The 72,089-nt window shown below is 38.0% G+C and overlaps 1 protein-coding gene and 1 long non-coding RNA gene across 2 annotated transcripts in view; one reads left to right on the top strand and one right to left on the bottom strand.

Annotated features, from left to right (window-relative positions):
• FOXP2 (forkhead box P2) overlaps positions 1 to 4,954 on the bottom strand; it is a 541,760-nt gene extending 536,806 nt beyond the window's left edge. The window contains exons 1-2 of the mRNA XM_042970294.1: positions 4,854 to 4,954; positions 1,518 to 1,596 (exon numbers count right to left, since the gene is read on the bottom strand). The gene's annotated coding sequence lies outside the window, so the exon portion shown is untranslated. The remainder of the gene's footprint in view (positions 1 to 1,517; positions 1,597 to 4,853) is intronic.
• A 20,430-nt stretch (positions 4,955 to 25,384) lies between these two features.
• Positions 25,385 to 57,796, top strand: LOC107180263. Its single transcript, XR_001511027.1, has 3 exons — positions 25,385 to 25,439; positions 52,230 to 52,285; positions 57,687 to 57,796. It is a non-coding gene; the product is annotated as an uncharacterized LOC107180263 (long non-coding RNA).
• The last annotated feature ends 14,293 nt before the right edge of the window (positions 57,797 to 72,089 follow it).

The raw sequence follows: 72,089 nt of genomic DNA, 5'->3' as shown, positions 1-72,089 counted from the left end.
ACGCAATGAACAGAATTTGGGTCATTCCCCTAAGAGAAATGAGGAGCTATTATAACCAAAGGGATGGTATGAAAATAAGTGTTTTCTAAACATCATTCTGGCTACTATGCCAGAGCACCTGCCAACAAAGTATAAAAGTGTCCGTGAAGAACCAATCCATTCGTTCAACAAATATGTATTAAGTAACTACCACGTGCCTGCACTCTGACAGGCACTGATACAGCAAGGGGGGAAATGATAAAATAGGAAAAAAAACATACCAGAAATATGTATAGTTAATACATATTTTAAGAGACTACTGCATTAGTTCAAGCAAGAGTTGAAAGTGTCTTAGACTCTGATAGTGGTCCTGGAGACAGGGAAAATTAGAGTGAATGTGGTAATATTTAAAAAGTAAAGTGACAATATTCAGTGATTCAAAACAAAACAAGTGTTATGTTATCTTCTGTTTCACACAAAATTTATAAATTTTCAATTGCTAAAAGTAGAGAACACAATTCACTTTTATTTCGGTTCTTCTTCCATGATTTGTCTTTCTATTTGGTTACTATTTTCAGTCTCTTATACTCTAATACAAGTCAAAATTTTAGAATTCTATGACTGCAGTATTTTCAGGCAAACAGACTCGAGACCACCAACCATTAGTACTGGGTTCTTTCTGGGAGCTGAACATCAATAACTAGAAGGCAATGCAGAGCTAGGAAGAACACAATTAACCTCCTGGAAATAAAGCATTACCTTACATTCCAACCAAAAAAATCAAAGAAGAAAGAATATTCAGCAAGAGATGCACAGTGCATTGTTGGAGGCATTTATCTATAGCACAAGGGAGAAGTTAGGGATTAAAAACATAAATTTGTAGTTGTTTCAAAGGATTTAACTGAAATGAAAATAAAGTCTCACAGGTAACTACGGAACGCTGAAATAAGGAAGAGTACTGTACGTCTTAGTCCCTCACACAATCAAGCTCAGAGTTGTGCTTTAATAATATATCTTTGGGTTTTACAGAAACAGACATAAGAGGATCCTTCAGAAAAATCTGTTGCTGGAATGTTGGCAAGGATACAGCCCTCTCTATTACTCATTACTCCCATGTAAGGCCTGACATGAGAAATCTCTTAGAATTTAGTCCACGAAATGACATTCCCTTTTCTGAAGAATGCTATTCTTCCCTCTTTTTCAAAATGGATATTCTGTAACTAACTACATTCCACTTTAACTACCAGGAATCTCAGAGGCAAAACAGGAGCTTAACCATAGGTCTCTATGTCTTCGGTTTTAGTAGTTGTCTCTCATTGTGTTAGCTTTTCTGTACTGCATCATGCATCTGGAGAAGCTCCTGAATCCTTTAACAACTGCTTCATAACAACCCCCAGTTTAGTGGCTTAAAAAACAATTTATTATTTATCATAATTCTGTGAGTTAGCAGTGTGGCTATTACACTGATGGGGTATGGGCTCGCTCAGGCAGCTCCATAGCTCCATTCACCTGGTAGGGCAACTGGGGGCAGAACTCACTTGAGCCAGCTGGGCCTGGAACTGTCCAGATCTCCCCATGTGGTCTTTCATCTTCCCAGAGACTGGACCAGGTTTCTTCCTATGGTGACAGCAGCATTCCAAGAAGGCAAGCTCCAATGTGCAAGCACTTAGCAACTCTCTACTTGCATCACATTTGCTTAAGTCCCACTGGTCAAGGTCAGTCACAGGTGCGCGCGCGCGCGCACACACACACACACACACACACACACACACACACACACACCAGAGTTACTATGGAAGGGTGTGGATACTGGAAGGGGTGATTCATTGCAGGCCATTAACTTAACAGTCTACGATAGCAGCTCCTAATGGGGCTATTACCTCTTCTTCCAATCCTTCTAATACTTGAAGCATGTTATTCTTTAACAAAGTTCCCTTCCTATCTGCCCCATATCTTATCTTTTTAAGGGCTAAAATATCCTTTATGGGTGTTCTAAGCTCATACTAGTCCAACATATCAGTGAATGAATGCTTATCTAGGATTCAAAAGTATTTTAAAATTTAAAATGCACCATATGCCACAGCAAATGCTCACTCCTAAATTCTTAAAGCTCTCATGGAAGGAATAAAAATTCCTTTAAATTTAAGTGCAAAAGCCTTTAAAAACATTAGTGCCAATTACTTCCCCCACCATGAGAAAATGCATCATTCCACTGTTGATGTCCCATACTCATGTTATTGAGATACTTTGTGTCTCTAGTCAATATTGAATGTATTATCATACAAGGGTCCAAAATGTCTAGAATCTTAAAGTTAGAAAGAGGACCATTATCTTCTGGTTTCTACACTAAGTACACCAAAGAGCAAGACAAGAAGATGCTGAGAAGTATAAAAATGTTAAGCTAAAGAACAATAATATAAACAAAAGAGCAAAAATCACCAAAGAAAGGGTAAAGGAGAAAGAAATTCATTAAACTTGTTTCATCTTGCAAGATGTTACTATTTTTCAGATGTCCTATGATAAGACGAAGATGAGTTGAATAGGAAAAAAATTAACTTTTAAAGACATGACTATACATCTTGTGATTTTTATCTGTACTTTTTAATCTCATTGACTTTTTTAAAAACACCAGTTCAAATTCAATTTTAGACTGTAAGTTTTTGTGAAAATCAATGTGTTTTGGGAAAAGGTGTGTGTACATGTGACTTGAGGGTGGCTGAACAGGTAAGGTGGGTCTCTTTGGACACATAAGATTTGCACTATGACTAGGGATAGCACACATAACTATAAAAAAGTCAAGAGAGCCCTTCTGGCTGTGATTATGATGCCAAACAAGATGTTGTTCTGTGAATAGGTGGCAAAATGCTTCAGAGATTTTCCACCAGGGGAGACAAAATGTAGAACTTTACTTATGCACAGAAGACTTTTTTTTTTTTTTTTTGTTAAATTAGGCCAACAGCAGAGTTATTTTTAGATTACTTACTTCACTTTCTCTTCTTAATGGGCTGGTATACAAAATAGGACAGAAAATGCACCATATGTCACAGCAAATGCTCAAATCCTAAATTCTTAAAGCTCTCATGGAAATAAAAGAGATCTCTATCTTAAAATATGAGATTTCCATTCAGATGAAATTAAGACCATAACTATTCTGACGGATATTTAACAGTTAACAAATAAATTACATACACCTTGTTTGAAAAAAACAGGATTTCAGAGAATTTTTCCTTTAATCATTTTTAGGAAAAACAAACTGTAAGAGAAGAGCTAAGGTGTGAATAAATGTGTTGATTTACATTTAAGACTTAAGGTTAACATTTAAATCATACAGCATTTTCAAATTCTATAGTGACTAACAGAGCTCTTGATTTCCTAAAGTTACAAAATTTAGATGACTCATCTACTTGCTCTTTCATAAAATCAATGTAAAGTCTGTTCAGGCAGCCTCAATTCTGTAGAAAGACAAACTTTCAAAACTTATTCTTTGCATTTTGACATAATGCATTCTCATTTATGATTGCAATCATGCTCTACAAATACTTATATTGTTATTTTGATTTATATTATTACAAATATGACAATGAGATAGAATGTATGACCTTAACGACATCTATGTACATAATATATGATACTAGAATAAAAAATATAACTGATTAAAGAAATTGTCCCCACTTTTATCAATGACATAGATATAATTTAAACTATACTAGGAAATAATGAGCTTATTTTAAAATAGATTAATAAAGTCAACAAATATCACACAGCAACATATTCACTATGTTTTTGGAATGTCTCGATTTTACTGAGTAAACAAAATTGAAGGACAACAAAAGTTTTGGCACCTGTTTGGGGTTTAAACCACTGGGTCACAGTTTTTAATTACGATGAGGAAAAAAAAGTGCTTATTTCCTCAAAAAAATCAAGTAAAATCTCTAAAGTTTTGGTATTCTGTTGTTTATTGTTTTATTAAATTATAATCTTGTGAGTGCTTCATATGTTAAATGTGCAGGTCTATTTGTTTTCCCCAAAAACAAGGGAGACAAATATTACTAGATACAGTTCATCATTGTACATAACCTAGTTTTAACAAGATTATATGTACCAATGAAATAAAACATCTTTAAACTAATATAGGCATTTAGATATATAGAAGTTAATTTCTAAATAACACAGGTCTGCTGATAAATTGTAACTTTTCAACAAAACAATTTTAAAATATAACCTTAATAGATAAATTTATGATGTAAAACTAGGAAATTAAAGAATATTATGATGATTAATGTTGCTAAATTAATAGTATTGATAAAATCCTGTGTATAGAGACTACCTTAAATACACATTCTAATTTTTTTTTAATTTTTTTTAAACGTTTGTTTTTGAGAGAGAGAGAGAGAGAGAGAGAGAGAGAGACAGAGAGACAGAATGCAAGTCGGGGAGGGGCAGAGACAGAGAGAAGGAGACACAGAATTTGAAGCAGGTTCCAGGCTCTGAGCTGTCAGCACAGAGCCTAGATGCAGGTCTTGAACCCATGAACTGTGAGGTCATGACCTGAGCTGAGGTCAGATGCTTAACCGACTGAGCCACCCAGGCACCTCTCTAATTCTTACGTTTAAAAATACACTTGAATAATCTGCATTTCGATACAATCCTATACACCTTAATTCTAAGATATAAACCAAAAGAATAATCAGGTCTAATGGCTGGAAGAAGAATGTTACGCTGAATACAAAAACTAGTTCTTAAAACTTGAAATAAATCATATTATCTTGCCAATAAAAGTATTAACCAAAGCAAAAAAACTGAAGCACTAAAGTCATAAATGGCTGCTTTTAGAGGAGAGCAGACTCCAAGCAGAGAAGAACAAACAAGTTTACCTGCATTCAGAACTTCACCACACTTTGTGCCAGACACTGGTCTTGGTCCTGAAATAAAAATTCTTGTCTAAATTGTAGTTAAGTAATACTTTATAAAGTCAAGTCAATTAAGTCTAAGGAGACCAACCCTAAAGGTAACAAAAAAGAGATGAGGTCGCAAAAATAAACATTATAATTCTGAACTTTTATTGAACATTCAACCGGGTTCACACTTTTTTTTTTTGGTCCACTAAGTAAACATGGTAAGTATGTGGAAAAAAACTTTAAAGAAGTGGCAAAATATGTTGACATTTTTATCAGGTGATGTGGCTGTGTCTAAGTAGTTTTATTTTTATCTTTCTCTATTTGCTAAATCCACATTTAAATTAATTAACACTAATTTCACCATTTACCTACTTTAGAATTTTACTGACGATGACCTCTAAGTATGTACAATGGATTCCCAACCTTCCATATTTTATGAATAGATATTTTAGGGCTGGATTAGATATTAAAAAACACCATTCCAGACTATGTTCTTTGGTTTTAAATTGATCCATTATTCCCACTCGAAATGAAGCCCCTCCCATGACATGATATTGTTTAAGAATAGTTACTACACACACACAGTAACCACTTTTTGAGCATGTGCTTTTTATTAGAGGATCACTAACACATGCTCCCAACATCAACGAGCTAAAGAATATGTACTACTTGCCAAACCTTTCTTCCACTGAGCACATATCGCCTCTAAATAATTATTTCCAGACAAATGGGAAAAGGGATTGTGCTTCTTTGACTAAATTATCCAACATATTTTCCTAGCACTGAAGGAGACAGAAGACATATGAGTATGAAGTATCTTCCAAACACTCTTCCTAGTGCTTCCTTACTGCCTGAAACCCAGAAAGTCCAATATTTTCCAACTAATTTCCTCTGTGTGCATGTAAAATGACAGCTGACAGAATATAGAGGCTTGTGTATTAGAGGGCCACAGCAGCATGCTGTGAAGAGCTCACATCATAGAATACAATGATCTGGACCATTAGATGCAAAGGAGAAGATTCCATTGCCAATAAAAAGTGGTAATTAACTAGATTTATCACAAAAATAGAAAATTACTCCATTTCAGAACCAGGAAAATTAGCTTCCTAAATTTAAAACCAGGCCAAGTTTAGAGAAAATTCCCAGGCCCAGGATGAGCTTCCCGGAACAGGAGAGCAGCAACCCTGCAAAAGAAATTACCTAACATACCAGATTTAATTATATGGAAATAGCTTTATCCAAATCCATCAATGGAATACAAGAAAAATACTAACAGGGAGTCAAAATTATACCTGGAAAGGATGAATCTTTTAAATTTATTGTATAATATTGCTTACAAAACATATTCCTCCAGAAAATGAGACTTCAATGGAGTGATGAATTTATTAATCTAAAGACATGTTTAAAAGCCACTCAATAAGGTCTAAGGCTTTGATAAATATAAAAAATAATATAAAACTGAGACAATCTTAAAATACAATGGACATCTACTTTTGCCACATCTAATAGCTTCAGAGAACTTCATGAATAAACCATTGTAACCTCACTTGCAAATACCACAAACAAAATTCAAAATTAATTTGTAAGTTTCAGGTTTCAAGCTTCCAAGGATATACTGATTCAGACAGAGATAATATCTGACTTCTGAGCACATCCACAAAGTCAGATTTTCCTCTCAAGAATATTCCTACATCAGCTGTTTTGAACTTAACTGCCTGACCAAAGGGGGCAAGAAAATGAGGAACATAATATATTTGCTTCTGGTAAATTGCATACTTTCCTTTCTTCCAGTTCCTCAAAATTCACAGGGGCAGATATGAGGGATGCTCTTTTAGCAGAAAGGGTTGCCCCAATCCTAAACCTTGGCACCGTTTTTTTTTTTAAGTATATTTATTTTGAGAGAGAGAGAACATGAGCAGGGGAGGGGCAGAGAGAGAGAGAGAGAGAGAGAGAGGGAGAGAAAGAGAGAGAGAGAGAGAGAGAGAGAGAGAGAGAGAGAGAATCCCAAGCAGGCTCCACGCTGACAACGACCCAGGGCTTGAACTCATGAGCCATGAGATCATGACCTGAGCTGAGATCAATAGTCAGTTGAATCCTTAATCGACTGAGCCACCCAGGCACCCTAGCACTGTTTAAGATGAAAAACATACAAAGTATAGCTGACAAAATATTCTTTCAAGGAAAAAAAAAGTGGAAGGAGGAGCTAGGAAAAAAAGGCAGTCATAAATAAGATCAGTGCTAAACACTGAAGAGAAGGCATCTACTATCTGGCAGCTGCTGTGTGGGGATCTTTAAAAATATTTTTAGTTCATACAAGTAACAGAATTTTCATCCATATTTTACAATGAAAAATTTAGGTTCAGAGATCAGATAATTTGCCCAAGATCACACAGCCAGCATGGGGCTGAGCCTAGGATTTGCTCTCCGTCTGTCTAATGCCAAGCCCTCCTCTTGCCATGATGTCAAACCCACATCTTAGTTGACAAATATTCCTGCTGGGCCTCCACTGTGTGCACTCATGCTACAAAGAACTACAAAAGGAATAGAAGACATTGCCTTTGCCCTCCAGGCAGTTAACATCTAAGAGGTATTCTGAAGATTCAGATGCCCAATCCATGAGAAGAAATGTGGTATACACAGAGGAAAGAGCAGTAGTCTAGGGAGAGGGAGATGACTCACTCTTGGCTTCACTATATAGTAGCTATATAACCTTGGGTAAATAATAATTGCTAGTATTTCCTCATCTACAGAGATCTTGTAATATAATATCTGCCTTAATTATCTTACAGAATTAGTTTAACGATCCAATTAGATAATATAAGAGCCTTATTAGCTATAAAATGTTTCACAAATATGAAATGCTAGTACTGCTATTCACGTGTCCATCGTCAGGTCATTACAGAACTTTGGGTAAGTATCTGAATTCAGCAATAAAAAGATTAGCAGACTCACTTTTGTTTCCCAGGCCTTTTGTTTGGCTTTGTTCTGGCTGGTTAAGAGAGTTTGTGCTCTTAGAGTGAGGATTATTAACCAACTGGTTCTGGCTCTTGATCCCTGCACTGCCCAAGCACTCCAGCTAGCTGTCTGCTGAAGATAGGGTCTGTGACCAAACCACTTTCCCCTGCTACAACTGTGACCCCAAGACTATGCAGGCAGCACGCTTACTGCTAGCCCAAAGGTAAGATAGTCCTTTTTCCATTTCCTTCCTCCTTTATTTCCTTTTCTACCTTCTTCATCAGCCATCCTATACAATTAGAACTTTGGGGTGTCTAGCTCACCCCCAAACCCAAAGCTGTACCTCAAATTACAAATTCTTTCTCTCTGTCAACTGTATGAGAAGACCCATTTCCTGAGGGAGGCTGGAGGAACTAGGTTCAGAAAGAAACCAGGTGATTAAGACCTTCTCTGAGGAGGTGGAGAATTTGCAAAACAAAAAACATCCCAGAGCTGGCTTGGAAGAGTTTCTTGAACTAGGCTGTACAAACCACAAGCATTTAAAATAAATAAGCTAAATCAATTCTCTGTATTCAAGACAGTATTAGAACACAATTTCCTATCAATTTTCCCATTGTAAATTAATCAATGTTTAGAATATTCTCTTTCTGTGAGAATTATTACTCCCAATTCCAAATAGCCAACTGACAAACTGTGGATGGCTTACTACGCTTCAAATACATTTGACTGAAAAAGACTTACTGAAATTCTTTAGATAATCTTCATTTTATTTTCTGTAATTTTAAGCCAACCACTTTGATAATGCATAAGTTGAGCTCAATGAAGCAAAAGCAAACCTTACTGCAACTGAAATGTCACGGAAGCAACTTACACACAACTTGACCAACATCCCAGGCTTTAAATGCGTACCCAACACAACTACTTCTACCTATATCTTTCTCTCTCTCTTACTCTCTCTCTTCCCCCCCGCCCTCCCCCCCGAACTTCTTTGTCTCTGTCTTTACAGGAAGTTAATAGTATTCTCTCCTTCCTACAATTTGTTTTCCGGATGTGACATTGTAGTTTTGTTTTCAGATGAGTAATAGTAATTCAAAATGCTCACTGGATCAAGAAAAATACCAGAAGTAAAACTCTTCATTAGATCTTTAGAGATTATTAATGTACTCTCATAGGAATAGTTATATATTTTATATTCTAAGTCACAATTTTATTTCTGATGACCAGTAGAGTTTGGGTTTCATTTTGATTCCCTATATCCCCCCCCCAAATGCTTTAGAAATGCCATGTAATATTTTACTCCACTGTTTCCAAAAGCATGGTCTTCATACCACCTTATTTAAATCATGTACGATATTTTCTAAAAATGCAGACTCCTAACCCCAACCCCTCTCCAGACTACTGAGTCAGAGTAATTCATGTCAGACCTGCAAATAAGCATTTTAACAGCTTTCCCCAAATAATTCTTATAACCAGCAAAATTATCTCAAACGAATGTTTCACTTACTTATACATTTATACATCCGCAACAGCTTCATCTAAAACATTTTATAAACTTACCACGTGCAAACATATTACATCTCTATTTGAATAAATGTTTCTATCTTCTAGCAGTAAAGACAATTTCCTCAACTAATAATGTACTTAGCTTGGTGTGTCCTACTTTACCTAGGTACTTGCCAGAGGAGCATTCAACTGCCACATTCAAAAACACTCTAAACTTACTTTAACTTTTACCACCACTTACTGAAATTTAAATTAAGAACTAGTCAAAATGACTAAACGTTTTGTTGAAAATGGGATTAAAAGCCACAAATAACAGTATAGCTCTTTATTTACAGAAATAAAGTCTACAAATATACATATTAATAGTTTTTTTAACTCAAGTTGTCTTAAATTTATATCATCTATGTCATCGAACAGTATTTTTTTCCTCCAGTTGTATTTCATCATTCGCAATTAACATTTTCAAAAAACATCAAAAGAACACCTCACTCTCTGAGGAAGACCAGAATAGTTCATTAGCGATGCATATCCCAGCAGCCCCCATACCTGGCTGCATTAGGTCTTTTTGCACTTTCCGTTTTTTTTTAGGTCACACAAATCCTGTAAGTAATGTAATGAAACCACAGGCTTGTCTGTATTTTCTCTTACAGCCAAGCCCTGGCTCATAAATATTTCACTTATTGTTGTCTTAACTCTAAAAGAGATTTGCCTGTATTTTTCTTGCTTTATTTGAAACCTCTCTCTTCTGAAAGTGATTCTGATGATGACTTTGGTAAAGCAGTACATTCTTTTCAAAAGGGCTCTCATTCAAGATGATGGCAACCACCTAGGCCAGCAAACCAAAAATTTTTAATACTCAGAAATATAACATTCATATAATTCTGAACTAAAATATTTCTCAAGGAAATACAGTATCATGAGACAGAGGAATGTTCTCTATGCCTTAAAATGGTAAGAAAAGAGTTCACATAAGTACCTTCAGGTTACAGAAAACAAGGAGAATTCAAGATGAGGTCACAGGGAAATGTTAGGAGGAAAGGGTATTTTGAGTTAGGTGGGCATCAAAAATCACAAACTGCTTATTCAAAACAGTGAACAGTGGAAACAAAAAAGCATTAAAATTCCAAGAAAAAAAATAAAGAAATGATGTTGTTCAATACACAACTCTTTCATATGATAAAGCAACAAATGTTACCTCAAATCAGGCCTCCTGTCAAAAAGAGAGATGTGTATTCTGAAGGAAAAAAAAAAAAAAAAGATTCTGGCAGTCTACTAGCTACTGAGATTTGTGGACTTGCCCATAGCAAGGAAGAAAGAACATCAAGGAAAAGAACTATTCCTCATTCTTAGTCTTTTCATCCATCTTCTCATCTCCTCCAACTGAAACTATGTAATCTACAAAGTTTACACCAAAAATAAGAACAGAAGCACTCCCCAAGACAGACTCTGCAAGATTAGCTTTAGTTAACTTAAAAAATACAAATAAAGAAATGCCAGAACACATAAGCAGAAAAACCTAGCTACAGGGTCACCATAAGTAAATATAGTAGGAAATCCTCTTTACGCAAAGACACAGGAGCAAACCTAGTTAAACAGTCATCTGACTGATGGAGGGCACTGATGTGACCAGTTTTCAAATTTGCCACTCCAGCCAAAGACTTCACTCTACATCTAATCTGTAATCTAATCTACATCACTCTACATCTAACTGTATCCTCGCGTTTGGTCTGCCCATATCCTCACTTACCAGTGTATAGAAAAGGTTCTGGTTGTGCCAAAGCTTTGTCTCAAACTAAAGTTGCCTCTACTAGTTGTGATTCTTCATGATTCATGACTCTTCTACCTGTCTCGGAACCTTCCTGACATCTTTGTTTTGCCCTGACCTCTGAAAAATGTGAAAGACATTCTTGGTTCACTACCTAGACCCTTTGATGACTCGGCTGGTCACTGTACTTTATTATCTAGATTTATACTGTGATACTAATAATGACAATATTGAGCACCTAATAAATTACTGACATACAAATAATTTCTTCTCTCTGAAGGCTTAAAAAGCAATGAGGAAAATTACTACTTTGACCTTAATAGCAATGAAAAGGGAAGAACTATCATGAAAGATTTTGTCACAGAACTCTTAGAAGTCCATGTCAATTTTAAGGTCATAATTCCAAGCCAGTGAATAAATGTGGCATGGATTTTTGTAACGGAAGTAAAAACGATAAGTCTATATTTATATGAATAACTGTGTGTGTGTATGTGTCTGTGTGTGTAGCAAAATATAGTCGACAGGCTAAATGTGACTCAGAGCCTGATTTTGGATAGTCTGTTAGGTAAGAATGGTTTTTTACAGTTTCAAATGGTTGAATAAAAATCAAAAGAATATTTTGTGAAATATGAAAATGATATGAAATATGAAACATGAAAATGCAAACTTTAGTGTATATAAACAAACCTTACTGTCACACAGCCACATTCTTATTGTTCATAACAATATTGTTCAATATTGTTCATATTGTTCATTGTATACTACAATGGGAGAGTTGAACGACTGCGGCAGAGACCTATGGCCCACTGAACTTATATTTACTCTCTAGTCTTTTACAGAAAAAATTTGCCAGCTCCTAATATATATGACAGCTTGGCAAATAAGAAACGACTTGGGATAAATATCTACTGAAATTATGAATTACTGAAAGTGCACTTATGGCCCTACAGTCAGCCTGAGAAGGCACTAAAAAGAGGGAAAAAAATTAGAAAATAGCTAAAAAATCAGAGTTACACAGGCATTATTTGACCTCATAAGTAATATTACCATAGCAAGGAACAGTCCAGAAACATGACTCAAAGCTTTAATAAATACTTGAAATGGGCTGAAGCAACCCCCTCCAAACCCTCAAAAAATCTAAGAACACTTCATGATCTTATTTAGATACTGGAAAAAATGTTAAAGAAGACATGAGCCTACTGTCTGATGACAGTGGTATACTATCATATAACTGAGATGAATCTTAGGTGGTTTTTACATTCTCCACCAAAAAGGAATGTGTTGAAACCTAAAATGGAAAATCAAATATGATTAATAAAGAATCAAAGTTCAGGAATTAATAAGAGAACAATGAGTCACTGTAAATAAGTTCATGTATACATGACCAACGGATTACAATCTCAGGGTATTAAAAAGTAAATGTTATAACAGAATGATAGCTGATAACCTTGAAAGAGTTACAAATAACAGGAGAGAGGACATAGCACCTAAGAGGGGCAAATACTGTTTTATTTTTTTAAGGTAAAAGGATTCTAGAAAATGAAGATCAGTGATCTTGACATTATTCCCCAACAAAACTAGAACAGGTTACTAAACAGATGGTTTGTGAGCACTTAAATTTTTTTTAAAAAAACCTGCCATGGATTTGTTAAAAATAAGCCATGCCAAACCTTGTTTCCTTTTCTGACACGCTACTATATGAGTGAATCAAAGAAATGCATTAGCTGTATAATAGCTGGACCAAGAAAAATATAGAGAAAAGTCTCTCATGGCCAACTTGGGGTAAGTCCACTTACTATTTGTGTAACTTTGGGGAAATTTCTTAATATCTGGGATAAGAGGCAAATTTCATGGGTCTCTGAAGTGTCTGCATGTTTTGTGAGCAAAGGCACTGGCAGTTTTTGTGCTGGACTGTCTTTCCACAAATGTTTGTATAGCAAATAGCCTTTGAAGACAGAAATAGTATCTCCCTATGGAACAAAAGAAAAGTTTACTTACAGCCCATTATAAAAGATCTGGGTTCCTAAACTTGGCATTCCTCATGGGTGATACAACTCACCAAGTGTGCAGCATGAATCTGAGCCACTCTACAGAACTCCTGTGGGACGGAGTGGGGCAGGGGGACAAGGAACCAAAACAAAAAACAAAAAACTCACACTGCTGACTGTACCAGAGGTAATAAAGCTCTGTCTCTGACCCCAAAGTTGTGTGTCTTCCACAAGCATCTATAAAGCACTGGCTGGCTAATTTGTTAACCTGCAAATAGAATAAAATTTCATATCCTCCACAACTCAGCTTTCCCATTTGTAAAATGGGAAAATAACAGTACCTCCTTATAGAAGTATCATGAAGATTAAATGAATTAATGCATACAAACTGATTAGAGAATGCTTATTGAAACTAACTGCTCAAAGAATGCTAGCCATTATTATGATTAATTTCAAATGTATATAGGTGGGTAAATAATCACATCCAAAGGATCAATGACAAGTGAAAGACTCCACGTTCACTAACTTTAGTAAAGGTTCCATTCTTAACCCTGTTCTGCTCAATATTTTTATAATAATTGAATAGAGCTATAAAATGTATTAATCAAGATTATGAATGACACAATTACTAACAAATATAATAGAATCAGGAATTTTTTTTTAGAGCCTGACATGTTGAATAACTGAACTATAAAAGAAGAATTTAAAGGGTGCCTGGGTGGCTCAGTCCGTTGAGCGTCCAACTCTTGATTTCCACTCAGGTCATGATTCTAGGGTCATAGAATCGAGCCCCGCATCAGGCTCCGTGTGCAGCCTGCTTAAGATTCTCTCTCTCTCTCTCTCTCTCTCTCTCGTTCTCTCTCTCTCTCTCTCTCCCCCACCCCCCGCCCTTCTCCCCTACTTGTGCTCTTCCTCTCTCCAAAAGAAAGAAAGAAAGAAAGAAACAAAGAAACAAAGAAAGAAACAAAGAAACAAAGAATTTAAAAGACATATAAATCCTATTTTTAAAATAAACTCTTCAAATTGTATATTCATGCAACTTATCTAAAATTAATTAAAAATTTAGTAACAATGTAACATGACTAAAAAAAATGAATCGCTATTAGATTGGAGGAAAAAAATGGAGACAAATTTTCAATGTGTTCTATGTTGGTCAGGCAACACTCTTGGTTTGGTATTTAGCTCTGGGTACATTTTAAAGGAAAACTTTGGCAAACAGAAGCATACCCAGAGGAGAGTTATCAGAACTGTGAGGAATGAAATACATCCAAATATTATATAAGGTATAACAGAAGAAACTTGACTTCTTTAGCCTAAGAAAGGAAAGATTTATTAGAAATGAAAACTTTCAGACATCTACAAAGTTATCAACGTGAAATACTCTGTGTAAATCCAAAGGGTAGAGCTGGAAACAATGGCTAACTGATCACAATTCAACGTAAGGAAAAACTTTTTAACAATTAAAGTTTTTCAAATCTTGGATGTAAAGATAACAAACTTTTCATTCGTGGAAGTTTTTGAAAGCCACTTGCCAGGTTTATGGCCTTGGGGACTACCTCCTTCACATTCAGATGTCTTTTCACTGCTCACTTCTTGTCTGAAAAAAAGCCACTGCACAGGAAGCTACTCCAGGCTTCTTGTCTATTTTCACTCCTGTCTTTCACTCCCTGGTTTCTGTTCCATTTCAGCCCAGCTAGCCCCTTCAAACTGACAATTTGTTCTTAGCACCCAACCTGCCTCTCTGATTTACCTCTTTGATTGTTCCCTTTCCATACACTACAGTCCATTGGCAATTTGACAGAGGCTCCTGGAGAGTAAACCCTAGCCCCGTCTCCCATCTGACTTGGAAGGGAGAATGGAAAATGAATTTCATGATCTGAAAGGATCTTTTTATTTCTAGGATTCTTAGATTCTTCTTACTTCTTTTGCCATTTGCAGAAATTGGTGGATGATCAGTAACTGAGGAATAAACAAGTGAATGAATAAATGACAAAACATTATGAAACAACTGATGACAAACTTCTTTCTTCTTTAAGAACTAGCTACCTGAATGGATCTTAGATCTTCCAATCAAACAGATGACAAGGAGTGAAAAGACATGACCAGTGAACTCCTGTGGAAACAAGGAAAGCAAGTTTGAAAACAAGAGAGACTGGGGGTGGGAGCAGGAATGAGGGAAGAGAACTATGGTAAAGACCCCAAAATTAATTTTTAGAAATGACCTCCCAGTGAAGTCTCTTACTTATAAGCCATGCCAACTTATAAGGCAAAATAAAATCTGAGGCTATATAAAAATGTAATTAAAAAAATAAATAAAAATATATTTGAATGAAAAATGAGAGAATTCTAAACTCAGAAAAAATTATGACAGGAACAAGCAACTGCATTATTGCAAAGGCAAACAAGATACACCACAACAATATAAATGAATCTCATATGCATTATTCATATGATATAATGGTTTATACCAATGATACCTTGGTCTATATGCAAGACCAAGGTATTATATGTGCATATATGCATTATGCATACAATTAAAGTGAAAGAAGCCTAACTCAAAGGCTACACACTGTATGATTCTATTTATAAGATAGACTTGAATGTGGTATATGTATACAATGTAATAATATTCAGCCATAGGAGAGGAGGGTATCTTGCCACTTGTGACAGCATGGGTGGACCCTGAGCACATTATGCTAAGTGAGATAAGTCAAAGACAAGTACTGATTCTTACATACAATCTGAAAAAGTCACACTTATAAAACACCAACTAAAATGGTGGTTACTCTGGGATGGGGTGTTAGGGATTAAGATTAATGTCACTTAAGGGTACAAACTTGCAACTTGCTTATAAACAAGTCATAGAGATCTAATGTATATGGGATATAGACAGCAATGTGGCACTACAGTTATGTAATGTGATAAATGTCACTACAATGGCAATCATGTTATGATATATAAACATATCAAAGTAACACACTAGACACCATAAATTTATACAGTGTAAAATTTGCCTTAAAAAAAAAAAAGCAGACTTGAGAGAACAAAACTATAGGGACAGAAAACAGATCAATGGTTACCAGGGCCTGGAAGATGAGGAAAAAAGGGTGACAAAAAACCATATGGAAAAATTTTGTAACATGATTTTGTTAAAATATACAGAACTTTACACTAAAAAGGGGTTAATTTTGCCATATGTAAATTATCTTTAACTAAAAATAGAAACTAAAGAGCTTAAAATAATTTTATAAAGGTAATTAAAATAGTGTGTCATTAATAAGACACAATAAAAGGAGAAAGAATTACCAGAATCATTTCTACAGTATGATAACCAATATCTTATTATTTTTTAAAATTTTATTTCATTAATTTGAGAAAGAGAGAGAGAGAGAGAGAAAGCGAGCACACGAGTGGGGGAAGGGCAGAGAGAGAGAAGGAGAGAGAGAATCCCGAGCAGGCTCTGCACTATCAGCACAGAACCCAATGCGGGGCTCAAACCCACCAACAATGAGATCGTGACCTGAGCCGAAATCAAGAGTTGGACATTCAGCCAACTGAGCCATGCAGGTGTCCCACCAATACTTTATGTTTACAGTGAAATGTCAAATGTATAGCCAAATAGGTTTTTAAAAACAATCAAATACATTTTTACTTCCAATGAAGAGTTCACATGTAAAAGTAAAATTATTCATCCACATTCCATCTCTTAAATATACTCTCATAAGAAACATAATCCTAGAAATAAGAAAATAAACATTAAATATTTTTGTTAGTTATGTATTCATAGCTTGTTACCATATATTCTCTTTCATTGTACATCTGCACTTAAAATTTGATCTTATATAGTCAGAAAAACAAGTTGTCTCTCAAAATAAAAACAAAACTTGTAACAACAATGTTCCTTTTAATACAGAAATATGAGTAAGCATGTACTTAGTCATATTTTAGAATCTGGCACTGTTGCAGCCTAGTGGAAACAACATATTTTCACGATACAATCAGAAGGATACCAAAGAGAATAGATTTGTAAAATCAAATACCAATAGACATAACAAATGACATTGCCTTTCTTCTGTTTGTGGAACGGTAGGAGCAACAGACATGTAGGGCGTGGGATAGTTTGACATTCTTAAAAATTACAAAACAGCAAAGAATTAGAACTTCACTTAAAAGCATACTTTTCCAGAAAGAAAGAAATATTACAAATTGATCAAAATTATAGATTTAAAATTATGGTATGTGGGACAACACAAAGTCAAGCCGTCCAATGAATTATATTTTTAGTTACAGGAATATGCATTCTCAGTAACATATGACAAGGTAGAATTGAAATGGGAACGTCTGCAAGCTTACATCACAGCTAAAACCTACCACAATTTATAATCCTTTACATTCAGAGAAGAATGCTTTGTTGCTGTTCTCCTTGTTCGTCTGCATAAAGACAAACCTTGATCGCCACAAGAAAAGCAGCCAGAATAAAGAAAGGGACCACACTTTGCATTGGATGGCACACTCCACGGGGTGTGTATAGTTGATATGATGTATGTGCTGCACAACTGGGGGATGGGGCAGCAAAGCAATAGAGGAATGATCTAGATGAGGCTCTAAAAACTTTTTAGCAGTGCCCAGGAGAAGAAGAAAGACGCCTCAAGAGATTTGGGGCAAAACTTCCTATGTGGCACACTGTATAAAACCGTGTCACTCCCTTTAAGCCAAACTACAGCAAAGACATGTAGTATTCCTACAGCTGGGAGTTGTGTTTCCTTTAATGCCGCACAATGCATAGGCTGGACCATGTGGCAGCCCGACATTTTATGTGGGTTCTAAAAATGTATGTCTGTGTGTGTGAAGTCCATCAAAAAGGGGAGCTCTAATTTTAAAAGACAAAGTTTATCAAACAGCTTATCCAACTCCACATCTTATTTCTGGACTGGTGACACTTCGAGCTAAATATATGAATGAGCACAGGACCAGACAAAATTGTGAAGAAATTAATATTGGGGAAAGTTAATGACGCACCTCAGGGGAGAGAACGCCAGGTGGTTATTTATTCTTCTTAACCCAAACATGATCACCCTCACATGCACTCTGCCTTCTCTGCTGTGTGAGCTTTCTGGTTAAACAAGAGGAGGCTCCATTCCCGACGGAGATGGGGGGAAGCAGTGTGAAAATGCCCAATGCGCTACAATAGTAGAAAAAAATTACTCTTAAATTTTAACTGAGCCCCCCTGAGCTTCATAAGCAAAGTTACGTGTGGTAATTGTTGTTAGTTTTAATTAGTTTTAATTGTTTTTATTTTAGGAAGTGGTCGTTTTCTTCCATTCATTCTTATGTGTGTGTTTATGGTAGTAAAGACAAAACATGTTCATGGCTTCAAATTTGATTCTACATATTTCAAAAAAGATTTGAGTTGAAAGTAACCTAAAAACTAATTCATGCTCCTTTTCATTTTGGAGGAACTAACCCACCCACCATCACACAACAGTTACAGACAGACCAAGTACCAGAATGCAGGTCTCCTGGCACTTACCATGGAACTCTGCATAGTAAACCAAGCAGCTATTTTACTAGCTGTGGTAATAATTATACTTTCCAGAAGGATCTATCTTCATTCGCATTCTAAAATGCATTATTACTAAAGAAGTACTTTAATACAAAATGTCCTTCTCAAGACAAGGAAAGGATTGGAACTTGGAGTAGCCAAATGGCAGCATGGAGGGCACTGGGTGTCTAAGGAGCAGGAGAAGAGGAGGAGAAGTTAGTAATTTTTTTTAAAGGGGAAACTGGGGTAATCATGTAACAAAAGCCCACTTTGCCTAGCTTCACAGTTTTCCGAGGGCTATATATTCACTGATGGTATAATAAAATATCAGAATGATGTAGAAAGGTTTCATAATTCAGTCTGGAGGAAGGAAGAGAGAAAAAGAAAAATGAGAAGAGGCAAAGAGGACCTCCTCCTTTAACATCAATAGAAAAGATGATAAATGCCTTTCTCTATTCTCAAGGTATTTCAAATAAAATTGCTGAACGAGTTACTGCATATTCCAAACATGGACATAATATGTGGGAAGGAGATCTACAGAGCATTAGGTTTGGAAGAAAAAAATCAATGGGGATTATGGAGTATACTTGTGAGGAGCATTGGGGGCTGAATGGAAGTATTGACTATAGTGATACAGTACACCTGAAACTACTACTATACTGTATGTTAACTAAGTGGAATTTAAATAAAAACTTAAAAAGCAAAAGAATCTGTGAATCTGTATGATGTTTTATGGAGAGCTGTATCACTTATTCATACCTTAGTTATAGATGTCCAAAAGCAATTCGGGCAAGCTCAAAAGTGAGATTTTAACTTTGGAGAGATGGACCTTCCAAAACTCATAAGTACTCAATCTGCTCTGTTTAAGTGTAGATACTGAAAGAATGAGGCAAAAGAGAAGTTGTAAACTTATGGTGTGTGTGCCAACACAGAGAGGAAAGCCATCTAAATCTAAAGGTTTTCAGAAGAGACCTTGGCTTAACCCATTTCCTCCTATTCTTCCCCACAGACAATCTCAGAAATACTTGGTATGCCAATGTTGTGTCCATAACGTAGCCATTAGAAATACCTATAGACATTATTTATATTATTCATATTAAGATGTGATTATGAAATATATGATGAAACGTCATTTGGACTGTCCTAAGTATTATCACATGGAAGCACTCAACTATTGAGCATTTGTTGTTGCCCAGAAAGAAAAACATCCATTCACACGTTTCGAAAGCTAAGTATACTATTGTTTCTCAGATCAGAATAAAATAGAGATAGAAAATATTGAACTTGAAGTGTATCCACCTGAGAGGGGAGCCATGTCTTGGTCAATACAGTAGTGAACATGGTTTACCAAATGTGACATGGTATAAAATAAGTGAAAAGGAAAAAGGAAGGTGAAAAGTAATTGCAGCTACACAAAAAGTGAGTTAATGATATAGACAGAAGTAATTTCTTGGCCCTCTGACAACTCATCCATTCTTTCATTCAATATTTAGTTTTATAGCTGCTACCCAGTGCCAAGCACTGTTCTACACATTGGATTAGAACGGTGAACGCACAAAATCCTTGGCTCCCTGCAATACACTTTCTCATCAGGAAAACGTGATAAATAAACAACTTTTTAAAATGTCAGCTGATGATGGTGCTGTGGGGAAAATTAATGTTGGGTAAAGGTGACAATGCATGACCAATGAGTATTTGTTATTTTATATATGACAGTCAGAGAAGGCTTCTCTAAAAAGGGTATGTTTGAGCAGAGACATGAAATTCATGAAGATATCTGAGTGTAGAGCATTTCAGACAGAGAACACAGAAAAAAATCTGTGGTGGGAATCAGCTTATCCTGTTTTGAGAAATATCAAGGAAGCCAGTATGTCTAGAGTTGACTGAATAAGAGGAAAATGTTAGGAAAGAATGTCAGATAGGTAACAGGGGTCAAATAACATGGACTTATGTAAGGTCTTTGTCTTTTATTCTCAGGGACATAAGCTATTGGACGGTTTATAGAAAAGAGTGACATAATCACATATTTTTAAAAGATCACTCTGCTGTGTGGAGAACGGACTGTGTTGCCTAGAGAGAGAAGAAGGGAGATAAATAAATAGCTACTGCCAACAACTCAAGTAGATGATGGTCTACCTGATCAGATTGGTACCAGTGATGGTACTAACTAGATGTATAAAACGAGCTTGGGGGATGAGGGGAGGCACTTACCTAAACTAAAGGCAGACTCAGAAAGGGGCGGGGGGGGGGAACGACAAAAAAGGAAGTGAAGAGTTAGCTACAGGCATACAGATATAGATCAACTAAATCCTGGAACATAACTTTGGGTGAAGTAATGGTGAGGAATAGTCCTTAAAGATGTTGGGGATCTTTTTTTTTTAAATGAGATGATTTTATGACAGTCTACATATGCTAAGATGTTAAGCTATTTGGATTAGTGTACTATAAGTTTCTCCTCGCTATCTGCCAGTGAGAAATTTTATAAATGCTTTCTCCGAAATATGTCTACCGCTGATTTTTTTTCTTACCCCCTAAAATTCACTTTAAGAAAGTTTGTTTTTTCTTAAATTGAGATAAAGTTGTAAAATGATGGCTGTAGCTGTGTATGTCTACCAAAATGATACAAAACTAAAATAATACAAAAAACTTTGACAGAAAATGCCATTATAAAAGTTAAGAAAGAAATGAATACCAGAAAAACTTTACACTATTTCTAGTAGTATGCTTTATTTGAGGAACTCAAAGTAAATTTCCTTAACTTCCTTTAAAAAAAAAAGTGTAACATTCTCATGGCATAAATCTTTTAGGCTTATGTTAGATAGATCTTTAAAAAGAAACACTAAAAACTTAAATAAATTTTAAATCAACATTATCCTCCACATAGTATATTTTAAGCCTTCCAAGATAGAAATCAAGAGAAATTAAGCAACATTAATAAACTAAAACTGCTGAGAGCTTTTAAACCCCTGGGGATTCATTTGCTTCACAGCCATATACTTTTACAACATTTAAATTTTATTTGCCTTTGCTAATAAAAATAATTTGCCATAGAGACAGGAATGAAGACATATTTATCAATATAATGGGAAGGTATATTCTAGAAGTCCTTGGTGGATTGAAGGAAGAGGGAGGTATACAACTGAATGGGAAACAGACTTATATTGGTAGAGTATAGGTCCAAGAACACATATTTCAAATATCAAGGAATTTAAAAGGCTAAACCTGGCCCTTCATAGATAATTTACAGAGAAAATGCATTTTAAATAAAATTGTAGATAAATTTATATAAGCAAGTGTAATTTAGAATTTCGTTGTTCATAGAAAGCAAGTTGACAGGTGAAGAAATACAGTAAGAAGTAAGCAAAGTTAACAATTACAAAATGAAAAAGTATTAGGGTTCAAAGTGAAACAGGGGTGATACCATTATAGGTCATTTTTGAGCCATGATACTCTTAATTTAGATGCCTGGCAAAAACCTGTATAGATAAACACAAATTCCTAGTCACTCCAATTACAAAGTTAACATTATTCTCCTAAGAATTAGGCCAATTCTTAACAATGCCGCATTTGAGAAAACCCCGAACTGCTGAAGCATCTATTTAGAGAAAAAACAGTTTTAGTAAATACTGAAAATAAGTCACCACATATATATAGGTTTACTTTTCATTTTAACATGAATAGTGTTGGAACATTATGAATCTAAATCTTCTTTAAGGACCTCCCCCCAGTATCTCAATGTTCTAACACTAACCTCTTAATTAGTCACAATATTTCTTTATATTTCACCAACGTTATTCCCTTTTTTGTTTTGTCTAGAAATTTGGGGGTGGGGGATGGATCAATACACTGAGCAGAGCAAAAGAATATATACAAAAATACATCAGAGGTAATGACAAGACAAAAGTAAATCAGCAAGTGGAAGTAAATGCCCATTTATTTTAATACATAAGAATACCTACAAGGAAAGAATATTCTACAGGAAAAAAATATTCTACCATATGAGTATTTATGTAATTCAATAGTAATGAATTTTCACATAAACAATGTGGGACTTAAAAAAAAGTAATGGTACTTTTAGACAACTCCCCAAACTATACTTAGTTAGGGCGCTGAAAAACACAGTAATGGGGTCCACCTGGAAGTTCTGAAAAACAAATGAGGATGCTAAATTTCTGGAACAACTCCATAGAAAAATCAATGAAAATGACTCAAGCCACATGGGGGAAAAAAACAAGACCGAAGAACTTAAAGTACTTTATACAGACTATGGAGGTTATAGGACTGGAAACCAAGTGTATTAAGAAATACACAGTTGGATCTAGGAAAATATTTATGTCGTCTAAAGAAAAAATAGAACTAAACTATGGCATATAACATTTGAATTAGGCACTAGATTATCTGTGGATCGTAAATACTGGAGTATGTTTAAGGCAAGTTGTAAGCACCTGTATTGCTTTTGCAGACCCTTAAGAAAATAAGCAGTTATCATTTTGGGTTGGGTCTGATCAAGTTTGTTAGAACTCCACGAATTAGGGGGTACATAAGTAAGGTTACTTTGAAAAGTCTATGTAAACCTTAAGCTCTCACTGGGCCTAATTTAAGAAACAGGCTTTCTTTATTTAAAGGGCAGTGTGAATCTGGGCACTGGTTAGAACATTTTGGATCCATTCATTTATCACTAAGAGTACTTCCATCTACCACAAAGTTAAAGGGGGAAAAAAAAAAAAACCAGTGTGAGTGTGCCAAGAATTAGTATTCAGTAATTGCAATGAAATTGTTATTATTTCTGAATTCAGTGGTGGTTTGCAATTTTGTCTAGCAACAATGATGTCAAGAGAACTTCTCAGTGACATTCTCTTACAAGTCAATGGCTTCTTTCTGATTTAATTTAGAGAGGTAGAAAATACGTGACCACTTCCATCATTCAGTTTTCTATCAGTATTACAACTAATAGCTGATCTAACATGAGACTATCAACACAGAAATAGACAAGGGTGATGAGGCACAGCCAGCTATAAATCCTTAAAAATATCACAAATAATATGCCCTTTATGTAATTGAGTTCTGTATCCCTCACATTTTCTCTTGAAATAAAAATGTCTGGTAAATTTGTCTGGCTATGTTCATTATACTGTTATGTGCCCTATGAGTCTCAGTCAAACCATGAAGATATTTTCACATATTTAAATATACTTTCATAAAGTATAATTCTAATAGCTCTACAAAGAGAATTGGTTTGTGTTTTTAAATTTTTGCTTGTACAAAAGGAACAGAACTTCTCATTACAAGTTATCTGTAAATTTAATGTTCACCTTTTTTCCTATTTTTACAGTGTGCCACATACAACAATTTCCCCCTATTTAGGTTTCTAGAATATTACAAGGATTTATTTTATTTTATTTGTAAAAGCAAAACCACTGTACTATCACCAGTGCAAATAAATAAAACTTCAATGACAGTTTACTTAGATACAACCATTAATAAATCTAGTCATGTCATAATGTGATTAAAGGTCTCTCTCCACTCCAGAGTATGAACTCTATGAAAACAATATTCAATTCCAAAATGTCCATCACTCTAAATCTCAAAATGTAAGTTGAGGAATTTTGAAAAACAGTTAAGAATAGTTCATAATTGTTATTTGTATATAATTTCTTTTGAGTATTCTATATCCACTGTAGTGCAATTGTAACATTTTAGTTATCTGTATATAAAAAGAAAGCATGTACTGCACTCCTTAAATTGAATTATAAAGAAAATACTCTTAAAAATTCTTGCATTCTTGTACTGAAACGTGAACTTTTGGATGATCTTTTAAAATGGAGTGTCCTCCCTCACTTACCTACAGTGATGTATCATCAGGTTTCCAGTCTCCTCTTTAAAAGTTAGTAACTCAATCACAATTAAACACTTATTCCACTCAGTTTTGGGTAACAATGAAATAGTGGGGTTCTTAAGGAAGTACTGAATTGAACAAGGACTGAACCTGGGTCTCCTTAAGTAACAAAACTGGGAGGATGGGAGAGGGGAAGGAAAGAAGGAAAGAAAAAATGACTTTTAAAAAGCTTCTAAACTAAAATGAAATCTTAGGACCCTAATGATCATCATATACATAACTTTATACCCACTTTATTAATGGTATACACAAATAAATCCAAACTGTAAATTAACAGTATTAAACAAACACTACATTTTAAAATTCCAGTACACCGAGAATATACTTATCCATAACTCATAGTGACAGAAAAGATAAACAGGCCCCTTGACAACATAAAACATTTCCCAAGGTACCGCACGATGCAAGACTGAAGAGGAGAATATCTAAAAGCTCATCTTGGCTTCAGTGTTGACCTGTGACATAGACTTGCTATTAAACACACCCCTCCTGTCTCCGCGGCTGCCTAACCAAACTATTTGAGTTAGAAGAGCATGCAAAGAGGTGCCTTCCAGGCAAACTTTTGTTTTCTAAAAGTTAATCTCTCCAAATACTTCCAGTTGGAAAACGTCCACTTCAGCTACTTGCCACCAGGGCGTCACTTTCTCCCCTCGGCTTACCTGCTACTACTTAATTATTCTTCCAAATAGACTCTGGGCATGTTGCGAAGGTAGCTCTTTAAGCACTTCTGAATCCATGATGACTATATATGTACACATCTTACACACTCCCACAGGTCTCTCACACCCTTTTTCCCTCCGGCCAGTTCTCAGCACTCACCCAGGCCACGTCCGGAATGCCAGCCCACCTGGGAGCAAACAGTACTCGAGGAATAATCCTCAAGACCAAGAAACTGACTGGACTGCAACATGTGGTGAGAGAAAATGGGGGGGTGGGGGGGGAATAAGCATTACAGATAGCAGCTGTCCATTAAGTGGTTTAAATCTGTTGGTTAAAAAGCCGAATAAACAAATACACAGATGGGGTCTCGTTCCTTGGGGATTCCGGAGTCTGAGGAGCCAGTGTCCAGTTCGGCCTCCCTGGAGTCGTCCCTATGCAAAACTTGCACCGGTTGCGCTCTCAAAAGCCCCAGGCTCGCACGTGTCTTTACCCTCTGGTCCCTCCTAATCGGTGTCACCCCACGCGCCAGGTGCCCTGAGAGACTTACCTAAGAGATCTCAGAGTCTGAGGATAGTAGGGCAACTTCTCCTCCCTGCTCTAGACGGGCCCAAACGCCCTCAACAAGCGAGGGTCCACAACGACGCTCGCCCAGAGGTCGGGGTGTCGGGGCGCGTCCTGGCCTGCAGGGCGGGGAGACGCGCGCGGGAGGCACGCGGGCGGCGCGCCCGGCCACCCAGTGGGTCCTGCAGTGCAGCCGCCGCCGCACATGAGCCGCGGCGAGCGCGAAGGGCCGTCGGGACACGAGCTCTGCCCGGGTTAAAGCCAACCCCCAGCTACCGACTGCCCTCCGCTCGCCAGGGGCCTCCACCGACTTACAGGTAAAAACCAAGCGAGAAGCCCTCCCTTTCTCCGCAAGGTGCCCGCGCCCCTCCCACATTCCCTCCCTAAAGAACCGGGAGGCGCGAGTTCACCCTAAACCTACGCCCAGAGTGAGGAGACCTTTCCAAAGCAGAGTAAAAGTAAGACTAGGACAGATCCCGGGTGAAGCGGGTCGTGCTGTGGACAGGGGAAAGAGCGTGATGGGGGCAGCAGTCAAGATGCACCATTATCCCGAAGCATCACTAGGGGCCAGGAGTTTCTTTACTGGAGAAACAGTTGTGTCCCCTCTCCGCCTCCAGTTCCCAGAAAAGTACTTCTTAAATGAACGCTGAAGCGCCTAACTTAGAGACGGACGAGCAGCATGCACTTGCCCAATTGAGTAAATAAAGGTCAGCAGTTGGATCAATAGTGTGCTTCCAACCGCCAGATGTTTTTACTGTTGTTTCTCCTCCCAGGGGGAAGGGGGGAAGGGAGGGGAAGGAAGAGACAACAAACAATAAAAATAAAAGAGTAAACAAACACACATCTGGTGTTTCGACACACATTTTCCTCCAGCCGCGGTCTCTCTGGACGAGGAAAAATTTTGCATATTCAAAACTAAAAATTAAACGTGAGCCAAAGGCAATCTCCCCTCTGTCGATTCTCCCTTCCCCCATCACAATGCAAAATGAAAAGGAACAACAAGTGGTGATGTTAGGTCCGGAAGGCGACCCCGACGCGGAGCCAAAATTTGACACATGTCACACCCGCCCCGCCGCACCAAGCGCAGCGGCTGGGGCTAAACTTTGCAGCAGCCGCCGCCGCCGCCGCCGCCGCCGCCGCCGCGGGAGGAGCGCGCAGTAGAGTAAAGTCGCAGCCCGGCCCGGCGTGGAGGTGGCTGGGACGGGGTGGGGTGCGGAGGTGCAGCGCGCCAGAGTGAGGGCGAAGAAACTTACCGCGACCTGGGACGCCTGGGCAGCGTCCCGGGAGGTGGCACCCGCGGCGCCGAGGCAGAAGCCCCCAAACAACACACCCACGAGCGAGTCCCGGCAGCTGCTGCCACGAGTGGGGGGCGCGCCCTGGGGGGGGCCGGAGGAAGCCGCAGCCAGCAGACGCGGCCGCCGCATAAATAACCGGGACGGGCGCTCGCGGGCGGGCTGCGGGTGGCGCGGGGCTCGAGCCGGGGCGCAGCGGCCGCCGCGGAGCTGCACGCGCCGGCGTGTCTCGCGCTTTCTCGGAGGCTCGCGCTGTCTCGCGCTGCCGCTCCCCCCACCCGGATCTGTGTGTGTGTCTGTATGTGTGTCTATGTGTGTGAGTGTGCGCTGGCGGGCGCGCGCACCCGGGCGCGCGCGCGTGTTGTTGGCAATGCAAACTGTACACACACTGCGCGCGGAGCCGCCTCTCCTCGGAGGGGCGGGGTGGGGGAAGGGACGCCTCGGAGGATTCTGAAGTACTGCCGGGCCACTTGTTTGTTTTGTTTCACTTTGCGTTGTTATTGTTGGTTGTTGTTGGTCCCCAAAGTGGTTTGGAACCAGCCGGTTAGAATGCCTGTCGCCCCCATCTACCTATCTCCCCCGGTCCCCCAACTTCTTTAAAGGAGGGGGAAACGCGGAGCAGAATATTGTTCGGCTTTGCAGTGGAGCCTCCTGGCTGACGTCAGGTCCACCTGCTATGTAAACAACTCGCTGGAGAACTTGTTTGTTCTGCGCCAGATCTTCCCCCACCCCCACCCTTCTCCCCACCTCCTGCTCCGCCTCCTCCCGCTCGGCCCAGACGGCGCGTCGAGGAAGGGGGTGGGGAGGGAGGAGAGAACAAAACCGTATGCTGTATTGGCAAAGCCGAGTTGTGTCTGCTGCTTCTTGGCAGTCCCCAAAGTACGTCCTCTCAGCAGACGGAGCTGCTGGCAAATGAAACAGGGGATTCCACGTGAAGTGCAGAAAGCCTCGAAGGGATCCAAAGCCCTCGGTGGCAGGGAGTTAAAAGTGCATGGTAGTGAGACAGGGAGACCCAAGCGTGCGTTAAAATGCTGATTGGCCTTTCTTTTCACGGTGTGCGCCTCCGCGGCCTGGGCTGGAGAGAGGCCGAGTGTCTTTCTCACTCTTCATTGTTGTCGTGGCTCCTGTCTCACTTGGGCCCAGGAGTTCTTGGGCTTCCTCGTGGTGGCTCCGTCCGGGTCACCGGCGTGGGGCTGGGCGGCGGGCCGGCCGGGGCGGAGCTTGAAAGGAAGGGGCCGCCGACCTGGGACTTTTAGGGTTTGAGGCTTTCGAGACGGGCCCTATCAGTGACTGAGGGTTGCCAAAGTACCCGGAATGAAAGGAAAGAAGAAACTGCCACAGCCCGCTCCGCGCGCACTTCAAAGCCAAGGCGCCGGCGCGGGGGATGCGCGGGCCCAGCCTCCACAGCACCAGGGTCCCAGCTCCCGTCCGTGGAGCACGACCCAGCCAGCTGGCCCACGCGGGACCAAGGGGATGACGAGGGAGAGACCGAGGGAGGACCAGACAGGCCTGGATGGGACGCGGGACCCGACTGGGGGATTCCTCCGTGTAGTCTCTTCCCCAAGCCCGCTCCCGGCAGGCGGTTCCTCCCCTCCGTCTCCCGCCAGTCGCTCCGCTGCCCGCTGGCTGCGCGACCCTCCACCCGCCGCCTTCTCGGCGAGCTGCCGCCTGAGCCCCGCCGCTCAGCTGACAATCAGTGGCAAAGCGTGGCGTTCCGAAAGGCGCTGAAACTTTCTTCCAAATAGCTGCAGCCGAGAGGCCATTGCGAATTAGAGCCTGGCCCCCGGCTTCTTCCCGGCCAACTTTAACATCTCCGGTGGCAGAAAGGGGGGAGGGTGGCTGGGGAGACGGGCGAGCAGCACTAAACTTCTGCCTTTGAGTCTTTCTTTTCCTCAAAGAGCAGCGCGCCCTTTCTCTAAAGGGCAGACGCGAGCTCACACACACACACACTTGGCACCAACTCTTCCCTTCAGAACCCGCAGTTCTCCCGGGGAGGAAGCAGCCCTGGCACCCACATCTGTAAACACACCGTCAGCTTTTCTAGTGAAACCAATTAAGTCAATAAGCCAAGGGGCTGGTCGTGGGAAGACGGCCCCTGCCAGGAGCACGAGGAACGTGGCAGAGTTGAGCTTTGAATTGCGGTGCTTTCTGCGAGCTTTTAAACTCCAGGTAGTCCTTAAGTGCTCTGCTTATGAATTGTGTTCTCACTCTTTTTAAAACTGTCTTTTTCGAAATGCAGGCTGAATAGTGGACAAATAACCCAGATCTTTTTTCTTTTTTCTTTTTTTTTTTTTTTTCTTCCCCAAGATGGGAGCAGGGAAAGAAGGAGAGAGCATTCTTTAAAATTAGGAAACGCCAGACCCAAATGGCCCTACCTCGCCCTTCTGAAAGATTGGGGATAATTTCATGTTAAGTAATCTGCGTCTGTGCTTCATTGGCAAACCTACATAAAAAGCGGATTCTATGAATTAACCTGAAACTATTTTGCAAAAGACAAGGAGCAAACGGTGTCTAAATCCTTGGAGAGCTGAGGATGTCTTTCCACAAGATTTGTGAAAAAAGGTAACAGAATAGTCAAGAGGTCTACAGAGTCCCACTTTCCCCCTTTCTTCTTCCTCCCCCGCAGACACCGACTCGATTTACTTCTCTGTCCAGGGGTCTGGAGGAAGTGAGTGGGAAAGGTTTATTAGAGAGGAGTCCGGGCCACTTGGAAGAGAAGTTCAAGTTCCCAACGAGGAGAAAGAGGGTTACGCTCCAAAGACTTGGAGAAGAGCGGGTTTAGTTAGCCTTTCTCTTTCCTGTACACAAAGACACGTTTTGGTGAAATTCGCCGCCTCTGACGTTTCTCTCCTGTGAATACAAATAGCCAGGAGCCAAGGGGTGCAAAAGGATATCTCAGTCCGAGGAGCACTTCTTTCTAAGTGGGCTGTGTCCCCTTGACACTCGTCTTTCTAAGCGGGGCTGAGCCCGCAGCCCCCGGATGCCCCCGCTTAACTTCGCCCCATTCTGTCCTCGCCTGCTGCCATTCCCCGGGCCACCAACCCTTCCCGCAGGGAAGGCGCCCAGGGAGTTGAGAAAGCAGGTCCTGCCAAGAGCCGCTGCCCCGGGCGGACCCCTAGCCCGCAGCCAATGGGCTGGGCCCGGGTTCGAGAGGTGAAAGTTCAGGCCCAGGGCTAGCGGCTCGCTGCCCCTCTGCGCTCGCCTCTCTCCCAGCCCCCGCCCCCGGCCACAGTGCAGACACAGCCCGGCTACCAGGGGCTGCCACGGTGGCACGTAGTTTGTTGATGGGTGGTCATAAAATATATTTATTTGCAATTCCTTTAACTCGCCCACCACCCCCGCCCCAGCATGGCCCGGAACACTGCGGGCTTTGTTCGCCTAGCTGCTGCTGGAGCCGGCCGGGGTTTAGCGCTCTGTGCTAACAGACTCCAAAAAAAGTTGAAGTGTAATAATAGGAAAACCGGGTTTCCGCAGCCGAGGAAAACGCTGAAAGGGCAAACAGCGAACGAATAGTTTTCTTTTGCACAAGTCACTGGTCAGCCCACTGGATCGTGGCAGCCTTGCAACGAAACACTGCCTAACAGAGAAAAGGGGAAAGCCAAATCCTGTCCCTGTAGTCGCCGCGCAGGGTCGCAGCCACAGCTCAAGCCTCCTTTGCAGCACGTGGGGCTGCAAAAGTCATTTAGAAAGGTTCCAGGGGAAAGTTACACGGGGCTACCGGGTACCTGGGGAGTTTCACCAACTGGACCTCGAAGTCTCTCACGAAAATTTATTTGATTGCAAGTTCCTTTTACGATGAAACCGCAAATCAACAAATTCCAAGCCCCTGCTCTGGGACGGTCGAGGCGAAAGATAAATTCGTTTGAGATGGTCTCTGCGAGCGCATCTTGCGCGAAATAACCCACCTCAACTGAAACTAACCAAGGCCAGGATGAAGGAAAGCAACGTACGCGAGTGACACGTATCAGAAATGTCGGTTTCATGCTTCCCCGAGCGGACTGCTTCAATTTGTAGCCATTTGTTACAAAATAGAATTATTCATACACGTAGGGCTACTTTCTCCCAAACTTTCAGTTAAACAACAATTACAGGTTTGTTTTGGTTTTGTGTTTTCTTCAGAGCCATTTCACTGGGGTCAATTGTGACTGATACTTAAATTTGACTGACTTGAAAGATGGCTGGGAGAAAGGGTAAGGGGCAGGTTGTTATTAAATTATATTTTTCTTGCTGGAGATACCGTCTTCAAAGTTGTACTACTCACTTCAAATAGCTTGTGACAAAAGTCTTCAAATGCAAGGTGAAATATGTTCCCTTTTCCACCTAAGAACGGGCACCTATCAGGTTCCTACTTTTCCCCGTCCTCTACAGTTTTTCTGAAGATGAGCAAATAAACAGACTCCCCTTAGACATTCCGCTATCACCACTCTCCTCCCTGACACATTTTAGGAAAGAGAGAAAATTCTAGTTTCACGGAAGTCAAATCAAGGGTAATCTATGTTACAAAGTCAAATTGAATGTTGGTGGAGTTACACCACCATCTGTCGTTAAGCTTCGGGACTACAAAATTTGGGGCCTATAATAAATCTTAATGAGCTTTCCCAACTTTTTGTTTGTTTGTTTGAAATCACAAACTATACTTTTCGTTTGTATTTTTATAACATGTACCCTAAATTTGCCTGAGTCCTAAAGCAACACATAGGCGTTCATGAATTCATGCTGCTACCCGGCTTCTCCAGTCATCTCATCGTCAGAAAAAAATAAATACCCCACTTCTGCCAGCTTCCAGATAAAGCCTTTAGAAATCAACAGTGGGACTGCAGACTTCCATTACCCCTCCCCTTCCCTTGCTTCTAGCAGGCTACTGATAGAAAGAGCCTCTGCTATAAGGGCCACCCATGTCCTGGAGCCAATAATAGACTTCTAATTCTCTCATGAATTTAACCCCATCCTTTGTTAGTATATCTAATCTTGAAACCTATAAACACAGCATATCTCTGCTAAGAGGTCAGCTGTGTCTTTAAAAATTGCTTGAAAGACAGTTAATGTCAGGTTCCAGTTCTGGTTGATATCACTGCAGAGACAAAGATCAATTGCTCTGGCATAAGATCATGCCAAGGAAGGCTTTATCCAAATGAATATAGAAAAAAAGACAACTACTGGATAAAGAATTCTAATGCTCACCCAAAAGCCTCCATCAAGCAATGAGAACTCCATTTTTTTTTTCACACAACACTGTGGTGGCACAGTATATATACATTAGACCTATTTTTTTTTAATGATCTCAAAATATCTCGCCCCTCTCTGTGTTAGAGACTTGACTACCAAATTTCTATTTTCCAGAAAATAATTACTTTTTTAAAAATGTAACAGCTTGCTTATGTTGGTATGCATTCCCTGGAAATAGTAATATTAAGTAGAATCATACTAAATTATCTACATTTGAGCAACTTTGACCACACAAATCACAATTTCACATGATTCAAATTCATAGGAACTAGATTTTTCTGAGAAGTGGTCTATCACTGTAAGAATAAGTATAGCTAAATTGTTAAATCCCTGATGTTTACTTCCTGACACATTGACTTAAATATGTTGAATTGCTTGGTGCAAGAGCCCTTTGCTTGATGATGTTTCTACTATTACATTAGTTTTAGAGTTTGTATGTCTCTGGATAGCAATGAAATTTTGGAGCTGAAGGAAACTTCAGAATACTCTAGTCCAGTCCCTTCATTTGAAAAATCACAAAGCAAAGATCCAGACATGACAGCAAGATTATACCCCTCATTAGTAAATCTGGTAATTATTATTGAACTATTTCATATTTCTAGACATATAATAATCCTCCTTCCTCATACTCCACAAAAGGCATTTTTGTCACACCATCCCCCCCCCCACCCCCTGCCCCATCTCTTTACATTTTCTTCACATCCATCGAAACCGATACGGCTCATTGATGGCAATACCTTTGGATGTCAGTACAGTATTAAAGATGGTTAACTGTCATGTCATGTCCACTGTAATACACAGGAGGAAAAAAAAGTCTGATGACTTGTTTCTCTTGAAAGTCAATTAAAGTCTGCAAGATTTCTTCAATAGTGTAAAGAGGTTCATCACTGTTGATTGCAAGTGTTCATTATAGAAAAACTGATGGCAAGAGGTGCTAACACAAACCACGGTTTATGATGTTTTTCAGGGTTAATGATCTTCAGGGACTCCTAGGGGGCGAAACCCATAATCTCAGTAGCAGCTTGTCTTCACTACACTCCAGAAATAAAGGCTAACATGAGGCTGTGAGAAAAATACAACATTGATTTTTTTTAAGCTATGAGCAAAAACGAACTATATCAGGATCCTGCATCGGTGTAGATTTTTATTTTGGTTTAATAACCATAGGGCTGTAGTAACCATAGTCGTTTACCCAAAAGATGTATTGAAGTGGTTAATTGTAACAAATCATATAAAAGTTCAGTTGTTCGCCATCTCCCTCTCCCCCTTCTCCTTCTCCCTCTTCTCCTTCTGTGTCTCTTTCTCCTCCTTTTCCTTCTACTTTTTCCTCCCTCTGCCATCGTCTACATTACCACCCTCACAATGAAAACTTCCAAACTTCCCCACAGATACTCATCTCCTAAGCTCCAGATGTGTTGAATCAATTGCCTGTTGATAGCACCATATGAATTGTGAAAACGTACCACTTGCCCTCTTTTCTCCTTGGGCAGCTACTCCTCATGTCGCCTGGTTAACAGTTAGTAGTCCCTCAATCCAACCAGTTACTGAAGCCAAAAGACCCAAGTCACATGTGCTACCTCCTCTGTCTTCTCACAATTCAAGCAGCATTAGGTTTTGTTCACTGTTACTATTTCCTCTCCCATTCTCTTCTTCCATCTATCCCAGTGGTGTTGCCTCACTTCAAGATTTCATCACTTCTCTCCTGGTCATTCTGGATAACTTTCTAATCACCTTCCGTACTTTCGGTTTCTTTTTGTTCTACATCATCCTCCTCTCTGCTTTCTAGAACATGTCTAAAACACGTGTGAATTACACCAAGCTTCCCTTGATGGCCAGTGGAGTTGAATCTCAAGTTCTATAGTCCAATAGGACAAATATGGCTAACAAACACGAGGTATTTAATCATCTTCTTTGGAATGAATGAATGAATGTCATGCCCCAGACAGATGTATTTTAGATGTGAAATATTTTCTCTCAGAATATATATATATGTATATATATATATATATATACATATTTATATATAAATAAAGATATATTTTTAGCTGTGTATCATTTTCAGCAGATCTGTAAGTCTGTTTTGTACCCAATCATCTGGCTAAAATAGTTGTAACTGAAGATTTTCATTATTTTTTCATATGAAAGAACTTAGCAGATAGATATAAAAGTATGTTCAATCTGGCATTCCTATTCCCAACTGCATTATTTAATGGATCAACAAATATTTATATACTAAGCACTGTGGTAGGTATTCTGAGAATTAAAGATGTATAAGATTAGGTCCCTGCCCAGAACGTACCCTCTAGTGAGAACTAGAAGATATATAAGTGGATTATTTCAATAAAACATGAATTTCAATACAGCCTAAGATAGAGGTATATCCAGGATACAGTGAGACCAGGGAAAATATTTCTTGAGGCTACACTAACAAGTTATGCAGCCCTATGTTTTCGTGTGTTTGTGATGATAGCTTTAAAAAATAAATCTAAGAATACATCTTTTATTTTTTAAAGTTTTTATTTAAATTCCAGTTAGTTAACATACAGTGTAATATTCGTTTCAGGTGTACAATATAGTGATTCAACACTTCCATACATCACCTCGTGCTCATCACAAGGACTCTCCTTAATCCTGATCACATGTTTAACTCATGCCTGCACCCATGTCCCCTCTGGTAACCATCAGTTTGTTCTCTATAGTTGAGAGTCTGTTTCTTGGTTTACCCTCCCCACCTCATCTTTTAACCAAATGTTTAAATTTTCCAAACAGCAGCCTCAGAAAACTTATAACCTTTGAGCAAAAGCACAAAGTTGTGGTAAAAACAGTTATACCAAGGACAATGGTGGGTTTAAGGACTGTGAGGAAGTTTGAGACAGTTCCCTGAATTATCTCAAAAGTACAGAATGCACGTTTATAAAAAGATTACTTCTAATTTGTCCTGATTTTACCACAGGAAAATACTTTCATAATAGGCAAGAACTGAAAAGAAAGTAAGAGAACATTTTAAAATGTTCTCAGTTTAGGGAGAGATTCGCATGTTTTTGTTTGTTTTGTTTTGTTCTTTTCCCTCAGCATCCTTTCTGGCTCTCAACTGAGGAAAGCAGTTATCCTGGCCCCATGGGGTCCCCTAGGGACAGTCATAGGATATTGCATTCTCCAATTTTTCCCCCATGTCAATCACCTTTTTCTGTCCCATCAAGGCATGCTGGTCCCCTGCTATCCCTCCCTTGTTAACACCACCCCAAGTTCAGTAAATATAGCAGTAGGCCATACTTTCTCAGTTACATATTACCTCCTCTCTAAGTTCTTTCCTCCCTCTTCTGCTTCTTTTTCATTTAACTTACAAAAATGTTTCTCACTAATTTTGTGCCTCTCTCTTTTTCTGTCTTCCATTCTTCCCAGAAAACACACACACATGCACACAATCATTGTTGCTATGTTTAAGAGCAGAGCTAGTAATGTAAGAAATGAAGAAACATGGAAATGAACATGAAAATAGGAAAAAAATTAAAAATTAGTCCTATTAGCTTTTAAAACCTTCAGGTCCCCAGATAAAGGAGCAGTGAAATACTCTTATACCCCTCTGTGAGTTAAATTGATATGATTCAATTGGAAAGCAATTTGGCAACTTGTGTTACAGCTTTTTAAATTAGTCCCTTAGCTAGACTGCAATCCAAAAGAAATTATCTAAAATGCAGATGGAAAAGCTTCATGCAAAAGCTGTTTATCATAGAATTATTTACAATAGTGCATATATAGAAGTGATTATAGTCAACAATATATAATATAGCCTAACCACTAAAATAATATTATAGGATGTTTTAATAACATATAAACTGCTTTTGTTATACGGTGGAAAAATAGTATATAAAAGTGTATCAAAAAAAAAAAAAACAAGACTAGGAAGAAATGTACCATTGTGATATCCCCCAAACTGGCCCATAATCATCTCTACTTCCTGGTAGCCGCATCCTTGTGCAGTCCCCTCCCACATTGTTCCAGGCTCCATCTATATGGCAGAGGTGATGTTATGTCACTTCTGAGCTTAGGTTATAAAAGATTGTGTGACTTCTGTCTAGGGTTTTGGATCTGTCTCTTAGATCACTCGCTCAGGCAAGCTGCCATATTCTGAGCAGCTCTGTGGAGAGGCCAACATGGTGAGGAAGTGCTGTCTCCGGGCAACAGCCGGGGAAGAACTAAGGACTGCCAACAACCATGTGAGTGAACTTGGAAACAAATCCTCTTTTTCCCAATTGAGTCTTCTTATGATGACTGCACCCTGGCCATCAGCTTGATTCCTACATCATGAGAGAATCTGAGCAACAACCACTCAGCAGACCAATTCTGGGTTTCTGACCTTCAGAAACTATGAACTAAAATATGTGTGTTAAATTAAAGCTGTTAAGTTTTTTTTTTCTTTTTTTGGCGGGGGGTGTAATTTGTTACACAGCAATAGATAACTGTAAAAACATGATAAAAAAGGTTATATTTAAGTAGCTTAATTTCAGGTGATATTTTTTTCCCTTTCCTCTTGTATTTTCAAATCCTCTGCAATAAAGGTTTATTGTAATTGGATAAAATTAAATAATTTATTAAACAACTATTTTAAATTCTGTATTTGAAAAGACAGTGCCCTAGAGTGCTTTTTAGAATTGCCGCAAATTTAGTACCACCTCCCCCACCGATCGACATCCTCTAATAAAACTGGATTTATTTCAAGCATAACTTAAATACAAAATTATATTTCAACTTTACTTTTTAAAATTTACCTAGAAAAGTGGTGTTCCACATTTTTTTAATACAAATAAACAACATAGACACATATGACATGTGCATTTCATGAACTAGCAGGGTATCTGAACACCATTTACAACATTGTTTCTGAGAAGAGCCGATTCCAAGTTTAGACAAATCACTTGCAAACGTACTGTATTGTAACACAGCATCTTCCTATATAGGCCATTCAAGAACTCATATAGGTAAAAGGCCTTTTCTTCCTTGATTATATATAACAGGAAAGCTTAAATGATTTTGTCTTAAGTGAAATAAGTGAAGTGAATAAAACAAACTGTGAACTGATAAAGTAAAACTAGATTCTCACTTTATATTTAATCATAAGAAACAACCATTGTCTCTTGAGGTTTTCCTAATTAGGTTATAGCACAGTTACAGTAGTTGAGTAGAGAAGGTCAAAGCAAGTTCTAAATTAGTTTAGCAAAAATTAGCAAGTCAATAAGTGTGTTTTTCTCAAATTACAGTAAACATGCTAAAACAAACAGATTGCCTAATCTGTTAATAATAATGCCTTCTGTCTTCATATTATAAAAACCCAAAACATTGATTTTATGCTTAGTTGATTAAAAAATTAAGTCATGAAAAACCATAGAAAACCATTTCTGGATCCTGATAATAGTTTTTGTATAATCAATTTTTATAATATCTAATTGCCTTGTGAATTTCAAGTTGGTAAAATAAAATAGATATATAAAATAATTTTCATAACATAAAATATATTGTGAGTATGTTAATTATTTAGATTTTTCAGGTTATATTTCTAAGTAACTGTGAACACCAAGTGCATTGTAGAGTTTACTTCAGGAAACTTATATAGAATATTATCATTGAGTTCATGATCATAAATAAATATGGTTCCTCTCATAAGAATATATTGTATGTACTAGACAGATAAATTTCTGCTAAAGTAAGATTTCATTTCCCTATCCAAAGATTCTCACATTTTCTGACTTATTTTTTGAAGTTAAAAAATCTTTTCATTACTTCTATGATCCTTTGTCCATAGTGTTGTTGATTCATCTTCTATAACAATCCTCTTTTCCACCTCCTCACTAAATTCTGTGAATCAGGATCAAAGACAAAGATGTCTGAACTGGTGAAAGAAATGTATGATATTTTAACCAATTGAAGAAAACTCATTGATACCTTCCATGGTTTTTTCAAATAACTAGGTCATTAAGGATCATAAATCATAAAGTATCTTTCCTAGAAAAAAAATTGAATATATGTTAAGCAAAAATCCATGTTCGTTAGTCCCTGATCCTATATGCAATCAAGTTCAGGTAATTTATTTTTAGATAAGAGATACGAAAACTCTATGTTGGGACATAATAATATTGGAGAAAAGACACTCTAAAATGAACCACTGAAGGCAATTTGACCTCTAAAATATGGTATTAAGATGAGCTCTACCTCGCAGATTTTAGCAGGAAAATGTGGTGAACAAATGTAAGACTTTCAAAGGAAAGGAAGTTCATACAGCTGTTTGACTGTGAAAATTAGATAACCTGCGGTCATAAAACATAGACCCTTTTACTTCCTGAATCCAACTCAGTTCAATTCCAACAAATATTTATTGGGCCCATGTAATTTGTCTGTCAATATTTAATATCATAGAATCATAATCTTTAGGTTAGATGTAGGCTTAGAGGACACCTAATCCAAGATTTGTCCTGAAGAATTTGGGTATGGATTTTTGTTATGAAAGTAGTATTTCTTGGAGTCTTTTCATCAAGAGTAGTCAGGAAATAGGGTCCAGAGGTGACTGGCTACCCAAGCTGTTTCCAAAAATTCTTGCATTTCAGAGTAAATGTCCTCAGTGCTTTTCTTGACTGAGTATTAAGCAGTTCACCTCTAGAAATTTGTAACTTAAACTGAAGCCAGACATACCTTGGAAGATGCCCTTTCTGCTTCCCCCTCCACTGCACCATCCTTTACACTGATTTTCTAAGGACAAGCCTTAGTTCTGCCATAATCAAGTTCATCAAGGATTCAATGCCTCAGAAAGATGCCTGTAATATCAAGAGCTAACTCAGCTGGAAGAGAAAACAGAGCTGAGCACACTTACCGGAACAGGCTTACCGGTCCGATCCTGTTCTACGGCAGAACCTCAGGAAGAGCTTCCTTGAGAATATCCTGGGCTGCGGAGGTGTTACCATATTACCTTGTTCCTTCTAAAGCAGTGCATGCCTTTTCCTAGGGCAGGCCCTGGCAAGAGCAGATCATCTTCAGGTGAATATATAGGACAACTAGGTACACTTGTTTCTCCACACATACCTTAGCCATTAAGCAGGAGATGAAGTTTATGAGGCTTGCAAGAAGCATGCTTTTGTGTGGATATTTGGTGGAGCAGGCTCAATTAAAAATGTTTCAGGTGAATCCTGTCTTTACCATTCGTATAACAGAATAGGTGTCACTATTACTTTGCCAACTATGGACCGACATTTCTAAAATGCAAACTGAAAAAAAAAAGCATGTGAGAAGAGACATGATTGACCATATTCATTCTTGAATATTGTTTTTTGGGTAATGATGATATAAACAAAAATAATTTGACTGTGAAAAATGGTTCACCTTAATTAGAGAGATGTGAGATTACCATATGATCACTATAAAAAATTACTGAAAAAAGTATTCATCAATTGATTTGATGCGGAAATTTTTCAAATCACACAAGGAAAGTATATTACTAATATATTTTTTCTTGTGTGTATTATGACATTTTCTATGGTAAAACAAATATATTTTCAGTTTTTAATTACTGATTCTGGTTTTGGTAGTTTTCTGATTTTCAAAAAGATAATAAACTTACGGGTGTTGAGTTTATTAATGCTTAAATGATAACACAGTTAATTTTGGTAATATTTATATAAAGTAACCTGGTTACTTATTAGATTAGTCCTTTTTAGTCTAGGTTTAAATTGTTTTATTTATTTACAAAGTAAACATTCGAAAAGTACCCAGAAAAGGGAAGAGAGTTATTACTTGAAACAAGTTTAGTTTATATTGCTTTATAAAGTAATATATTACTAAAATAATATAAACTAAACTGATAGCTTATTATGTAAAACAAAAATAAATTTGTAAATTGGACTTCATCAAAACTTTAAAAAAACTTTTTCTCTGTGAAATACCCTGTTAAAAAAGGATGAAAAATTCAAGCTATGGACTAGGAGGAAATCTTGGCAAGCCACATATGTGAAAAAAAGATCTGTGTCTGGAGCATATACTCTCAAAACTTAAGAATTAAAAAAAAGAAAGAAAGAAAACAATTCAATTAGAAAATTGGCAAAAGACATGAGACATGAATCAAAGAGGATACACAAATGGTAAATAAACACATGAAAAGATGTTTAACATCCCTAGTTACTACACACCTATTAGAACTGATAACATTTAAAAAAAAATCGTGGCAATGTCAAATCCTGGCAAGGATGTGGAGAAACGCTCTCTCATACATTGCTGGTGGGAATGTAAAATGGTATAGCCACTTTGGAAAAGAATGTGGCAGTTTCTTAAAAAAAAAAAATGAAACATACACTAATATAACCCAGCAATTGCAATACTGGGCATTTATCCCAGAGAAATGAAAATTTAGTTCCACCAAATACCTATCCAAGAACTTTCATAGAAGTTTTATTTGTAATATTCTAAAACTTGAAACAACCAAAATATCCATCAACAGCTGAGTGGTTCAACAAACTGTTTTGCATCCACACCATGGATTACACTGCTAAAAAGGAATGAATAATTGATACACAAAATACTTTGGTTGGATCAAGGGCATTAAGCTGAGTGCAAAACGTCAAACTCAAAGGTCACACAGTATATGACTCCATGTATATAACATTCCCAAAATAACCAAATTGTGGAGATAAGGAACAGAATAGCGGTTCCTAGGATTAGGACCCTGGGTGAGAGGAGTTGGTGTGACCAAGGGGGTAGCCTGAGAGATCATTGTTGTGATGGAATAGTTCTGGATCTTGATTGTTGTGCTGGATACACAAACATGTACATGATAAAATGTCATGGAACTGTACAGACACGTTGTACACAAGCCAATGTCCGTTTCCTTCTTTTAATGTTAAACTATGGTTTGTAATATGTAACCATTGTGGGGAACTGGATGAAGAGTACATAGAACCTCTCTGTGGCATTTTTTTTAGAGTTTATTTATTTTGAGAGAGAGAGAGCGAGCGAGCAGAGGAGGGGCAGAAGAAGGAAAGAGAGGGAGAAAGAGAAGCCCAAGCAGGCTCCACACTGTCAGCGCAGAGCCCAACGTGGGGCTCGAACTCACCACGAACCCATGAGATCATGACCGGAGCTAAAACCAAGAGTCTGACATTTAACCAACTGAGGTATATCTGTAGTATTTTTTAATATTCCTGTAGTCATATAATTCTTTTAAATTTAAAAGTTGAAAAAATATGTACACCTGACATAGAAAGCCCAGACTTACAAGAAGAGATAATGGGTTGTCCTGGCACATACTGCAAAGGTCTATTTATGTCCCTGGATAGTATTTAAGAAAAAAAATCCTCTTCTTTTTTTATTTAACATAGTTAAGCTTATTTCATAATGTCTAAGCAAATTACAGGTTAGATTGTCTTGTTCTAGGACTTCGTATGAATTGACTCACATACATGTGTCTTTTATGCCTGGCTTTTTTTTTTGCTAGCATAATGATTTTAAGTGCATCCATGTTGTATGTATCAATAGTTCATTCTTTTCTGTTGCTGAATGGTATTCTACTGAACAGGTGTACTACTGTTTCTGACTCATTCACTTATCTATGACTTTTTGGGTTGCTTCCAATTTGGGGATGTTAGGGCTGTCTGAATTTTTCATTTTTCAAACAGTTGTGCATATGTTACATTATAAAAATCAAAACAAAAAACTGCCAGGAGCAACAATTGTAATAACAAACCCCAAAGCAAAAAGAGAACTCTTGCGTCATTCAAGAATTCTTTTGCTTTTAAGCAATAGCATATTCGAACAACAGTGGTTTAAAACATAAGAACATTTATTGTGCCTCAAGAAATCTGCAGATGCATGCTTGCAGGGTTGGTCCAGGAGCTTAAACATGCTATCTGTGACCCAGATTATTTTTATTTTTTGTCTATCACCGTTGGTGTAATTCTTCTCTTTGTATTTGCGACCTGATGCTTACAAGATTTTCTGCAAAATTCCAGGTCTTATGTTCAAAGCAAGAAAAGGGGGTGGGGGTGGGGTGGGACAGTTTCAGAATGTTCTCTCCTCTGCCTTTTTATGAGAAAAAAAAAGCTTTGCCGAAAGCTCCCCAGCAGACTTCCCCTCATGTCTCACTGCTCTGAACTATGCCACCACTAGCTCAAGAACAGCTGGGAAAGAGGCAAAATTTTAATGACTGGCTTCCCTGAAACAATCACATTTCATCACTTGGGGCTGAGTCCATTGCCAAGTGAGACAAATTAGGGTTCTGTTAGAAAAGAGATTAGAGGGAATGGCTGATATATTGGAAACGAAGAGTGTTTGCCACAATACCTTCCCTTGATCTTATTAATTTCTATTTCTTTCTCATTTGAGGTCTCTTTTAACTTCTATCCTCTCAAGAATTTTTGAAGAAGTGCACTTTCCAAAGGCACTGTTACCAGTATGGGCTATGTTACGAGCATATGACGAATTTTTATTCATTTGTTTGTTTTAAAAGAGACTGTAGATGAACAAAAGTCTACATTTTTGGCAAAATATAATTCATTTTTTTCCCTCTAATTTTGATGTCTTGTCCATATTGAAGAGATGCTCTAGAAATACAGATTCCATCCCAACTTTACCGTGTCCCAGGAATAAATGCTCCCAATCCTCAGTTCAACTTTTCCATACTTTTTAGACCATCCATTCTTGATATAACTCAAAATATTATATTTAATATATACCAGCTGTATAAGAGTAACCTTGAATTTAAGATATGATAGACTAAAGAGAAAAGCTTTTATCACAACTTCCTATGTACATTTTCATCAACTCATATGGTACACATCTGGGCCTTTGATAGCTACATGTTAAAAAAAAAACCTGATAGACTCAAAATTAATTTTAAAGTCCTGTGTTTTTCTTGATTCTAGTCATTTTAAAAGATAAATATTATTAACATAATCATAAAGCTACCTATGAAAGTAATTTGAAGATAGTGATATAGGCACATTCTTAGAATCTAAATGTTATACGTTAAAAAAAATCTTATTGAAAGAGAAGACAGAAAGAAACTAACAACTATTGAACACTTAAGATATTCCAAGCAATAAGCTTGGTGCTTTTACAATACCTTTGATTTAGTCTTTCCCAAATATCTGTGAACTAGATCTTATTTGCCATTTCCAAATGAGAAAACTAAGGCTCAGGGAAGTTAAGTAATTTGTCTTAGGTCACATTAAAAAATAAATTCAGTTCTATGGATTTATTATCCAGGTTTTAAAAACTAATAAAGGGTGGGCAACCAACCAACCTAACATCTCAGAGAAGCCCATCAAGGCAAACATTGATAATAGCAGAGAACTCTTTATTTATGTTGGGCAAATGAAAAATAGAATTTAGGAAACCCAAGAAAAATAAAATTCAAATGTGAACTATGTCTCCCACCTTGTCATTTATTGCCATCATTAGTAAGAAGTTTCTAGTGATCTAGTCTCTACCAGTGTTCACTTTTATTCCACTGAAGGCACATGCCAGGTGGATTTAGAAAGGTTTAATTGAAGAATATTTGTTAAATAATCAGGCAATTAATTAAAATGGGCAGGAAAAACACAGAGTACCAGGATAGCAATGTGAAAAAATCACGGAATTTTGAATCCAGTGAAAATGTAAAACAAATCTAAAACAAAAATGTCATATAATTTGGGCAGAGGAAGCACTTGAAGAAGAATCATCAAAAGATTTAACCCCAGTGAATTTTATGAGACACTGTCAGGCAAAAAGGAACTGTGATAAAAGAAGAGACAATAAGAGTAAGAAAAAGGGTGAAGGGGAGTGAGAGTATATGTTGAAAAAAAAGAATAAAGGGACTGGGCTGTGTGTATAATAATGGAAAAATGAGACTTTTTCCTTACAGATGGTGATCAGCGGCCAGAGCCTTGAACACAAAGAAAAGAAGTGATGATGCAATTATAAAAAGAAAGTTACTGGATAGATGAGAAAGCCTGACTATGGTCCTAGTAACAGGAGGGCAAAGCCACCTGGGCAGAGGCCTGTGCCCCAGTATATAGCCCAGGAACAGGTCTGTGCCTTGCAAATTGAACAGCAAGTAACCTCTGGGCAGAAGTCAGTGTGTGTGTGTGTGTGTGTGGGTGGGTGGGTGGGTGTGTGTTTGCATTTTGGAGGATAACGGCATCTTAAGGCATAAAAGAAATAGGACACATTTTCCTGAAACCTTAATTTTATCATCTGGTAAAAAAAACTGAAATATAATTGCTAATCGTCCTATGCTTTAGGTTGTCAAATTTAGGTGAATTTTTAAAGATAAATTACTTTTCCGGGCTTTACTGATGTATGATTGGCATATAACATTATGTAAGTTTAAGGTGTTCAAAGAGTTGATTTGGTACACTTGTATATTGCAAAATGATAATCAACATAAGGTTATTTAAAATTTCCATCATCTCACATAATTATAATTTATTATTTGTGATGAGAACATTTAAAATTTACTCTCTTAGAAACTTTCAAATATATAATAGGATATTATTAACTATAGTTGCTGTGCTGTGTATTACATCCCTGTGACTTATTTATTTTATCTCTGGTGGTTTGTACCTTTTGACCTATTTTACCCATTTTCCCACCCTGGTAACCACCAATCTGTGCTCTGTATCTCTGATCATCCCTTGATTGATGCTTAGGATGTTTCCTTATCCTGGCTATTGTAAATAATGCTACATTGAACAAGGCAGTGCATGTATCTTTTCAAGTTAGTGTGTCATTTCCTTTGGGTAAATATCCAAAAGTATAATTGCTGGGTCATATGGTAGTTCCATTTTGTCTACCATAAAGGTTGCTCTGAGTTACACTCCCACCAACAGTGCACAAACGTTCCTTTTTCTCCACATCCTTACCGATACTTGTTATTTCTTATGTTTTGGACATTTTCACAATATTAATTCTTCTGATCCACGAACACAGGACATCTTTCCATTTGTGTCTTCAATTTCTTTTATCAACATCTTATGGTTCTTAGCATCCAGATCTTTCATCTCCTTGATTAAATTTATTTCTAAGTATTTTAATGCTAAGGTGAATGGAATTGCACAAAGTAATATGTGTGCTGTAGTAATGGAAAGGTTTGAGATCTGGGGAACAACATGCATCCATCCTTCCATCCATTTGTTCATCTGACACATACTTTTGTGACTGAAAACAAATATGATCTCACACATAAGATATTGATTTATATGATACATATTAAAACCCAAATAGGTTGGGAAGGAATCGCTATCATGTTCAAAATTTTCTTATAGCTCTGCATAGATGCAGAATGAAATCTAAAATCTTCTGCTCATCCCAAAAGGCCATTGTGTCTGCTGCTTCCACCTCTGGTCTCAGTTTGCCTTTTTCTAAACCTTGTCCTTTCTTTCTACCTCCACACCCAGATTTCACTCTTCAACATTACTGTCCTGCAGTTCCCAGAATTTGCCATGTGTATGGTGTATCCTTTGCCTAGATTGCACTCCCTCCTTGCTAACCTGGGGGCAGGTTTGATTACTCCTCCCAAGCCCCCACTGCACTTTGTTTATACTTATTAAGGAAAATATCTTCGTGTATTTTTCTGAATAGTTTTCATTAGATTCTAAGCTCCTTTAAAGCAAGGACCAATTCTTTTGTTTCTCTAGAGGCCACACAGATTGTGTATCGTATATGGACAGGACCTAATAAATATGTATTGAATAAATGCATTTTAATAAATGAATGAGGCCATTTAATACTGTATCGGGTTATAAACATAGTAGAAAATTTATTAAATGAAACCTATTGCAGAAAAAAAAAGGCCACAATTCATTGAAGACATGTGCTGAAAGAAAAGGATTTAGGTTAAGAAGAAAATTACATAAGGATTAATCATATGCCACATTTCGGTCCAGAATGTTTTAAAGAATGTTAAAAAATATTTAAAGCAGCAGAATTTTTCCTTCAAATCAAATCCCACTGAGGAGTGTAAACAAATGAGAAAAAACTATAAAAGTTTCTTCAAATGCATGTAGGCGAGGTAGTTTTAGGGTTCCAAGAGCTTTTTTCCTGGGGAAAGCAAATGAGAAATGCACTGTCAAAGGCACAGAATATTAAGATCTTACTTACATGGGACTTTTCAGTTTATAAATTGCTTTGACATTGTGTTTTCTGAGCCTCACAACAACATTGCTGAAGTTGGCAGGCAGAGGAGATACTATCCCAATTAACTAAATCAAAGCAGACTTAAGGGACTTGTCCAAGTCTTGCCAAGAATTGCGCTCACTGATGTTATATATATTGTAGCTACTCATCAAAACCAGATCCTAGGACTCCACATATAACTTATCTTCTGGCATAGAATTGCCATTTGAATGGACAAACATGCATGCACACATAAATGTCATAAATGTCATTATAACCCTGGAAAGCTCCCAATGAAGTCCCTCAAGCATAATTGTATATCCTCTGGGTTTCCAGCTCTTTTTTTCTTTGCTCTACCGGTACAGAGTATGCTCAGACAAAATTCTAGAAGAGCGACTGCTTCCTAGCCTTGTTGACTCCAGGCTACGCCATGAATCTTTATGCTGGTGGGTTTTTTTGTTTGTTTGGTTTGGTTTTTTTGGTAAGTTCTATACAGGCCAAATACCCCTATATAAATGCCTCAATGTGATCTTTTACTTAGGATTTTAAAGTCACCGATCTCACAATGTACCATGAAAATTTCATACATTTATCATAAATAATCACAAAAAATAAAGAATTCTGAGGAGGTAAAGCCAACTGTACAATTAGAGGGCACTGTTTCCAAGGCTACCTTCATTTCTAACACCAAATATATGATCAGTGTGTTCCCAAAGTCGCTCTCAGTTTTTTTCAAAGTTTATTTATTTTTGAGAGAGAGAGAGAGTGCAAGTGGGGGAGGGACAGAGAAAGAGAAAGAAAAGAAAGAAAGAAAGAAAGAAAGAAAGAAAGAAAGAAAGAAAGAAAGGAGAGAGAGAGAGAATCCCAAGCAAGCTCTGCACAGTCAGTGTAGAGCCCCATATGGGGCTTGAACTCACAAACAACAAGATCATGACCTGAGCCCAAGTTGGACACTTAACTGACAGAGCCACCCGGGCACCCCTCAGTTTTGATAATTCACTAGAAGTACTAATGGAACTCACCAAAAACTGTTACACTCTTAGTTACAGTTTATCGTAGAAAAATAATATGGATTGAAAGTATTAAAATCAGTCAAAGGAAGAGACACATAGAGCAGAGTCCAGTAAGTTTCCAGATATGAAGCCCTCACTGTCCTCTCCCCATGGAATCAAGATATATTACTGTCCCAGCACTGATGTGTGACAATATACATGAAGCATTGTCAACCAGGAAAGCTTAGACAAGCTTTGGTGTTCAAAATCTTTATCGGGACTTCATTCTGTAGGTATGATTCATAGATTGTTTGATTGATTTCCCATGTGCTAGACTTCGGTCTCGAGGCTAATTGATACTGTGTGATCCAAAGCCCCTACTCTCAGTTACGTTGCTGGCCTTTCTGGCATGGCCAGCCTGCACCCTAGGATGTTGTTTGTGCCCTAGACCACACATTAAGATCCAGTGTGGCCAGTCCCCACACTAAACAAGGACACTTCTATCACTTATGACATAGATTACTTCCTAGGAACTGAAGGCAAAGGCCCGACCTTCAGGCCATGCCAAATTCTTTACCACACAGGTCACAACCAGCATTTGGCCACAGCTGTCTTAAAACAAAACAATTATTTTTGTCTGGGCATCTACATTTAATATAGCAGACACAGCAATAGTATCATTATATATATGCCTAACATTTGGAGGAGATGATGTGGGGGTAAGGATAGATTTTAAGAAAAAGTTAATCCATCTTATAAAGCCATTACATACATTTTCATATTTTTGTCCTTAGATTTACCACTATTTTTATCTTGTGATGAATTTGTGTAGAACAATTTAGGGTAGGAATTTGCTGATGGTGAGCTAAATGCAGTTCTCTCTCAGGCCAGTCATTTTCCACAAGTATTACATGCTGAGGAAGCTTTAACTAGTTTCCCAACACCCTTGACCATCAATATCAGGACTACAATCCTACCAACAGTGCCAGTGTCACAACATTTCACGGGACGGTAGTAGATATAAACTGAAAAAACTGGTCAACAGATATTAGCACAATACTGGACTACTACTCAGTCATTAACAATTAGTCCAGTCCATCATTATATATTGTATGACCAAAATGTCTCCCATCTCCCTGAGATGCCACTCAGGTTTGCAGGCTTCTATTCACTCTTACAAGATTCCGAAAGCAGAAGTGGCTTCACCCTTTCAGATATTTGGCATAATTAAATTAGGAGATGATATCATCTCTTGCTATGAGCCTTTTGAGGAAGCAATATAATATTGGATTTTCCTCATTGAATAATCCATTTGTTCATTCTCTTAGTGACTACTTTTCCTTCTGTACTAAATTCAAATCTAAATTTTTTCACCTTTGGGAAGGATGTTAAGTTCAGCCATGATGCCAGTCCAGATTGCAGAAGCAATACTGGCCATCTTAGTCCAACAAGTGCCTCCTGCTCACCCTACTTCTTTTCATATAGAGTAAGGACAGAACTAATGGGCTATCTTGACCACTAGTCAACCCAGTTGACTGTCAACCCAGTTTTGTCCGATGGGATAAATGCAAAGTTCACCTCATCAGGCCCTAGAAATTCTGACATAAATTTTATTTTTTTTTAATTTTTTAAATGTTTATTTATTTTTGAGACAGAGAGAGACAGAGCATGAACGGGGAGGGGGGGTCGGAGAGAGAGGGAGACACAGAATCCGAAGCAGGCTCCAGGCTCTGAGCCGTCAGCACAGAGCCTGACGCGGGGCTCGAACTCACAGGCCGCGAGATCGTGACCTGAGCCGAAGTTGGATGCCCAACCACCTGAGCCACCCAGGCGCCCCCTGACATAAATTTTCAAAGGTATAGTTCCAGTTTCTTACTGAGGGATCATCGCTCTTTCCAGTGCCCACAGCGACAGCCCTGGTTTACTACTGCATCTGGTAGGAAAAAGGAAAGTCGAAGTACTTTGGGGGGGAGAATAAGAAAAGTATCATCATCCCAATACCCTCCTCCTGTGGGAAGGATTATATAGTCCTGCTAGTGTCCTCCCCACCTCCTCTTCTTCATATCCTTTAGAAAGCTGAGGAATCTAATGGAGATCCTCTCTTAACCTTCCCTCCTACTGAGTGTGAGCACACACTTGTGAAGTTGTGTAAGTCTGCCCTTTAGGTCTTTACCTGCCCCCCATTTCAGAAAACAAATATTTCAGTTACCATTTCTAATTTTCTATCAAACCATCACTTGAAGGATGACATTTCTTTGCCCGTTATTGGACACTTATGGGCTGTAAAGTGTGCTTCTAGGTCTGAAGAAATGTGACTCGGCCCAAAATGGTGCAGAATTTTCTGTTGGGTTCTTTCTATATTACCCTGAGGACTTGCATCTACCACCAGGTAAGCAAAGCCAGGTTCAGAATATGTGTCTGTTCCTGTCAAGGTCCATTTGTGGCCTCTGGGGACTATTGGCATTAGTCTGACTTGACACTGAAGTGTTGGGCCTTCTCTCTGGGGCATCTTCACCATCACCACCTGTGGTCTCTGTCTGTCTTGTTGTGAGACAGAACAGTTCTTATTGGCATTTTGTGCCTCAGGAGGTATTTAGATTCAGTCCATTTATGCACTGCTGAAAGTTCCCAAGTTCATTTTTATAAACCCAGGTAAGTAACTAGGTCAAGGGAGCACAGCAAGATATATGCTTTCTGGTTCCAATCACCTACCCATCTTGGAAGGGCATCTTCTGATTGGGCATCTCTGTACCCTACTTTAAGATATCTCTTACATTCCCATTATCAGAAAAAGTCTCATCCCGCCAGAGGAAAGAGCTGAAAATAGATCATCATTATTTGAGAGACTTGATACTCTCTGTGTCACACTTTAAAGGTCCCCTAAGCAACAGCATCTGTATTCATATATTTTACTCACTATGGATTACGTAAAAATGTAGCAAGGTGGTTCTCAAACTTTATCAATATCCTGTGGAGAGATTCTGATTCAGTAGGTCTGCAGTGCAAACAGAATTTGCAAGTCTAAGTTCCTAGGGGATGCTACTGATGCTGGTCTGCAGACCACTCTTTGAGAGCCATAATAGCACATTGTTTTAAAAATCATCTGTTTATGTCTCTTTCTCTGCTGGAAGGTGAGATTTTCAATTGCAGGAACAGTTTTATTCATCAGCATGTTCCCATATCCTAACAGAACATCTAGGAAAAATATAAATATTTGTTGATTTAATGAATGGTAATGATGTTTCTTGCATTATGCTACTTATATTTATACTGCTTTTATTGGTAAAATCACCTGCATATTTGACAATGGTAATATGACTTTATTTTTCATACATGTAGAGTTAGCCTTTTATTATTAGTATAAATATTAATAATAGAACATTATTATATTTTAATAATTTCAACATGATACATGGCTAATAGTCCTTGCAAAACATTTTTTGCTAAATCACTAGATATATGTGTGTGTGTATGTGTGTGCATGTGCTTGGATGAGAAGAATGCTATTTTTCTTTTATTATATGTGAATTGGTGATATAAAATTATTACATGAAATATTTGGCAGCTGTATATACCTTGCAGGCAAAATTAATGAAAAAGAAAAATTTATAGAATCTAGGCTAATTTGAAAATGTGATGAAACATGTCTTCACAAATTAAAGTTTGGAGAATGGTGGAAAGTACAAAAATGCACTGATAGCCTTTCTGAAGATGCCCCCCTCCCTACCGCATTCTGTATTCTGCTCATTAATTGTTAAATTAATATTCATTTGGATTCTGGTTGGCCTCTTTAATGCCAGGTTCCCAAACTCAAGTGGAACTAAAGGCAAACTACCTTAATTTTGCCTCTTTTACATCACTCCTAAAGTTTCCAGACTAGCACTAGTAATTCTAAGAAATTAGCAAACCAACTTACCCTGGGCCATGATTTAGTCCAATCTCATTAGCTAAGTGAGTCCCAACTTCAGTGTCGCCTGTCTTACTTCAAATATGTAATTAAGAGGGCCAATGAAGGCCAAACTGTGTTTGAAGGTAAAGCAGGACTCATGGATGCAATAATGAGAAACTGTGGCAACTAGGATTATTTAATCCTGCAAAACAGAACATAAGTAAATAAAATTCAATTACAACTTAATTAAGCTAAAAATTCTATAAAAATCATAAAATATGGAGCAAAAGCTGATTAGTCTCTTATTTGAAACAATTCAGTAACATGTTGAAAATAGTCAGTGGAGGACATTGATGGCCTATACATTTAACACCAATAAAAAGAGATACGTATGTGTCCATATAGCACAAAATCAAACTATGAAGTTCTTAACCACTGAACACTGAGTGTTAGATTCCACAGTTGGGTTTTTTAAATGGCTTTAAAACTTTAGGTTTAGTTTGAATTAAAAACTCACCACAGACTTAAAACTAAGACTTAAAGGGTATGTGGTAAGTTTTGTCAACTCAAAAGAACCAGTTATTACACTGAAGATATTACGGCTTTTTGATAATTTTAATGGAGGTGGAAATGCCAGTCATTACTGATAGATAAAAGCAATGTGAAATGTGAAATGTCCTGTTTGTGTCCTATTTAAGGAGGTGTTTACCAAAAATGTCTAAACAAAAATCCCTGATATTACAAAGTATTTTTTTCATTCTTGCTGGGTCTCCAATATTTAGACCCGATTTCACCAGGTAATTACAACCTCAGAAAATGAAAACCATACCAGAATTGGGAAGGTGTTTTGCAATCTGGTCCTAGTCAAAACTGTGGACTAGGTACGGTTTTTCTACGGGGCTAGCCCACTTCCCTTTGGTGTCTAATACAGTCGTCTCATTCTGTTTCAGGGTTTCCCACTTCTGGAACAGGCTTCCAAATCCTGCAGGGACCAGATCTCTAACAGGTGATGATTTGCTAATCCTGTGAAGTAAACTGTGCTGATGTGTATAGTTCCTACCAATTGGAGAGGAGGGTGCTAGAGACTATGACTTCCTAATTCAGTTAGTGCAAATTGCAGTCTCTAAGGATTGTAGGAGCCCTTACGGGTAGCTTTCCACACAGTGCAAGAATCTCACCCAAGTACCTCTTCAGTGACGGTTCAGTAATGGGAAGTCCAGTACTTCACCAGGTGGGGCAGTTTTAGATGTTAGAAAGTTCTGTTTTATATTAAGCCAAAACCAGGAAGGAGCAGAGGTGTCAGAGGAAAGAACGTTAGCTTTGGGAAAGGTTCAAGGCCAAATTCCAGCTTCACCATTCTCTATCTGTGGGAATCTGAGTGTGTTTTTTAACTTCATGGAACTCGGCACTCTGATAAAAAGGAATAAAAGAAAAAATATCAAAAGAATCATAATAATATTAAATATTTGTAAAACAGCATACACTTCTGGGTACATAGTGAAGGTCCAATACATATGAATTTTGTCTTTTCTCTTATTATTCCTAGTCTAGTTCTTCCTATATGAAACATAAAATTGTTCTGTTCCTTTTATTTGGTGACAACTTTCCAAATTATCTAAACCTAGGTGCCATGCTTCTCTTTGCACAATTTTCTTTTATAATCCAAATATCAGCCTATCTTTGAGCCATTCCTTATAGGGCGTCTTCTTCCAACCCTTCACTATCCTATTTCTTTTGTATAAGTGCATTCTACTTTACAAAAATCCATATAGAGTTAAGGTGCCTATAATTAAGGATGGTTCTGTAAAAAATGAGCTAAGTAAAATAATTTTCAAAGTGTTAATTTGTATTTCCACTCCCTACATCATCTCATCTTCTCACGCCCTTTGCTGGGCTTCGTAGCACCCTATCATTATCAGAAGTATCTTCTTCATTAGTTAGCTAGTTAATTAGTTCAACAAGTATATGTGTGCTTATTATTTCTCTCTCTTAGTTGAATGTAAGTCGCATGATGGCAGAGGTCTAGTCTGCCTCCCTCACCCTTTTGTAACTGGCACTTAGTACAGCCTCTGGCACACTGGAGATGCTACTGGATATTTGAAAGTAATGAATTCAAAAGGGCCATGAGAAATTATTGAGGCAGAGATGATGATGACTGTATACATGGAATTGCTAACTCATAATTCTTGCATAAAAATTTAATTGCTTAGAATTTTATATTTGTCTTCTTAATAAGAATTCACATACGATAGGAAAAGGAGAACATGGAAATAAATGAACATATCTATCCTTGATTCCACTGATCAGGTCTTCCTTTTGTTTAGGCTACAGGGAGCTATTCTCTAGCCATAGAGATTCTCTTCACCCAGAGACAGAGGAATTCCCTCTGCACCCCCAGCAGTAACTCTTACCCACCATTGAGAGAATTCTCCTCCAACTGCCAACTTTGGTTGACAGATATAAGGGAAATTCCTGTGCCCTTGCATGACACAGAAAAGCACAGTTGTGGCCACTTGTCCTTTGTGAAATGGAGACTGCAAAACAAAACAAAATAAAACCATTTGTAGAAAAGTACCTTATAATTCAAGGAGGTCACTGTTGAAGGTATTAAGGAGGTAATTTAGTATACAACAAACAGTCTGTGAGATTTTAAAGTGTCAGTTAAAATAGTTTTGGTATTTGTTATTTTAAATGAGTGTCAAGTTTAAAATATTCCATCGACTTCAGTGAAAATGTCTAATTCAAATATCTTCAGTTGAATCTGGTATTAATTGATTCATTTGTTATATATAGAAATAAAAGTTCCCAATAAAATATTGGTCATACATCAAAACAATTTGTATCATCAGAAAAACCCAAAAGAAGTGGCTCTAAACTATTGATTAACGCATATATATCCTTGGGACGCCTGGGTGGCTCAGTCTGTTAAGAGTCCAGCTTTGGCTCAGGTCATGATCTCTTGGTTCAAGAGTCTGAGCCCAGCATTGGGCTCTGTGCTGACAGCTCAGAACCTGGAGCCTACTTTGGATTCTGTGTCTCCCTCCTCTCTCTCTGTTCCTTCCCTGCTCATGCTCTCTCTCTTTCTCAAAAATAAATAAAAAGCATTAAAAAAATTTTTAAAAAGTATATATATTCTTTGAAGGAATCATCTGATGATACCATGTTTTCCACTTTTGCAAATTAAATGAGCTTGGTGACCCATTGGATTAATGGAGAAAGCAAATAAAAGGTGAAATTTTAATTTAAAATATTAGATTAAAATTTTATATGCTAAGGAGTAGTCAATTCAGTGGTCAAACTGTCTCAGGGCTTTGGAGGAAATAGAATTGAGAAACTCAGGCCATCTCAGGGCAGATGGGGAAAGGCACACTCCGTGTAGGTGGTATAGCCCTGCTTTATGTAAGTGTGCTGACATCATTCCACTAAGGAATATAGACTTGGTCGTGCCAGATCTTCTGTTTTTATTTATTTATTTATTTATTTATTTTTATTTTTTTTTTTAACGTTTTATTTATTTTTGAGACAGAGAGAGACAGAGCATGAACGGGGGAGGGGCAGAGAGAGAGGGAGACACAGAATCTGAAGCAGGCTCCAGGCTCTGAGCCATCAGCCCAGAGCCGGACGCGCGGCTCGAACTCACAGACCGCGAGATCCTGACCTGAGCTGAAATCGGCCACTTAACCGACTGAGCCACCCAGGCGCCCCAAGATCTTCTGATTTTAAAGATGAGCTGGAAGTCTGTATTTTTACCTTAACCTCTTAACTTAATGTGTGCATAATACAAATTATAATATGTATATATTATACATATATACATATGTATAGTATATATATATACATACTCTTAGGCCAACATTCTAGGAATCTATTTTATTTTATTTTATTCTTTTATTTAATTTTTATTTTATTTATTTATTTATTTATTTATTTATTTATTTTTAACGTTTATTTTTTTTTGAGACAGAGAGAGACAGAGCATGAACGGGGGAGGGGCAGAGAGAGAGGGACACACAGAATCGGAAACAGGCTCCAGGCTCTGAGCCATCAGCCCAGAGCCCGACGCGGGGCTCGAACTCACGGACCGCGAGATCGTGACCTGAGCAGAAGTCGGACGCCCAACCGACTGAGCCACCCAGGCGCCCCTAATTTTTATTTTAGAGAGAGAGAGAAAACACAAGTAGGGGAGAGAGGCAGAGGGTGAGAGAGAGAATCTCAAGCAGACTGGAGGCTGATGCAGGGCTTGATCCCACAACTCTGGCATCATGACCTGAGTCAAAATCAAGAGTCAGACACTCAACCAACTGAGCCACCCAGACACCCCCTATGAATATATTTGAAACAAAGACCCACTTGTGTGTACAGTAGTAATATGTATTAGAATGTCACTTTCTGATTTATAATAGAAAAATAAAAGTGAAGACACCCTATATGTTTGTTGAGTAGGTAAGGAATTTGAAATGTGTTGCGTCCGAATAATGAAATGTTATAAACAGCTGAAAAAAATGTGGAAGATTCCCAAGGAAGATGTAAGACATAGTTATTAAAAATAATATTGGAAGAATGGGTATAGTATAATTAAGAATACATGAAAATGGTATTTCTATTGTGAATGGTATGTATGTTCAGTGATCGAAGGGGTACTAGGAGAAATGGGCAAGGTACAATTGGGTTTTCAGAAAATATTTCTATATGTATGTGTGTTAGTTCTCAGCAACAGGGTTGAAATGGCTTACAACAGAATTTTGACATATGTTGTCTTTCAAATGGGAACTCAGACTGGAGAAGTGAGAGGGACTTTGATCTTTTATACCTGCTGCTTAAATATTCTCCAATAAGGATATATTCATGAATTGTTACATAAAGAAAAGGAATAGTTAAGATGAAATGAAAATGAAGTCAGTAAAAAGAGGTTTTCATAGTGATGAACAATAATAATATGAAAAATAAGGCTTTACCTGTTGGTTAAAAACCTTAATTACTGGTATGAAAGCTATGCTATTAAATACAGAACTCTATCTTGAAATGATTTAAAATACAGCCTCTCTTATCTGAATGTCTGGGTTCAAATCTAAGACAGTTCAGCTGTGTGAGCTGGCCAACATTTGTGTATGTAATAAATCCCAACTGATAGCATCTTGCAAATAATAATAGATAACGGAGGTAAGATGCTCAGTCTGGTTTCTGATACATTGAGTAAATTTTCTAAAAATATTAGCCATTATTCTTGGAAATGAAGTTTATGAAACAAAACCAAGAGGATTTGCTTTAACCATCTCTGGATATGTTTTTAATGATATGTTTTCAATCAAAATCCATGTTATTTTTGTAGTGGGTCAACAACAGTGCACAGATATTTGGCTATGTGAAAGTGATGTATTCAAGATGATGTTTTTGTGAAATTCCCCCTCTGCCTTTTAGCAGCTGTCTTAGTATCAGGCGGTTCTACACATTATAGGTATAATATAGTAGTAAAGTATACGGTTTGCTTCTGGGACTACAGACTTCGCAACAGAACAAATTTCATCAGTTGCTTCCTGCATTTTTATACACATGCAATACATTATCTCTAATAACGTAGCTCTAGAGAGGGGTCAGTGGCCATTGAAACCAATGCTCGTTAACACCAGCATTCTTCACAGAACTAGAGCAAATAATCCTAAAATTTGTATAGAACCAGAAAAGGCCCCGAAAAGCCAAAGTTATGTGGAAAAAGAAAACTCATTATCAGTTTTTCTGTGTCTGCTTTATGTGGAAACAGACGACGTCCAAACTGAAGCCTAACAGTCTCTCATCAGCTGGGCAACCCTAACAAACGTGAGGCAGAAGTGTTCAAGGATGTATCTTGTGGGTACATTTCCATCACTCCTGGAAAAGCAGTTGCTGAAAGACATTCTGGCTGAAGAAAATCAGGAAACCAAATAGAAAGATATTTTTGATTCAGAAAAGAGAAAAATACAAGTAATGACAGAGAAGCAGGTGAAACAGAAGGGGCTTTAGAGTAGGTGTAGACTTCTTTTGTAGGACAGTAACTTAAAAGACTTAATATTCGAAATTTATTAAAATACACATTGCTTTTGTTTATGCAAAAATTTCTTTCCATCTTAAAGTTCTAACCTTTGTAAAAGTCATTCTCACTGGCAGTAAAAATATCTGTTTACTGTCACTACCACTGATTAAAGAAAACATAGCTCTAGTATAATTAAAGGAAGTGTGTACATATTAACATTTCATTTCTCTTACTGCTGTTTCCCCAGCCATTATTTTAAAACCTATTTTTTTAAATGGTAAATGTAGATAGAGCCTTTTAATTAACTAATGTTTAAAAGTAGGAAATCATGAATCTTCCCCAGATATGCTAGATTCTGATCGGGAGAATATACCCTAATTGACCTGCTTTTCTTTTTCAGGATGTAGAAGAAATTTGAAATGCATGCCCCTGAAAAAGGCACAGATTTGAAATAGAACACCTGCTAAGCCCTTGTTTTCTTCTAATCAGTAGTTTCTGATTGAGAAAATTACGCACACACAATATGTATGTATTATGTGTTAAAAATATTCAAGATAATTTATTTTTACTTAACCATACTGAATTCAGTTACCAGGTTTTTTAGTTGCTTGAAATGTAGGCAAGTTTATTATCTTGAGGTATTTACATTTTTCTTTATTTTATATTCTACCAAAGCAAAAACTTACTTGGAAACATACTGTGTAATTCCAATAAAAAACTTGTCATTCAATCCTATTGTTTATATTTGTTACAATTATCCACTTAATAACTGTAGTTTTATATAACTGCCTCAGTGTCTTGCAATCTCTTATCTTAATCATACTCAACATTCAACAAACCTTTGCTGAATGACAATCAGAAAGAACTATGGTACATTTAAACTGGTTTTACGCTATTCTGTTAATTTCAGTTTTCATAATTTTTGTAATAGACACCTACTGCTAGAATATTTCCATCAGCAGAGAAAACTGAAATGACCCTGTGTTCTGCTAGTCCCTGTCTCCTTCCTACACAAGTAAACACTATTTATACAATCTAAATTAAGGACCCACATTTTCAAAAAATTCTGATCATGAAGAACGGCAGAATGAGTTCTTTTCAAGCCAGAAAATGAGATTGAGTAGTAGAGTCCAGGACCTCTAACTTTGAGCTCATCATCCCATCTGGGACAACCTGGTAAATTCCTTTAACTGCCAGGCTAGGGAATGAGGACGTCATATAACTTACTTACAAGTCCTAGGCCATGGAGAGCTTTATAAATTAAAATGAACACCTAGAATGACTGTTGGAAGCCAGAGCTATGCACAGAGCATTCGTATAATGTGCTCTGTGTGGTTGGCATTGCTAAACAGACAAGCTGTCACATTCTGTACTAGCTGAATATTCCAGGGCTTTTCCTCTGTCAACCAAGGTAGAGGACATGGCAGTAGTCAAACCTTGAGGTGACAAAAACCTAAAGTAGTGTGGTGAGCCCTGTATTATAGAGGGAAATTTACAAGTGTAGGTGGGGAGAAGCATCTCTTGCCACAGCACCTATATCATAATCCAAATGCATCCTTAGACTGAGAACATCACTATTAAAATAAAGGCACATTCTGTAATGACAGGGATTACATTCAGCAAAACTAGATCTTAAACACATACACACACGCACACATGTCTAGAATGGGCCATCTTACATATTTTAAAACAAAATAAAAAATGAGTATTTCTAATTCTGAAATCATTTAGTAGAAGAACACAACACCATATTTTGAAATCCAATGAGTAATGTTACCATGAATTTATTAATAGGCTACATGAATGAATACATTTCAACTTATTAAAAAGGAATCATAGTAAATTTTATTTATTTAGAAAAAAATTTAGTTTTTCCTGCTTTTTCTAAAAAAAGAACAAATAATTTGTTTTTAATTTTTATAAATTAGAAGCAAAGAAAGAATGATAGTTCTTAGATAGCCCGCCTTTGGTTTTAGGATAGTCTATGAATTGTGGCTATTTGGTGCCACCTAGTGTCAGAGGCCTTTTAAAATACATTTAAGTTACCTTTGCTTTTAGAAAATTTGTGATGAAAAATAATTTATAGATGGCTGGATTGTCACCTAAAAGATATAAAAATTAAAATAAAATTTATTTGGCACTTATAAACATTAACTAATATTGTCTCTTACCCTCAACTGTAGAGAGGCTTTTGGTTTGACAAAAAAATGTTTTACGACTCTAAAATAGAGATCTGGAATTGAGAGTGTTTAACTCTATTGTATTTTTTATTTTTTGTCAGGCTGGTTTGTTGGTTTCTGAAGTCAAGGTTATATATCTAGGATTGGTATAAACTTAGAGATGATATTCCATCTTGAAATTAATTACCATTAATTATAACATTACCAACGTAATAAAAGATATAATCATATTTGGTGGGCAAAGTGAAACCTTATAGCATATAGAAGGTTTAAAGTTGACAGATAATCATTTTCAGAATTAAGGAATGATGGAGATTTGAATTTGAGTAGTCACATCATCATAGCATCCTGTACCTTTTTACAGAGAACCCATTCTACTCACAGCATCCAGAAGTAGATGCACAAGGCCAAGTGGCCATCCCTGGGGTACAGTTGATTGGATATGAATGGAATGGAATGACCAGAACGGAAGTATTTTGATTCTCTCTTGTGATCATTTGGGATGGTGGCACTGTGGGGCTTATGAACAAAGGTAAGGGTTTAATGTGAAGATTCATGATAAGCCAAGGATGATGCCAATACAATGCAACATTAAAACCATTTTCAAGTTATGGAATCTACACAGAAACAGAATAAGCCAGTTTTAGAGAAATCAGAATAGTAGAGACATATGCAGGGAAAATCAAACATGAGAGACCCTATACATTATAAGAGAAAAGAGGGATCTTAATTCTTGACTTACAGTTCCGGCCTTCCCATGCCCAAGCTTCTACCTTGCTTTTTTGCCCTTTCTTAATAATACCCTCAATAATACCCAATAATGCCTTCAAATAACTTCCTTTTACTTGACCTATGAGTTTTTGATCCTTTCAACCAAATGATCCAACACTATAAAGTTATGTTTCAAATTTGGTGAAATAGGTTTCATCAGATGGGAATGACATCTTTTCCAAAATACCTGTGAATATCAGATACCACTAGGAAATTATACAATGTTTGACTGAAATTTTAATTTTATACTGAATTTCTACACCTTTAATTGTGGCTTTGATAACATTTGATGACATGTACTTTTTCTCCTAGATTTTCCTTTCCCTTCCTCCCATTCTAACCTAACTTGCTGCCTCATAAGAAAGGTAGAGGGTGAGCGTAAACACTGCTGTTGCTGACTTGGGTTCCCAGAAGCCCTGGACTGGACTGTGTTTGAATGGGGGTATGGGTTTAGGATTTTATAGCACAAGCCCCCGTCTTGGCAAAACTTGAAGTGTGAAAGACTTTTATCTAGTCTAGAAAAACTGATATTGAAAGTGGAGAAGAAAGAGGCTTGTGGACCTCTCCTGAAGACAGAGGGGCAGTGAAGCCCTGCTTATTGAAAACAAATCTGGGGGAGGAGATGGGACAGGGTGACAAGACCCCAAGAAGGAAATAACTGCGTAGTAATAGTATAGACAGAGGGGACCACACGCAGCCATAAAATGTCTTCCTGCCTCCATAATACTTCAAAAGAAGCAGCAAAGGGCTCTGAGATGTACAGGGCCACGTGGCCAGCCCTAAAGACCTGGACTGATGACTGTAGCCAGATGGACCTCTTTCTTCCATCCTTGATCCTGTGTAAAAACCTAGAACTGGTCCACCACCCTGGAAGGATTCCAGGAAGGGCTGACGTTAAGTCTTCAAGATCTAAGCAGAAGGGGGCTAGGAGCTAGAAAATAAGTTTTTTATGTAAAACAATAGTTCTTGGACTCCTTGGTGCATGAATTGAGATCCCACATTATAATTCTAAAATATAAAGTGTTCCATTCTTGTTTCACATTAACCAATATTTAAGTTAATTTCACGAACTTGTTTGGAAAGACTTTATTCTCTGTATTTAAGGGTATCTCTAAACACTAGCTTCTTTAGCATCACCCAAATGTTTATCAAATAAATATAGATTCCCAGACTGCACCCCAGGCATACCATTTCCCCATCATAGGGGCGTAGGGGAAACCTTTTAAAAGAAGTGCCCCAGATTTTCTGAATTGTAACAAACCTGGGAACCAATGCTTAGCTGAGTGTAGCCTTTAAGAATCACTCCACGGTTAAACCAGTCTTTACTATTTAAACCTCTTTTGGTTAAATATGTTCATTTGGAGGACTTTTTATATAAGAGAATAAAAATTGTTATTTTCACCAAATTCACTTTAAAATCACTGTGTAAATCATGTGTTCGTAATCTCAATTATTACAGGTAACAGTTATATGGCTACATGGACTTCTCTGACATACAACACTTTCTGAACTAGAGAAAAACTATTTGAAACACTTAAGCAAAGCAGGTGTAGATTTCTCCTTAGTTGTGAGCTTTCCCTTGCAACCTATCATTAACCTTGTCCCAACCTTGAGATTTGAATGGCAGGAAAGATGGGGTGTTAGTTATTCATGGTTCTAGCACTTTCTACCACTTACCTTTCAGTATTGTGGGTAAGAATAAGACTACACAAATGATTTGAGGGGTACTACTGGCTCAAGCATATCTTTGGCACCAGAATATCAAAATATATAACTTAATTTTTTTAGCATAAATTACTAAATTAAGATAAATTTTTACCCCCAGAGAACACAAGTTAGGAAAAGAAGGAGAAAGATAAATTTTTACCCCAGGAGAGCACAAGTTAGGAAAAGAAGGAGAAAGAAAATAAGCTAGTTACCACCCTCCCCCCCCCCCCCATTATTGGCTCATGGAATATAAACTAAAAGTACAGTATAAGAACATTTTAGGATCAACGTACAGGAGTGGATGGGTCCTGATATGAGTCATTGGCAGGGTGGGTGGTTACTGCTGGCAATGATCTCAGAGTAGACTGCTCACAGCCCAGGCACAATGCAAAGGTGACTTAATACAGAACATGGATAACAAATGGGGACAGAAAGCAGCCTTTCAAAGTTTTGCTCCTAACCACAGGGACTGGGTCTTCTCATGCTGTATTTGTAACATCTGTAAGGTACCCAATAAAAGTCTACTGAATGAAGTTGAATATGGGAGCTCCCAGGAGAGCTCACCTTCCTGTGCCTGAGGTGAGAAGAAAGTATCAGTAGTTCTGGGACTCTGCTCCTGCTTCCAATATTCATCCAACAACTTTTGCTTTCTTTTACGTGTCAGTTTAGTTCATGTTCACATCATTTTATTGAGAATCTAGTCATTATCTAGGCACTTGAGATACAAAGATGAAAAATCCAGTTTCTGTCCCCAAAACAAACATCACCAAAAGTCTCCAATATAACTTTATGCATACCATGCCGGAGTGATACACAAAGTACTTTGGATGCGTACAGAAGGGCCACTAAGCCAACTTGAGATTTTGGGGAAATTATTTGGAAATGATGGCAAAGAGAAGTGAGTTATGGAATTGATCTGGAAAAGATAGGAGCTGGACCCATGTAAGGCATCTCTAGGACATAGGTCTATGCAGTGCACTATGTAGTGTTCCTCACCTAGATTGCACAGGGTGGAAATCTGACCCTGTGCAATCTAGGTGAGGAACACTCAAGCTAGTGCAGGTGACAAATGATGAGGGCTCAAGTCACCAGTAATAAAAATGGGAAGGTGGATGTCAGAAAAATTTAGAAGGCACAACTGGTAGACCTTAGTAGTTGGCTGGATATTGGGAGGAGAGTGGGGATATCTCAGGATGTCTTGTGATTCTGCCTTACAGAGATGGGAAATACTTGAGGACAAGAGAGAGATTTAAGGCCCAGACAAGAAGGCTTATTAGATGAACCGCATGCAAGGTGCCTAAGGGCTACAAAAGCAAGGAACTGGATACAGAGGTCTAAAGTTCCAAACAGATGTCAGGGCTTCAGGTACACATTTGGAGATTTTAAGCAAAAAAAAAAATCATGAGAGAGGAGGAGTTCATTCAAAGAAATTTAGAATGAGAAGAGCAGTGGGCAAAGGGGCAACATCTCAGTTTTCAGGAAAGTAGCTATCGGATGAGAGGTCAGGTACCTGACTGCAAGGGTAATGAGATTCTCTTGGTCAGTGTTGGAGGTGGTTTTGGTCTGTACTTGGTCACTGTCTGCCTGCTTCTCTTGAACTCATTGGCGCCCCAGGCACCCTCGAGCTGCCAGGACGTGGTCTGGACCACCTAGGCTGAGTCTCAGCTTTATTTGTGCGACCACTGGCTTCAGTCTCTTGACTTCCTAGATGTGGGCAGAATTGCAGGAGCCCAGGCTTCCCTGACAAACACAGGGAAAGACACATGGTGAAATATAGTGTTTTGTAAACTTTTTCTTTTTAATCAGTGGGATCACTGATTCAAATGAACTCTGATAGATGAGAGATACCCCAGGGCTGTTGTAATTAAAGCCAAGTGTTTGTCCCAGAACAATGCTTTCTCAGATCTGCCCTCTGGTCCCTGAAGCAGCCCTTAGGCATCTCCTCAGAACTGTTGTAAGGTAAACAGCAAGCCCTTTCTGGAAACAAGGGTTTAAACCCCGATTCTGTGGCTCAAAGGTTATTTGTCTTTGGACTGATTGCTCAGTTTTTGCTCAGTCTTTGGACTGATTCCTCAGCTATAAAATATAATTACTTCGTGGGCATGTTAGCATCAGATGAGATAATGTGCCAATGCAAAGCTCAAAGGTCAAAGTAGTCTCAATAAATGTTACTTTTCTTCCTTGCACCATGTCTAGGCCCCAGTGGACAATTTATGGAATCAAAATAAAATCATTGAGTCTTAGAATGGAAAAGGTTGAGAGTCTTCTAGTCCAACCTCCCCAGGGAGCTCCTGCCAAAATGTCCACATCAGATGGTCCATTAGTAACTGCCTGGAAATTGCACAGACAGTGGGAGATTTGTGCGTACGTGCGATAGATTCTGTTTTACTGCTGTACGCCTCAGACTGAGTCCAATATTTGACCCATTATTCTAAATTTTATTTTTCAGAACAATACACGCAGTCATTCAAGTTTTAAAGCCAGATTATCAAACATTGTATAAGTTGTGATCCTGTTTTGGTTAAAAGTTATATAAACATACTCACATATGTATGAATATGTTTACAGACCATCTGTAGGATTTATATAAAAATTTAATAGTGGCTGTATATTGTATTACAGAAACAGTTTTTCTTGATAAGAAATTCTACATTAGGTGCACCTGGGTGGCTCAGTCAGTTAAGCGTCTGACTGTGGCTTAGGTCATGATCTCATAGTCTATGAGTTTGAGCCCTGTGTTGGGCTCTCTACTGACAGCTCAGAGCCTGGAGCCTGCTTCGGATTCTGTGTCTCCCCTTTTCTCTGCTCCCCCCCTGCTCCCATTCTGTCTCTCTTTCTCTCAAAAAGAAATAAACATTAAAAAATAATTTTTGAAAATCTGTATTAAATGCTTTTTCCCCCTCTTAATTAGCATGTGCTTTCAAAGATATGATTTTTTTACCTTTTTTTTTTTTCTCTGGTCTTGAGCCTCTTAACTATGCTTAAGGACAGATAGAGGAGATGCTATCTCCATTCTTCACCAGCATGTGAGTGTGTGCACATATACACACCCACACACGCGCGCGCGCACACACACACACACACACACTCCTGGAATCAGAGGGATGGAATGATTTTCTGGGAGTGATTTTCTGAGGTTTATTGGGAATGGTGGAATAAGAATTAACCTCAGATTTTCCCTTTTTCTTCCCACTGCACCTTTTATGTTTGTTTTTGTCTCTTTTTAGTCTAAATGTTCCACTTACCTCAGCTCTGTCACTTTTGACATAAACCTCAGACTTCCTATCATTCAAGTCATTCTTTTCTGAATGCATTCTTGACTGTTAATATCCTAATTAAAATGAGGTGTATAGGAGTGTGTGTAATATTCAGGTGTAATCTGAAAAACACATAAAGGAATGTATTACCTTCCTTGATTAGGACATTATTAAACCAAGATATAACACTTTTATTAAATATGTATGCATTTCAGCTAATTTTAAAATAATATTTTATATTTCCATTGTAAGTGTAATATATGTTCACTATAGGACATTTCATAAGTAGAGAGAAAGAATTTTAAAAAGTCACTCCTATAACACCCATAGTTTCTCTAAGCAAAAATAAGTTCTCTAAATATTTTATGTCTCGTCCTACCAGAAAGAAAACTCTTTGGGGGCAGGATTTTTATTTCTTGTGTTCAGCACTCATTTTGTGCCTAGATTAGTACCTGGACTATATTAATGGGCATTTATTCAAACTTTGTTGAAGCAGGGAATAAAATATTTATGTATATACATTTATATTTTTGAGTACAGAATAGAATCAGTAAAAGTTTGTATCTTCATTTTTTAGTTCATATTAAGTTGTTGAAAGCATATGAATTTTTTGAAAATGTTTATTTATTTATTTTGAGAGAGAGAGACAACAAGCAGGGGAGGGGCAGAGAGAGAGGGAGAGAGAAGCCCAAGCAGGCTCCTCTCTGTCAGTGCAGAGCCCATCGCAGAGTCAGATTCAGAGCCCGAGGCAGGGCTCCGTCTCATGAACTGTGAAATCATGACCTGAGCTGAAAGCAAGAGTCCGATGCTTAACTGACCGGGCCGGCCATGTGCCCCGCATTTCTATGTTATAATAAATTCTTCCTAACTACCATCATGATTGCATAATGCTCTGTGGAGTGTATATGCTGACTTTTGAGAGGCCACTTAGGTGCTTTTCAGGTTTTGTTGCAATGACCAGTAATGTCGTTGCAAACATCTCTTTGTACGTGTTTTTGTAATTTTTGAGAAATATCTTGCGTAGGCCTTTCCAAAGTGAAATTCTTGATTCGAAGATGTGAAGGGTTCAAAATAAACACTCTTCTCCCCTCCTCTCTCTGTTATTTAGAATTTGAGTACGTGTTGAATGTGTGGTCAACCACTGTCATTGAACTTACAATTTTTTTTTTCACTTCAAAATCTCCATAGACACCAATTCATGCATCTTAGGTGTGTTTTCAGGCAGGTATGAATCCACGTGACTGCAAAGTCCATGGCTACCTTTCTTCGCACTGCCCGGTGCCAACCGCTTATTTCTTCCTGGTCAGTTGAGTGGTGGGCACACTTGTTGCCTCCACCTTCTGAGAGATGAAATTGTCAGCAAGACAAGTCAAGACTCTGTCTGATGCTCAGATTTTTAGTGTAATGAGATTTCTAGCAGATGTCTTTATAGTGGAAGTGCCCCCGTTACTGTTATATCTTTTCTCTGTGACAGATTTTTAATCTGTGTTAGGAAAAGTGATGTCCATATCTTTTATCAGACTGGGCAGTCTTAATTTTCTCTTTTTTCAGATGGTTTCATCTTTCCCTGCCCATAGATATCCGTATAGAAGCTATCTTGTTAAAAACAAACAAACACACAAACATAAACATTTTCCATAAAAACAAGGACATAATGCCTGTTTAGGCCTAATTTTACAGGTTGTGCACATCAACTGTAGAAAGCCTAGAAAATGATACAAAGTATAAAGAAGAAAGTGCGAAAAAACCCATAATCCTGCAATTTTATAGGATAGTACTTGTTAATATTTTGCCATATTTCTTCTAGATTTTCTTCTGGGTATGAGTACGTGTGTGTTAGATATAACTGGAAGAGGACTATAAATTTAACTCTTATCCTGAGATTATATTTAACATATTATAAGCATTTTCTTTTTTCTTTTTTTTTTAAAGTCTACTTATTTTTTTTTTTTTGAGACAGAGAGTGGGAGCAGAGTAGAGGGCAGAGAGAGGGGGAGAGAGAGAGAATCCCAAGCAGGCTCTGCACTGACAGTGCAGAGCCCAACTCTGGGCTAGAATTCACTGTGAGATCATGACCTGAGCCAAAATCAAGGGTCAGATGCTTAACTAACCAAGCCACCCACACACCCCAGCATTTTCTTTTGGCTTTAAAAACTTAAAAAAAAAAAAGTTAGTTTAATGATTATGTAAGTGTTATCTTGGAAGCAGGCTATAGCTAATTTAATCATGTTCCTGTATTTTTCATGTTTCCATTTGTCTCTGATAAAGATAACACCTCCACGGGCATCCTAGTAAATAAATATTCACATATACACTTGTGGTGACTTCCCCCAGATAGATTCCTCCATGTGGGTTTGCCTGGAGAATGTGCCATGATCGCTTCAGGCTGTGTTCAGTGGATCCTGTGTTCCTACCCCTTTGCCAACACTCAGCTTTTGTAATCTTTGCTCATTTTATAGGTGAGATCGAAGGCGTACCGTTTTAATAGTCACTACACGATTTGTGAGGATGAATTCTCTCATCTTTTGGCCCATTTTTCTTCTTTCTTGAGATTCATTATCTTTACTGTGCTTGTTCTCCCCATGTAGGAACTTGCTATATCCTTCCGTTATTTATAGCTTTTTTGAATAAATTGATAGTTTTTAAGTTGATTTTTATCTTATCCCATTAATTCATGCCTGGTGTAAAAAGTCCAATTGTATTATAAGGTTGATCGCCAAAAGCAGCAGTCCTCAGCTCACTCATACCCATAGTCAATTCCCCTTTATCAGAGGCATCCATGTTCACATCTCATAGCTCTGTCATCTATTTTCTTCCGTTTTTCTGAATAATATGCTAAGACAGCTATTTAAAATATTTAAAATTCAGACATTATTGACTTGCCATTATGAGGTTAGCTATCTTCTACACTCCCCACCAATGCATATTTGTTCTCCATCCCACCTCTCAAATATAGTTATAACACGGTTTGGGCTAGAATCAGTACATGTTTTCACTAGTATAGCTATATACGTATTGCTCATAGTTGATTATGTTCTTGCACAACTTACATTTTCCTGTTTGTTTGTTTTTTGTTTAGGTTCACGTTGTTCATCACTAACTTGTTCTCAAATCATCTGGAGCTACCAAACTCTTGTCTATATGATCAAACACACCCGATAATTGTTTATCTCCGTTCTCTTGGTGGCGTCCTTTGAGGGACCTCCTGGTCTCATGCTCCAATCAGAAGTATTCATTCTCTGGTCCTGCTACATGTCTGTCACCCAGAGGTCCTTTTGTCCCTCTCTTGCCTGGAATTCCATCTTTCTTTCTTGATTTACCTCCTTCAGCAGTTTCCTAGAGGCCAGTGTATAGGATATGAATTTTTTGTGATCATCTATACTGTTGAATTCACTCTTATATTTGAGAATTGTTTTTTTAAAGTTTATTTATTTCTGAAAGAGAGAGAAAGAAAAAGAGAGAGACAGAGAGACAAAGTATGAGCAGGGGAGGGGCAGAGAGAGGGAGATACGGAATATGAAGCAGGCTCCAGGCACAGAGCCCTATGCGGGGCTTGAACTCACAAACCGTAAGGTCATTGCCTGAGATGAAGTCTGTTGCTTAACTGACTGAGACATCCAGGTGCCCCAAGAATTGTTTGTTGTTCTTTTTCTTTAATTTTTTTAATGTTTATTATTTGAGAGAGAGAGACAGAGAGCAAGCAGGGAAGGGGCAGAGAGAGAGGGAGACACGGAATCAGAAACAGGCTCCAGGCTCTGAGCTGCCTGCACAGAGCCTGACGCAGGGCTCAAACCCACAGACCGTGAGATCATGACTTGAGCCGAAGTCGGCAGCCCAACCAACTGAGCCACCCAGGAGCCCCGTTTGTTTTTTTAATATAACGCTCTATTGGAAATAATATACCCTCAGAGTTGAAAAAAAAAAAAAAAAGTCCCCATTGTGATCCAGGATTGCTACTGAGAAGTCTGTCATGTTTCTATTCCTATTTTTTATATTCGACCTGTATTTTTCCTCTGCAGGTAAGTTCTAAAATCTATACTTTACTCCCAGTGTTCTGATATTTCATCCTTTATTTTTGGTATGGTAAATCAGCCACTCCTTCAGTGGTTCCTGGAATTCTGTGTCTTTAACAACTCCAGAAAGTAAATGTCCTATGTTCTTCCAGGTGGGAAGGACCAGTCATCTCCCCAAGGACCACTTGGTGGTGGTGGTTGTGGGGGCAGGTGGGGGGGGGATGCTGATTTCTTCTGAATTTTATTCATTTGTTTGTTGATTCTTTCACTTATTTGTTCAGTCATTCATTTTTGTGTTCAACAAACACATAAGTATTGGCAATGTGGCAAGCGGAACCTGGCAATGCAGATACAGAGACACATGTTTTCTACACTTGAGGAGTTTATAGTCAGTCTGGTTCCTTTTACCTTTAAAAAAATGTTTATTTATTTGAGAGAAAGGGGAGAGGAAGGGGCAGAGAGAGAGGGAGAGAGAGAATCCCAAACAGGCTCTGTGCTGAGCCCCGACGTGGGTCTCGATCTCATGATCCATAAAATCATGACCTGAGTCAAAATCAAGAGATGGACACTTCAATGACTGAGCCACCCAGGCTCTGCTTCTTTTATTAGCATTCTGATTATGATTTTCTGTGCTATTACTCAACTATTGCATCCTAATATATGCCTACGTTTTGATATTAGTTTTAACTTTACTCCAACCACTTGGTACATCTTACTTTTTTCCATAACCTGATTTAACATTTATCGGTAGCACACTGTGCACATTCAGTGCTTGGGATCGGGGATACACAGGGGAGCGAGGATGAAATCTCTGCCTATATATTGCTCTTTGGTTCTCTGTGTTTGCCTCTCCTGTGTGTCAGAGGCTGAGAGAACTCTGCAAGAGATTTCCTTTCCTCCAGGGCCGCTGAAAGTGAGCAAAGAGCAAATCTCTTCTTCTCTTAGATTCATAATCTTTGATGGGATTTTATTAACTCAGCCCTCTCCGATCCCAGGATTCCACCTGAGGGGGTCCTTTATTCCTCATCCTTCCCTGACCAGGTGCATATGGAGTGTGTTAGTGGTGCTCAGAAGGTGGGAAGAAGGATGGATGCCACCATAAACATAAAAATCTCCTTAGTGCTGAGGCAACTTAAGAAGGCAGACATTTGATAACTTAGCTCTCTATTCTCCCTTGAGATAACACAGGTCAGGTTCAACCATGACCATGGGCAGTGTCCCAGGGCAAAAGTCATTGTCAATATCATTAATCAATGACATTCCATTTTTCTCTTTCAATCACTCTCTCCAGTTTTTGGCCGTAGAATTGAAACATGTTTGTCAATTACTTTACCAGCTCTGACCTTTGCAATGAAAACAGCACTACAAAAATTTCTCTGATTCTTGCATTTTCATTCTTTCTTACATGCATAGAAGTTTTGGGGATTCTTGAATTCTTCTTGCCTACCAAAATTTAGAATGTTTTCTCAGAGAATTCTTTTGCATATGTGTTTCAAAGGCCATCTGAGTTAGGATGATCTCATACCACAATTTGTGATCATCTCCAAACCAAAGATTTGAGACAGAATATATTCATTCTCATCACAGTTCATACAATACGCATTTAAAATAATTTATTTATATCTGCCAACATTTTTGTTTCTTGTAGAGTGTTTATTTTTTATAGGGTTAACAGTTCAGAAAAGTTTTAATTTCACCCTCTTATGTAAATGAATTACATAATTGATTAAATCATATTTAGCATCAACACTCATATTTTCAACTATTTTCAACTTTAGTCTTTTAAAATCCCTTCCTTCATCATGGATCTACGATGGGTTCATCAAAAAATAACAAAAATGCCAAAGAGAACACAAGTAAATTCCAGTTCACAGTTGTGAGTGCAGATACATACTTTGCATATTAAACCAGTGCCAACTTTTTTAAAATCCTTTTCTTTTCTTTTCTTTTCTTTTTTTTTTTTTTTCTGAGAGATAGAGAGAGAGAGAGAGAGCACAAGCAGGGGAGAGAGAGAGAGAGAAAGGGAGAGAGAGAATTCCAAGCAGGCTCCACGCTGCCAGCACAGAGCCTGGCATGGGGCTCAAACTCACAAACCAGGAGATCTTGACCTGAGCCAGAATCAAGAGTCAGATACTTAACCAACTGAGCCACCCAGGTGTCCCAAGCCATTGCCAACTTTTGATAGTAAAATCTCCACAGAGATTTGTGTGTGTGTGTGTGTTTGTCATTTTTTTATTTTTGAAAGACCACACCTGTGTGAGCAGGGGGAGGGACAGGAGAGGGGGCAGAGGAGCCAAAGTAGGCTTCGCACTGACAGCACAAAGCCCAATGTGGGGCTTGAACTAAAGAGCCAGAGGAGACGCTCAACCATCTGAGCCACCCAGTGCCCTGTAGTGTGTCTTTCTTGACAGGACTGGGGATCACTTATGGGAACTTAAAAAAAAAAAAAATCTACACCCAATGTGAGACTTTATCTCAGGATGAGTTCAAGTCACAAACTCCATAGAGTTTGTAAGTTTGTAAACAAGGAGATGCTTTTTTCAATCTTGAATTTAGTTTAAGACATGTTTTTAAAAATGGACTTTATGTACCAGTTAAATAATTTTATATAATGTGAAATAGAATTAGGAGAGTTGAGACAATTTCAATAAAAATTCTTTACAAATTTAAATACGACTGCTTATTTTTACTTAATCTTTTTAAAGTACCTAATTATACAATATGATAGTAATGATTCTATATGCCATAAAGTGTTAAACATCTAAAATGTTAGCATATATGTCATGATAAAACACCCTTTGAAGACTGCAAACATAGAGAAATTACTTTTATTTTGTTTTTGCATTCCCTACAACTTCAGCCAGTTAATCTTATC

The sequence above is a fragment of the Panthera tigris genome, chromosome A2 (genome assembly GCF_018350195.1).
Source record: "Panthera tigris isolate Pti1 chromosome A2, P.tigris_Pti1_mat1.1, whole genome shotgun sequence".
Classification (NCBI taxonomy): Eukaryota; Metazoa; Chordata; class Mammalia; order Carnivora; family Felidae; genus Panthera; species Panthera tigris.
This window is presented reverse-complemented; position numbering and strand designations above follow the sequence as displayed.